The 72,089-nt window shown below is 39.5% G+C and overlaps 1 pseudogene; it reads left to right on the top strand.

Annotated features, from left to right (window-relative positions):
- The first annotated feature begins 42,664 nt into the window (after positions 1-42,664).
- Positions 42,665-59,029, top strand: LOC149141300 (pentatricopeptide repeat-containing protein At1g15510, chloroplastic pseudogene; annotated as a pseudogene).
- The last annotated feature ends 13,060 nt before the right edge of the window (positions 59,030-72,089 follow it).

Below are 72,089 nucleotides of genomic sequence, written 5' to 3'. Positions count from 1 at the left end.
CATCGAGATGGATGAAAAACAATATAATAATCCAATCCAGATCACACCTCCCCATTTTGGGAGGCTTTTGGTCCCCAAAAGCTTCTACTGAATGAAGTGGGGAAATGTTTCCTCCACCTTCTCTCTAGTGTACCATTTACCTTTGCATGGAAGTTGTCCCTTCAATCCAATTTGCCAAAGGTCATGCTACCCCTGTCTTGTAGTTCTGGACCTCTTCTACAAAATTGTATCTTCTATCAACTCTGCCTGAGCATCTGGTGCCAAATCCTCCACAAAAGGTAAGACATGTGCCTCTTTCTGATCTAGCATGGAAGGCTCATAGAGTTCAAATTCTCTACATTCACATCTGAGTAAGTGCACATATATGGTGGTAAATTGAGTCACCCACTTTTTCTAATAGCTCAAAGGGACCATACCTCAAAGCCTTGATTTTCTTACCAGGTCCATGCAGCCTCTCCTTGTTCAACTGTAACCATACTATGTCTCCCACCTTGAAAGATCCAGGTGAATGTTGGTGGCCACCCAGCTATCCCACTTGGACCCCCACAACTATCTCTTTCAGTTTTTCAGTTCCCGTAATTGTAGCAAAATTTACTATTTTTAGCAGTTTTTCGGGTCCTGAACTTCCGGAGCTGTTTTGAGACCCTAAACAATGTTTCTTGGGAAATCTGGGAGCAACATGGGTCCATGGATCGATCTTGCTCTTCCCAAAGTTGTAGTGCTCGGATAGATATTTCTAACGAGCTATTGTACACGTCAAATGAAGATCGGGTTCCAAAGTTACGACCCGGGAAGTTGATGTACCAACTTACCCAAAACAGGGCCCACAATTTGGTGTTTCATCTTCTAGGGTTAGGTTTTGGGATGTTAAGGGTTTTCCATTGTTTCTAAACAATAAATAGGACTTCAAGCCTCATTGTAACATAGTTCAGAGGCATGTATCCGCCACATCTCTTCTCAGAGATAAGCTACCATCGCCCTCGCTGATTTATTTCCATTTCTGTTTGTAAGCATATTTCAGTGTTTTACATTAATGAAATGAAGTATTATTTCCACTGCATCTCTATGTTTATGGTTATCTCTGTAATTTGTTACGTTCCTATTTAAATCTGGATCAGTGGTATCAGAGCAGTCTTCTTTTTTCTCTGTTTTTCTTTGCACGTCCCCAACGAGGTCAGGATATAAGGAGTTAGGGCTTGAACTAGTTGAACCTTTGCAAGACTAGCCTCGCAAATCCCGACGGCCTCCCATGGCAGATGAAAAGAAAGACAAGGGGGCAGGAGATCCCATCAAAATCTTGCTCGAAGAAACTCTCGAGCGACAAAGGAACACGATGATGGACAACTTTGCCCAGATCCTTCAGCGGCTACCCAGAGGCGACACATCGGCTTCCAGCAGCTACTATGGAAATGCCATGCCTTTAAGGTACAAGTTAATTTTGAAATCCCCATATTTGAGGGTCAGATAGACGCAAATGCGATAGATAAATGGTTAAATATGCTATAGGGTTATTTTTATGTTCATGAATTTTCGAGTCGAGAAAAGATTGTTTTTGCTCTTCTTAAAGCAGCCCCCCACGTCGAGGACTAGTGGGAAACCTACTGCGAGCAGAAGGATGAAAGTACAGACTCACTGTTCTCAGCCGCACCCACTTGGAATTCCTTCCGGGATGCCATCAAGGAGAAGTACTACCCTGTCAAAAGCTATGAGGATAAATACATAAAGTGGACCATGCTGCGCCAGGGACAGGACCAAGATGTGCCAGAGTTCACAAACATTTTTCATACCCTTCGCACACAGTTGGGTATCAAATATTTTGAGCTGCATCTAGTACTCAAATATCGTGGCTGCCTACATAGATACATCCAGGAAGAGATGGAGTTCCTAAACATCTCCTCACTTGGCACAACGTACTAATACACTGTCAAAATCGAGCAAAAGTTCAAATAGAAGAAGAGAGACTTTGGATCTGCGAATCTGAAGACCAAAGGACAAAGCCAAGGCGGGGTGACCCAAGACAACCCGTCGAAGCCACAAGAAAATAACAACACCATGAAGTTGAAGAAGGACACAGGAAAGTGGTTTGAGTTCCATAAGAGCCCCACTCACAACACAAGTGAGTGTCGGACCAAGTAGTCATTGGTGGCAGAGTTGAAGGCTTCAGAATCAGATGCATGTTCCGACCCTGAGCCAGAACCCGACAAGGGGAATGGCAAAGGGAAGCAAATCATTGATGCGGAGCCCAGCGCCACTGTTGCCAATGCCAAGATCCATAAGAATGAGCCCGAATATCCAGAGGAAGGGAAGCGTCTTTTCCACTCACAGATGTGGGTGAAGGGTTCGCTGCTACAATTCATTGTTGACAGTGGGAACCAGAAGAACCTCATTTCAGAAAAGGTCGTGAAGCGGTTGGGCCTACTGACTACACCACACCTGTAGCTGTACAATATTGGGTGACTTCACCAAGGACGAGATCTTTGAGTTCGCCAACAGTGTCGCCTTCCCTACAGCATCAAGCCCTTCACAGATGAGGTATTATGTGATGTTACACCTCTGGATGTTTGTGATGTACTGTTAAGCCAGCCATACTTGTGGAGGCGACATGTTGTGTATGAGTCAAGGCCTCGTGCTGTCATTATTTCTTTGTGTAATTCATTATACAAGATACCAGAGATAGCCCCACCTATCGCCACCTCTTTGATCACTGCCAAGAAAGGCAGCAAGCTCATCTCCCAGACTAGGAAATTCATTTTATGTTTGGTTCGCTCCCAAAGTAAGGGGAATATCGTCACCACATCCATGACCTCCGTGAAGGTTTCCTCCACGCAGTAGCAGTAGCAGAGGGATACGGTCATGAAAGAACACAGGAAAAACTTCTCCTCACCCACAAGGGTACCACACAAGCTTCAGGTGGGCAACAAAGTCTGGTTGCATCTGTAGAAAGAACGCCTTACAAGAGCCCATCAGAAGCTCCGACCACGCCGACATGGTCCTTACACCATTACCAAGGCTGTGGGAAATAATTATTTGGCGCACAACATTCCTCCATTCCTTCGCTTGCACCGAGTTTTCAATGTGTACCACCCTCGACCATGCTTCCCACCATTACTGGACATATTTGAGATTGCACAACAGCTCACCAGGAACCAAGTTCAGCAGATGGAGGAACTAAACACAATAGGGACCATTGCTTCCTAAGGGGGTAGGAATGATCTAGGTGGATGTTGGTGGCCACCCACCTATCCCACTTGGACCCCCACAACTGTCTCTTTTAGTTTTCCAATTTCTGTAATTGTAGCACAATTTACTATTTTTAGTAGTTTTTCGGGTCCTGAACTTCCAGAGCTATTTTGAGGCCCTAAACAATGTTTTTTGGGAAATCTGGGAGCAACATGGTTCCATGGAATGATGATTCTCTTCCCAAATTTTTAGTGCTCATATAGATCTTTCTAGCAATCTATTGTATGTGTCAAACGAAGATTAGGCGCCAAAGTTAGGACACCAGGAAGTTGATGTACCAACTTACCCAAAACGGGGCCCACAATTTGGCGCTTCATCTTCTAGGGTTAGGTTTTGGGATGTTAAGGGTTTTCCATTGTTTCTCAACAATAAATAGGCCTTCAAACCTCATTATAACACAGTTCAGAGGCATGTAGCCGCCACATCTCTTCTCAGAGATAAGCTACCATCGCCCTAGCTGGTTTATTTCCATTTCTGTTTGTAAGCATATTTTAGTATTTTACATTAATGAAATGAAGTATTATTTTCGCTGCATCTCTATGTTTATGGTTATCTCTATAATTTGTTGCGTTCCTATTTAAATATGGATCAGTGGTATCAGAGCGGTCTGCTTTTTCTCTATTTTTCTTTGCATGTCCCCAACGAGGTCGGGATATAAGGAGTTAGGGCTTGAACTAGTCGAACCTTTGCAAGACCAACCTCGCAAATCCCGACAGCCTCCCATGGCGGATGAAAAGAAAGATGAGGGGGAAGGAGATCATATCAAAATCTTGCTTGAAGAAGCCCTCGAGTGACAAAGGAACGTGATGATGGACAACTTTGCCCAGATCCTTCAGCGGCTACCCAGAGGCGACGCATCGGCTTCTAGTGGCTACTCTGCAAACACCACGCCCTTTAAGGTAGAAGTTAATTTTGAAATCCCCATATTCAAGGGTCAGATAGACGCAGATGCTGTAGATAAATGGTTAAATCTGCAAGAGGGTTATTTTTCTATTCATGAATTTTCAAGTCGGGAAAAGATTGTTTTCGCTCTTCTCAAAGCAACCCCCCACATCAAGGACTGGTGGGAAACCTACTACAAGCAGAAGGATGAAAGTACATACTCACTGTTCTCAGCCGCACCCACTTGGAATTCCTTCCAGGATGCCATCAAGGAGCAGTACTACCTTATCAAAAGCTATGAGTACAAATACATAAAGTGGACCACGCTGCGCCAGGGACGGGACCAAGATGTGCTGGAGTTCACAAACATTTTTCATACCCTTCGCACTATTGTGGCCACAACCACCACCCTATCAAAACCTACCTTGGTAGCAATTTTGAATGGGTCCATAAAGTTGATCTTTCACCTCTCTAAATGATCTGTTTCATCCTGGAGACTTTAAATCGTTGCTGAGTCAAATCTTCAATTCCTAATGGTTGAGCCCCCCTCTTTGGATATCTGCCGCATGATTAATCTCTAGCGCTTCCTAACCCTCCATTCATTTACTCCATCGGGAGCTTTGCAACTCTCAAAAACCATTTATTACACCTTATTCCCATTATAACCCTTTACAATGGAAACTCTTTACAAATATGCATAAATCACCCCTTTATTGGCCTATTGAAATCAACACTACGCACTACTCTCTTCCGGACCCGACGGCATTATCAACCCAAATTTATATATTTCGGGTCCATAGCCATATCACACATCGCTATCGACAGGTCTGGGGCTTATATAAAAGGCGCGCCACTATACTTTAGACCCGATGGCATTATTAACCATACTTCATATATATCGGGTGCGGAGCCATATCGCATATCGCTATTGGCGGGGTTTGGGGTCTATATATAAGGCACACCACTATCACCCGGACCCTCTGATGATTATAGATCTGAGCATATAATATTTCAATTTCGGCCTTATGGCTGGATATGGGTTTTCCCACATATTCCTGTGTTTTTCATAAATTATTGAGGTTGAGGCTTTTCAAAGGGAAGACATACATTGTGGACTCGCTAGGACTATTAAGGGAAGTATATGTATATTTTGGATCCGCCTTCCCCAATCGCTTATCGCAATCGGCGGAGCCCAAAGGTTATGCAGTTAACGAAGGGGTGATGACCGGACCCAACAATAATAATAGGCTCCGGTATATAATCTTTCAAGTCCGGATTTTGGATTCGGCCGCTGTTTTCCCGTATATTCTTGTGTTTTCCGAAAAACATTGAAGTCGGGGTTTTTCAAAGGGAAAGCTTATGTTGCAGATTCGAAGGGATTATTAAATGCGGCTCATATGCATTTCAGGTCCGCCTCCCCAATCCTCCACCATTGATCTACCCTTCATGGATCCAACGGTGCATGTAGGTTTCGAGTGAACAAGTAGCTCGAGGAATACCCGCCCGAAAAGCGGTATCCTCTTTCCTCCTAGCTACTACATGTCATTTGAAGAATGGAATTGGGGGCCTTCCTCGCAATACTGGTTACCACTTAGACCCCTTCCAAAATACCATATGGTTCAGTGTTATGCAACGATTTTTAGTATAAATCAGATTTTCTTTTGTAGCACTTGATCAATGCATGGGTTAAAAAAACCAGGGGGTGATTCTTTCAAGCTTGTCCCTTTTGATGTTATAAATTGACATGAAGGCTAGATTTATGTTTTTTAAGAATTTTTATCATCTTTGTATAAGTATGACTGATGTTGGTTATCTCTGGGAGGTGAGGACCGAGAGAAGGCAAGCGAGGTCAAAGAATGGATGCATAAGCTTCAAGTATGACTCCAGATAAAAGATGCATGAGTGAATACGAAGAGTTATATATGCGGATACATTTTATTTAAAGATTTGGCTTTAGGCATTGGCGGTCATGTTTCCAGGTGTTGCTTGTGTATTCCAAAGGTGAAATCGCCCCAGGTTTCATCATGAAGAGATGACACATAGTCATCCTCTTCTAATCAACATCTATTCATTTCCCCAGGAAATGAAGCGCTCCAGTGACAGGAAACGCCTTCTACATCTAAAAAGTGACACCGATGGCTCTACATCTATGTATTCAGATTGGTATATTGAAAAGAACAGGGGAAGACGAAGGGTCATGGCCTGAGGCATAAATATTACTTCCAGATAGGAGAGAATGGCTTTTTGTTTTGAGAGAACAGTTTTGATTTATTGTGAATAAAGAAATCTATTTGGTTAAAGAAGGAGCCTGTTGTTTTAGATTTATTTCCCTTTTCTCTCATATGTTTAGAATCAGTGTGTTGTTGCTGGTATAAAGACAAATGTGATTTGCTTTGTGCATATTGATAACTAATAGTTCATGGTTATTCCTGGTTATTTGAATTTAATTCAATAGCATTGATAATTCATGAAAGGTTGTTGATTCTAGACTTTTTTAAACATCAGTTGCAAGTGTTATTTGTATGGAAGGGAATGTAGATTCTTGTATAAGTAATTGGATTGCTATTAGGATTTAATACAACCTTGTTCTTATGTGGACCAGTAATTGATTCATTTGGACTTGGGACTTATATATGATGTTTAACCTCCTTTTGTTTTGCTCCTACAGGATAGATTAGGATAATTAGGACTAGGTTAGAGTAGCTTAAGTAGTTTAGATAGGATTTGATACACATAGGTTAGTTGTTTTGTTTGTTGATTTAATTGAAGTATTCCTCCAAGAAGCAATCTTTCAACACATATAGCATTTTACGGGATCCTCTAAAACCCATTGGAGCTAGCCATCCCAAACGAAAGAAGATCTAATTGGGGTCTGTGATCGGGTTAGTTCCCCTTGTTGATATAGCGAAAATTCACCATGTCAACAAATTGGCGCTAGAAGGAGGGCCTGAACCGCCGTCCACAGCTTTTTATGATTTCATCTATAAATGTCACACATGGACTCGAAAAGATTAATGCATGGATCATGAAGGTTGGAAAGACCCTCCCTCCCATTCTGAAAATCCTCATTTCGAAGAAGAGACATTGTGGGAGTATATTGTCACTCAGGAACAACCAGTCAAAATACTTACTCGGGCTTACGCTCATTTCCTCTCTCAACTCCCCATCTTTCACTCTTTACCTCCGACAACTAAAAGAAAGCCAAGGATCTATTCCATAAAAGAAGAGACATCTGCAGCCCCGTCACTTGAAGATATTGTGCTTGAATCCTTTCAAAGTATCGACACTCCCTAGGAAGAAACTCTTGAAGATCCACTCTCTGAAGGTAATCCCTGGCCTGATTTGGGAAGTCTTAATAAAGAAAGCCTTGAAGAAAACTTCAACCAGAACATCCTTATCCGCAATATGACTAATATTCGTCAACCGGGTGGGAACCAACTCCCACCTCCTCCCATAGCACTTCCTCCCTGGCTCGCTCAGGACACAATAGCAGTACTTCGGTAGCAGCATCCCTTACCCAAGAATGAAGAAAGAGTACTTCCTAAATTTGACCCTGAGCGGGGAGACACCACTGATAACCATATCCACTCTTTCTTCCTGGCCGTGCTCATGCCGGGGGTAGCTGATGAAGATATAGTATGTCGTCTATTCCCTTTTACCTTGATTGGTACAACTTTCACATGGTACTTTAGCTTGAGAACATGATCAATTACCTCGTTGGCTACCTTTCAATAGGCCTTTTTAGACAAATATGGCGATGAAAAAACCCCTGCAGCCTTAGTTCTAGAACTATCCCATTTGAAAATGGAAACCAAAGAAAAGGTCGAGGATTTTAACATCCGGTTCAACACCCTGTTTAACATAATCCCAGATAACGCTAGACCTACTGAGGAGGTGCTCATGGAATTCTACATCACTTCTCTCCCTATCCCTACTGTGATGTGGGTCAAAAGGAGTAACACACAAACCTTACAGGGTGCTATCAATGAAGCAGTAAAAGTCGAGAATGAAATGATCAGTCTCATAGCATGTCATCATACAACCGGAGAAAAGAAAGCCTCTCAGTCATCCAAGAAGAATAATGGGAGTGATAACAAAGTGGCTGAGGGAAAAGAAAGGGACACCACAGATGTGGAAGGTTTGCATCGGATCATTAAGAAGTTGACAAACACAGTCATTGATATGAAAAGAAATTCTAGAGAGAGTACAAGCAGGAGTGGAGGAGAGTATAACAACAGAAAATCTTTCAAACCTTTCTATCATAAGAAGACAGAAGGTGGTCATGGTCCACTTGCACTGCCTACTCCACCCAATGAAGGGAATTTAAATACAGAAGAGTTGGCTCTTATCAGATCGCTCCTTAACCAAGAAGAACCTATAGTGGAGCTAGAGCCAGAACAAGAAAATGAGGAAGAATACCAAGTAGAAGAGCCCTTGGAAGAAGAATCTCAAATCAATGTATTGTGGGATTTCTACACAAATGAGAACGATGACGACGAAGGAGACAGTATGGCAGAAATCCACACTAATGAAATCCATACACGAAGTAAAGGGCCACTTGCGGGTGTGATGAAGCCTGTAGACTAGACCAAGAAAGATGTTTGCCCTGTGAAGGCATTTGCTCCTAAAGTTACTGTCGAGAAGGGTAGACCTAGTAGTGAGTCCAAGAATACTCTTGTTGCAAACTATCCAGAGAAAGAGAATACATCTTTGACTGCAATGAAGGCGAATCAAAATGGTAAAACCCCACCTAATAATGGCAAAAGTGATATGTTTACTCTGCCCTACCCGTTTATAACATTGATTACAACAGTTTGGATGATATCAATAAATCTACGGCTAATATCACATACTTTGATTTTCTAAAATTAACGCAGCAAAGAGATTTGCTTTTGAAAGCTATGAATGAGCAGAACTGCAAAACTCCCACTGTCCCAAGCAGCCAAACCAAGAAGTCAGTGTCTAGACCTGTTAGTACCTCCAGTACATCCCAAAAGCCACCAGCCATGGAGGCCACTCTGTCAAAAATGAACCAAACCCCCCAAGATGTCAGTGCAGCCATGATAGGAAGGAAATCCAAATCCATGGCTCCCCCTTTCCTTATCACATTTGAAATCTTCAACATGAACTTACACAATTGCTTGGTAGAATCAGGTGCCTTGTCCACTGTGATGCCTTACGCTGTTGCTAAAAGACTCCATGCGATCCCTGAGAAAACTGGAACTCGAATCATGCAATTAGACAGGACAAATGTGAAAGTAATTGGGGAAGTGAAATATGTATTGATTCGGATGACTACTAAACCACAGTACACACAATTCATTGATATAATTGTAGTCGACATACCCAAGGCTTATGGAATGTTGCTTAGTAGGGACTAGTCAGCAAAACTCAATGGATATTTCTCAACTGATTGGTCCCATCTCTTGCTGCCTCAGAATGGAAAAGGTGATATGCTGACAGTTGATCGAGAAAGATACATGAAGTATGTGGTAACGGAACTAAATGGTCCCAATGAACCTGTAATGTTTACCAACTCTATCCTTGGGAACTATAGTTTCAATGTTTATGCTACAGAGACCTGTTTCAGAGAATGCCATGCAAAAACAGTTGAAGAAACTTTGACAAACACACATTTGGAAGCTCCCCCTCATAATCCAACTTATGAACTATCCTGTATTATAGTAGATGATAGGACTAATTTCATAGGTAGCATTTCAATTGATGTAACATTAGATTCTATATTTTGGACACTCTACTTTGATGGCTCTAACTACTTTGAAGGTGCAGGTGCTGGGAGCATTCTCATTGACCCGCAAGGGAACCAACATTTGATGACCAGCCGGTTGGAGTTCGCATGCACCAACAACACGGAAGAATATGAAGGCCTGTTGCAGGGCCTGAAGAAAGCCATTGATATGAAGGTGAAAAATCTTAAAGTTTTTGGTGACTCACAAATCATCATGGATCAGGTAAGGGAAAGGATACACTACAATTTTCCACACTTGGTAAGGTACCAGCATGAGGTATGGAGCTTAATTGACAATTTTGATTCTTTTAATATCACATACATACCTCAAGGGCAAAACCAAGATGCCAATCTGATGGCTAGTATGGCTGCTAAACTTTTGCCTAATTTTAGATTGAAGAAGAATGAATGTTATGTTGAATTGATTTTTAGGCCATCCATGCCTGATGACATCTCAAATTGGCAGGTGTTCGAAGATGATGAGAAAATCCTTGGGTTCTTGCACTATGAGAAGACATTCAAGAATGCAGTCATTGATGAAAAAGAAGATGACAGGTTTATGAATGTGAGGGAAGATGAGGAAAAGGATCAGCCCAATGTGATTCCCAAGCTAGTTGTTAAGATGGAGCACTTGTATGATTTGCATGATAAATTCAAGAAGCCGACTAACTGCAAAACACATAGCTCATCCATGAAGTATGAATCGGGCAACCTGGGAACCAAAGAAGACCCAAAAAAATTCAATTTGGGCTTGAGGTGCTCTCCACAAGAAAAGGTTGCATTTGTCAAGCTATTTAAAGAATACAAGGACGTATTTGCATGGACATATGGAGACCTAAAAACCTTTGATACCAGCGTTATGTAGCATCTAATTCCTTTGGAAAAGGAGGCTAGGCCCTACCAACAAAATCTTCGTAAGATGCATCCAAACCTAGAACTATTGGTGAAGAAAGAATTAAACAAAATGTTGGATGCTAAAATCATCTTTCCTATTAGGCACACACGCTGGGTAGCCAGTATCGTGCCAGCAAGAAAGAAAAATGGAGACATTAGGCTGTGTATTGATTTCAGAAACCTAAACAAAGCATCGCAAAAGGATAACTATCCTATCCCTTCTATGGAGCACATTCTTCAATGTGTTTCTGGGTCTGAAATGTTGTCCCTATTAGATGGCTTTTCAGGTTATAATCAAGTGTTGGTATCAATGGGGATCAGCTTAAGACAACCTTCAACACTGAATGGGGCACTTACGCATATCATAAAATGCCTTTTGGACTTATTAATGCGAGTGCCACATTCCAAAGAGCTATGGATATAGATTTCCGAGGGTTGATTAACAGATCAGTAGTGGTTTACATGGATGACATCACTGTGTATTCGTATCACAGAAGGGATCATATTCGTCACCTAAAACAAATTTTCGAAAGATGCCGAAGGTATGGAATATCGTTGAATCCCAAGAAGAGCATCTTCGCAGTCACAGAAGGGAAATTACTGGGTAATATCCTCTCTAAAGAAGGGATTGTTATTGATCCTGAAAGAATAGAGACCATCATGAGAATACAACCCCCTACAAATAAAAAGGCAATGCAATCTTTCTTCGGGAAGATCAATTTCGTTAGAAAATTTGTCTTAGGTTTCGCAGAAATAATACGCCCCATGCAGTTAATGATGAAGAAAGACGTTGTGTATAAGTGGAGCGATGAAGCCAAGGAAGCGTTTCAGTGAATCAAGGAAGCCATCGCGGAAGCTCTTGCATTGGTCAGCCCCAATTTCGATAAGGAATTTTTCTTGTACACTTTTGCTTCTGATGTTTCATATGCCACAGTACTCATTCAAAAAAATGTTGAAGGAAATGAATTCCCTATTTCTTATATGAGCTCTAATCTCCGGGGAGCAGAACTGAACTACCCCGACGTGGAGAAATAAGGCTTCACAATTTTCAAGGCCATAAAACATTTCCGCCCTTATTTACTAAAGGCCAGGACTAAAGTGATCGTTCCCCACCCTGCTGTGAGAGCCCTCTTCGTGCAAAAATAAATGGGTGAATGGAGAGGAAATTGGATAACTGCACTTCAAGAGTTTGACCTCGAGATTAAGACGGCAAAGATAGTCGAGGGCAGGGACTGTGCTGACTAGTAGCAGAAGCCTTGGCAGAGAAAGTAGGGACGCCCGAGGAACCAGAAGCGCAGAATCCATAGAATGCACAAGTGAAATTCAGGGAGGAGCCCCTATGGATTAATTAAGCGTTGAAGCATGAGCGCGAAACGTCGGAGGCCCTTTTGGACCCTGAGTCGTGGTATTATGACATCCTCTTTTATCTTACATGGGGTTCATGTCCTAAACACATGGATGCATCACAACGGAGAGCACTCAGATTGAAATCTAATCAATATCATTTGGCCAATAACACATTATACAGAAAAAATTATGATGGAATCTAGTTGAGGTGTTTGGAGAAGGGTGATGCTGATCATGTCTTGAAAGAAATGCACGACAGCCCAGCAGGTGGTCACTATGGTGGAGAGACCACTGCTCACAAAATATTAAGAGCTAGATATTATTGGCCCATGGTGTTCAGAGACTCACATGCCTATTCTCGCAAATGCAAGATGTGCCAAACCACCGTAGGACGGGAAAGAAAGCCAGATGTTCCCCTCAAGCATGTTATGATTCATCGCCCGTTCCAGCAATGGGTCCTAGACATCATAGGCGAGATCACTCCAAACTCTTCATAGCAGCATAAGTATATACTCACATCGACTGATTACTTCACCAGATGGACCGAAGCCATCCCGCTTCGAAAGGTAAATGAAGATGAGGTAATATCATTTATTGAGAAATTCATCATCAACAGGTATGGAATCCCTGACGCTTTCATAGTTGATAATGATTCTTACTTTTCATTATTGAAATTGACAAAGTTTGCTATTGATAAATCAATTCACATAAGGTATGCATCGAACTATTACCCCCTGGGAAATGGAGTTGCAGAGTCCTCAAACAAGAACCTCATACGCATAATCTGTAAATCTGTCATTGACAACCAGAGGAACTGGCACAACGCTTTAACAAATGCCCTTTGGGCCGATAGGGTCACCCCAAAAGTGGCCTTAGGAAACTCCCCATACTTCCTCATTTATGGACAGGAATCCATCTTGCCTCCAAACATCACCCTTCCTTCTTTACAGCTCTCCCAAGCTTCAAGAGGAACCCCTTTAGCCTTGCTTCAAGAAAGGATCAACCAACTGGTGAGGTTGGAGGAATTGAGAGATAAAGCTAGAAATAAATTCAGAAATCACCAAATGATTGTGAAGAGGTGGTTTGATCGCCATCTACCAGGAGATAAAGATTACCAAGTAGGAGAGTTAGCCCTGAAATGGGGCAAGTTGAATGATCCAAAAGGTAAACACACGAAATTCCAACACCTATGGCTAGGCCCATTCCCAGTTGTGGAAAAAATTGGTCAAGGAACTTACAGGTTGAAAAATTTACAGGGAGAAATTGAAAAACTCCCTATTAATGGCTAGCATCTGAAGAGATACTTCGAGTAGCCACCACATGGTGGTTACCAACTGAATAGGTTAAATTTCATTTCATTTTGCTATTAGCTTAGTTCCATTTTCGTCTTTACCGTTCTTGTTTTTCTGCAAAGTTTATTTTCCTTCTTTTTTGAATTTCAGCCCTTTTCAGCCAACTAATTTCAGTCCTCCCATCTTGTTTTTACCTTTCTCAGATTTTCCCTCATTCACCACCTTCAGCCTTTCCCTTCCTCATTAACCTGTTGATGAGTCTGCTGATTCTAAATCCATCGTTACCTTGCAAATCAAACAAATTTTCAATCAGCCCATGAGAACTTGAAAATCAGTTGTGAAATTCAAACCAATGCCACTCATTGGCATATGTTGGGAACTGGGTAAGATCTGTTGATAACTTAGATATCTGGAGCATGTAGGGGCATCTTTATAAAACAAAAAAAATGTGTAACTACAGCTAGACTGGCATTGAAGAATGCTTCATTTTGAATAAATCCCACTCAGACCTAGCCTATACTTGCCTGTAAGGTTTGTAGTTATTCTCCATTGGTCCCATCCACCACACTAAATTGTCCAATACATGTTATCTACGAGTAAATCTCCTTTCATGGGCTAAATTCACTGTCATATACCATGTGGCAAGTCCAAATGTGCTCTAGTCCTTGTGCCTGAAACTGTAAGGACTTATTTAAAAGAAAATGAAATGTCAAGTCCTTGTGCCAATCTGGAAGGACAAGTTGTTTGGGAAGTCAGTTAGAGTAAGGACTGTTGCTGGCTCAAAGTACCGGTTGACATAGCAAGCCCAACCTTGCTTAAGCGGTTTAAAAATATGGCATGATCTGTGACTGCGCCCTATTCAATCATATGAAAATATAGCACTGAAATTCTCATATAAAGTGCAGATAAACATATATACATCAAGTTTGATGAGAAATAAAGAGCTGAGGTACACACCTAAACATGTATTGACAGGCCAGGGATGGCCCCGAAAGGACTTTTGAAAGTAAGAAACAGGTAAAGGAAAGTCAATAAATCCCATAATACTACCATTGGAGAATGCCTATCAAAGCCCTATCAGTAAGTAGAATCTATTTGTCTCTATCCCACCTAAAGCAATTAATGTTGAAGTGGAACCCATGCCTGTCCATCTATACAGTTTGCATTTGAAGTTTATCTTAACACCCTGATGTTCTATTGATCCAAGGTTTATTTGGAAACAGAGATAACTGGTTCACCCGACGGTTCGCCATTTGTTGTGGCCGCAACCACCACCCTATCAAAACCTGCCTTGGTAGAAATTTTGAATGGGTCCCCTAAAGTTGATCTTTCACTTCTCTAAATGATCTGTTTTATCCCAGAGACTTTAAATTGTTGCCGAGTCAAATCTTCAATTCCTAATGGTTGAGGCCCCCTCTTTGGATATCTGCCACATGATTCATCTCTAGCCCCTCCTAACCCCCCATTCGTTTCCTCCATCAGGACCTTTCCAACCCTCAAAAACTGTCTATCGCACCTTATTCCCATTATAACCCTTTACAATGGAAACGCTTTACAAATATGCATAAATCACCCCTTTTTTGGCCTATCACAATCAACACTATGCACTGCTCTCTTCCGGACCCGACGGCATTATCAGCCCAAATTTATATATCTTGGGTCCATAGCCATATCGCACATTGCTATCGGCGGGTCCGGGGCTTATATAAAAGGAGTGCCACTATACTCCGAACCCGATGGCATTATTAACCATATTTCATATATATCGGGTTTGGAGCCATATCGCATATCGCTATTGGTGGGGTCCGGGATCTATACATAAGGCACACCGCTATCACCCAGACCCGCCGATGATTATAGATCCGAGCATATAATATTTCAAGTCTTGCCTTATGGCCGGATGCGTGTTTTCCCGCATATTCCTGTGTTTTTCGAAAATTATTGAGGTCAAGGCTTTTCAAAGGGAAGACATACATTGCGGACCCACCAGGACTATTAAGGGTAGTATATTTATATTTCGGGTCCACTTCCCCGATCTCTTATCACAATTGGCGGAGCCAGAGGGTTATGCAGTTAGCGAAGGGGTGATGACTGGATCCGACGATAATAATAGGCTCTGTTATATAATCTTTCAGGTCCAGATTTCGGATCCGGCCACTGTTTTCCTGTATATTTTTGTATTTTTCAAAAAACATTGAAGTCGGTGTTTTTCAAAGGGAAAGCATATGTTGCAGATCCGAAGGGATTATTAAACACGGCTCATATGCATTTCGGGTCCGCCTCCCCAATCCTCCACAGTTGATCTACCCTTCATGGATCCAACGGTCCACACAGGTTTCGGGTGAACAAGTAGGTCGAGGAATACCCACCCGAAAAGCGGTATCCTCTTTCCTCCTAGCTATTACGTGTCGTTTGAAGAGTGGAATCAGGGGCCTTCCTCGCAATACTGGTTACCACTTAGACCCCTTCCGAAATACCATCCAGTTCAGTGTTATGCAATGATTTTCAGTATAAATCGGATTTTCGCTTGCAGGACTTGATCAATGCATGGGCTAAAAAAACCAGGGGGCAATTCTTTCACGCATGTCCCTTTTGATGTTATAAATTGACATGAAGGAAAGATTTGTGTTTTTAAGCATTTTTATCATATTTGTATAAGTATGACTGATGTTTGTTATCTCTGCAGGTGACGACCGAGAGAAGGCAAGCAAGGTTGAAGAATGGATGCATAAGCTTCAAGTATGAATCCAGATAAACGATGCATGGGCGAATACGAAGAGTTATCTATGCATATACGTTTTATTTAAAGATTTGGCTTCAGGCGTTGGTGGTCATGTTTCCAGGTGTTGCCTGTGTATTCCGAAGGTGAAATCCCCCTAGGTTTCATCATAAGAGATGACACACAATCATCCTCTTCTAATCAACATCTATTCATTTCCCAAGGAAATGAAGTGATCGAGTGACAAGAAACACCTTCTACGTGTCAGCAGTGACACCGATGGCTCTACATCTGTGTATTCAGATCAATATATTGAAAAGAACAAGGGAAGACGAAGGGTCATGGCTTGAGGCATAAATATTACTTCCAGATAGGAGAGAACGACTTTTTGTTTCGAGAGAACAATTTTGATTTATTGTGAATAAAGAAATTTGTTTGGTTCAAGAAGGATCATGTTGTTTCAGATTTATTTCCCTTTTCTCTCATATGTTTAGAATCAGTGTGTTGTTGTTGGTATAAAGACAAATGTGATTTGCTTTGTGCATATTTATAATTAACAGTTCATGGTTATTCCTGGTTATTTGAATGTAATTCAATAGCATTGATAATTCATGAAAGGTTTTTGATTCCAGACTTTGTTAAACATTAGTTGCAAGTGTTATTTGTATGGAAAGGAATTTAGATTCCTGTATAAGTAATTGGATTACGATTAGGATTTAATACAACCTTGTTCTTATGTGGACTAGTAATTGATTCATTTGGAGTTGGGATTTATATATGATGTTTAACCTCCTTATGTTTTTCACCTGCAGGATAGATTAGGAAAGTTAGGACTAGGTTAGAGTAGCTTAAGTAGTTTAGATAGGATTTGATACACATAGGTTAGCTGTTTTGTTTGTTGATTTAATTGAAGTCTTCCTCCAAGAAGCAATCTTTCAACACATATAATAGTTTACAAGATCCTCTAAAACCCATTGGAGCTAGCCATCCCAAACGAAAGCAGATCTAATTGGGGTCTGTGATCGGGTTAGTTCCCCTTGTTGGTATAGCGAAAATTCGCCATGTCAACTTGCACACAATTGGGTGTCAACGATTCTGAGTTGCATCTGGTACTCAAATACCATGACTGCCTACACACACACATCCAGGAAGAGATGGAGTTCCTGAACATCTCCTCGCTCGGCACAGCGTACCTATACACTTCCAAAATCGAGCAAAAGTTCAAACAGAAGAAGAGAGACTTTGGATCTGCGAATTCGAAGACCAAAGTACAAAGCCAAGGCCGGGTGACCCAAGACAACCTGTCGAAACCACAAGAAAAGAACAACACCATGAAGTCGAAGAAGGACACAGGAAAGTGGTGTGAGTTCCATAAGAGCCCCACTCACAACACAAGTGAGTGTTGAACCAAGCAGTCGCTGGTGGCAGAGTTGAAGGCTTCAGAATCAGATGCATGTTCCAACCCTGAGTCAGAACGCGACAAGGGGAATGGCAAAGGGAAGCCTGCTAGAGGGATAAATCTACTAGAGGGTTATTTTTCTGTTCATGAATTTTCGAGTCGGGAAAAGATTGTTTTCGCTCTTCTCAAAGCAGCCCCCCACGTCAAGGATGATGCTCTTCCCAAAGTTGTAGCGCTCAGATATATCTTTCTAACGAGCTATTGTACGCATCAAACGAAGATCAGGTGCCAAAGTTACAACCCTGGGAAGTTGATGTAGCAACTTATCCAAAACGGGGCCCACAATTTGGCGTTTCATCTTCTAGGGTTAGGCTTTGGGATGTTAAGGGTTTTCCATTTTTTCTCAACAATAAGTAGGCCTTCGAGCCTCATTGTAACACAATTTAGAGGTATGTATCCACCGCGTCTCTTCTCAGAGATAGGCTACCATCACCCTAGCTGGTTTATTTCCTTCACCTGCACTAAGTGTTCAATGTGTACCACCCTCAACCATGCTTCCCACCATTAATGGACACATCCAAGATTGCAGAATAGCTCACCATGGACCAAGTTTAGTAGATGGAGGAACTCAATGCAATGGGGACCATTGCTTCCTAAGGGGGGAGGAATGATCCAGGTGGATGTTGGTGGCCACCCACCTATCCAACTTGGACCCCCACAACTGTCTCTTTCAGTTTTTCAGTTTCCGTAATTGTAGCACAATTTACTATTTTTAGTAATTTTTTGGGTCCTGAACTTCCAGAGCTATTTTGAGGCCCTAAACTACGTTTTTTGGGAAATCTGGAACACCATGGGTCCATGGACTAATGATGCTCTTCCCAAAGTTGTAGTTCTTAGATATATTTTTCTAACGAGCTATTGTATGTGTCAAATGAAGATAAGGTGCCAAAGTTACGACCCCGGGAAGTTGATGTACCAACTTACCCAAAACGGGGCCCACAATTTGGCGTTTCATCTTCTAGGGTTAGGCTTTGGGATGTTAAGGGTTTTCCATTTTTTCTCAAAAATAATTAGGCCTTCGAGCCTCATTGTAACACAGTTTAGAGGTATATAGCCGCCACATCTCTTCTCAGAGATAAGCTACCATCGCCCTAGCTGGTTTATTTCCATTTCTGTTTGTAAGCATATTTTACATTAATGAAATGAAGTATTATTTCCGCTGCATCTCAGTGTTTATGTTATCTCTGTAATTTGTTGCGTTCCTGATTAAATCCGCATCAGTGGTATCAGAGCGGTCTGCTTTTTTCTCTTTTTTTCTTGGCATGTCCCCACCGAGGTCAGGATATAAGGAGTTAGGGCTTGAACTGGTCGAACCTTTGCAAGACCAGCCTCGCAAATCCTAATGGCCTCCCATGGCAGATGAAAATAAATATGAGGGGGCAGGAGATCCTATCAAAATCTTTCTCGAAGAAGCCCTCGAGTGACAAAGGAATGCGATGATGGGCAACTTTTCCCAGAACCTTCAGCGGCTACCCAGAGGTAACGCATCGGCTTCTAGCAGCTACTCTAGAAACGCCATGCCCTTTAAGGTACAAGTTAATTTTGAAATCCCCATATTCGAGGGTCAGATAGACGCAAATGTCGTAGATAAATGGTTAAATCTGCTAGAGGGTTATTTTTTTGTTCATGAATTTTTTAGTCAGGAAAAGATTGTTTTCACTCTTCTGAAAGCAGCACACAATTGGGTATCAAATATTTTGAGTTGCATCTAGTACTCAAATACCATGACTGCCTACATAGATACATCCAGGAAGAGATGGAGTTCCTGAACATCTCCTTGCTCAACACAGTCTACCGATACGCTGTCAAAATCGAGCAAAAGTTTAAACAAAAGAAGAGAGACTTTGGATTTGCGAATCTGAAGACCAAAGGACAAAGCCAAGGCGGGGTGACCCAAGACAACCCGTCAAAGCCACAAGAAAAGAACAACATCATGAAGTCGAAGAAGGACACAGGAAAGTGGTGTGAGTTCCATAAGAGCCCCACTCACAACACAAGTGAGTGTCGAACCAAGCAGTCGCTGGTGGCAGAGTTGAAGGCTTCAGAATTAGATGCATGTTCCGACCTTGAGTTAGAAATCGACAAGGGGAATGGCAAAGGGAAGCAGATCATTGATGCAGAGCCCAGCGCCACTGTTGCCACCACCAAGATCTAGAAGAATGAGCCTGAAGATCTAGAGGAAGGGGAACATCTTATCCACTCACAGATGTGGGTGAAGGGTTTGCCACTACAATTCATTATTGACAGTGGGAGCCAGAAGAACCTAATTTCAGTAGAGGTTGTGAAGTGGTTGGGCCTACTGACTACACCACACCCGCAGCTGTACAGTATTGGGTGGCCTCACTAAGGATGAGATCTTCGAGTTTGCCAGCAGTGTCGCCTTCCCTACAGCATCAAGCCCTTCACAGATGAGGTATTGTGTGATATTACGCCTCTGTATGTTTGTGATGTAATATTAGGCCAGCCATACTTGTGGAGGCGACATGTTGCGTATGATTCAAGGCCTCGTGTTGTCATTATTTCTTTGTGTAATTCATTATACAGTATACTAGAGGTAGCCCCACTTACCGCCAGCTCTTTGATCACTGCCAAGAAAGGCAACAAGCTCATCTCCTAGACTAGGAAATTCATCTTCTGTCTGGTTCACTCCCAAAGTAAGGGGAAGATCCTCACCACATCCATGACCCCCACGAAGGGTTCCTCCACGCAGCAGTAGCAGTAGAGGGATACGGTCATGAAAGAACACAGGAGCAACTTCTCCTCACCCACAGGGGTACCACACAAGCTTCAGGTGGGCAACAAAGTCTAGTTGCATCTGCAAAAAGAACACCTTACAAGAGCCCATCAGAAGCTCCAACCACACTGACATTATCCTTACACCATTACCAAGGATGTGGGAAATAATTATTTGGAGCACAACATTCCTCCATTCCTTCGCCTGCACCAAGTGTTCAATGTGTACCGCCCTCGACCATGCTTCCCACCATTACTGGACACATCCGAGATTGCAGAACAGCTCACCAGGGACCAAGTTCAGCAGATGGAGGAACTCAATGCAATGGGGACCATTGCTTCCTAAGGGGGGAGGAATGATCCAGGTGGATGTTGGTGGCCACCCACCTATCCCACTTGGACCCCCACAACTGTCTCTTTCAGTTTTTCAGTTTCCGTAATTGTAGCACAATTTACTATTTTTAGCAGTTTTTCAGGTCTTGAACTTCCGGAGCCGTTTTGAGGCCCTAAATGACGTTTTTGGGAAATCTAGGAGCAACATGGGTCCATGGACCAATGTTGATCTTCCCAAAGTTGTAGTGCTCGGATAGATCTTTCTAACAAGCTATTGTACACGTCAAACGAAGATCGGGTGCCAAAGTTACGACCCTGGGAAGCTGATGTACCAACTTACCCAAAACGGGGCCCACAATTTGGCGTTTCATCTTCTAGTGTTAGGTTTTGGGATGTTAAGGGTTTTCCATTGTTTCTCAACAATAAATAGGCCTTTGAGCCTCATTGTAACATAGTTCAGAGGCATGTAGCCGCCACATCTCTTCTCAGAGATAAGCAACCATCTTCCTAGCTAGTTTATTTCCATTTCTGTTTGTAAGCATATTTCAGTATTTTACATTAATGAAATGAAGTATTATTTCCGCTGCATCTTTGTGTTTGGTTATCTCTGTAATTTGTTGCATTCCTATTTAAATTCGGATCATTGAATGACTTCTCTGTTTTGTGTTGATCATGCATGGTCTTATACTTCTCCTCTAACTTTTGTAATGTTTCTTGTACCTATAGATAGATCTGCCCAATCTTATCTATAATTTTTTCAGCCCTCAAAGCATCTCATGTAAGATCTTCCTTCACTCCTCCTTGCTGCCCATATGCAATATCTAAAGGTGAAGGTAGAAAATATCCAAAACAAGTCTCAAATGGGGACTTTCTTATAGAATTGTGGACAACTTTGTTGTAAGAATGGTGTATATATACCAAATTTTCATCCCAGGTCTTTAGATGCTTCTGGTTGTATCCCCTGAAAAGTTGCACCAAAGTCTTGTTGATTACTTCTGTTTGCCGATTTGTCTGTGGATGGAATGTTGTATATATCTTCAACTTCGAGTCCATCTTCTACCACAATGTAGTCCAAAATGCACTGAGAAATCTGTATCCCTGTTTCAAATGATGCTCCTTGGTATCCCAAAGTGCACCCAAACTTGTCCAAAGAACAAGTTTGCTACTTCTTTCCCACCGATGGTATTTTTACAGGGCATTAGAACACACATCTTGCTGAACTTGTCAAATACCATGAATATGTAGTCATGTGCCTTCCTAACTATCGGTAAACCTCCCACAAAGTCCATGGAATTTCTTTCCCAAGGACGAGTAGGTATGGGTAAGGGATGATATAGACCCTACTTCTTGTTGCCAGGCTTGCTGGTAAAACAAAGCATGCATCCTCTTATGAACCTAGGTACCTGCTCTTGCATCTTTGGCCAATACACATTCCTCTGCAAGTTAGACACGGTCTTTCGTATGCCAAAGTACCCAACAACCTTAGAGGTGTGCGCCTCTCTGATAAGCTACAATCACTCACCTTTAGGAACACATAACTTATCCAACTTGTAGAGTAACGCATCTCTAAGATGGTAGTCAACTGTGCTATTGCCATCGTGCACATGACTCTCACTCTGCAACTATTGATACACCTCCTTAAAGTCCTCATCTTCTGAATATGCATCATGAGTGAATGGCTCTATGTGCATAAGAGTCCCCAAAGTTGTGATCTTTGATGTGGGTGGCCTTGAAATCATGTCGGCCAACTTGTTTGTGCTTCCCTTCTTATACTTGATCACCAAATGAAACTGCTGTAAAAACCCCATCCACTTGTAATGCATGGTCTGTTGTAGCTTACTTTGGGCCTGCAAGTACTGTAACAGTTGGTGATCTGTGTGGATTACTTTCTATTTTCCCATTAGGTAATGCTTCCACTTCTTCATAGCTTGCACCATGGCATAAAGCTCCTTGTCGTAGGTAGGGTAGTTAAGGACCGCCCCATGATATACTTCAGAATGGTAGCATATAGGCTTTCCTCCCTGCATCAAGATAACTCCCATAACATACCCACTGACATATGTCTCAACTTCAAAGGGTTGCTGCAAGTTTGGTAATGCCAAAACTAGTGCTTGGTTGATCTTCTTCTTTAGCTTTTCGAAAGCCCTTTGCTTCCATTTTCCCCACTGGAAACTCTTTCCACTTGCTGTTATGGCATGGAGTGGTGTTGCTACCACTGAAAATGAGGCTATGAAATTTCTCAGGTACTGTGTTGCCCCAATGGAACTCCTGACCTCATAAACAATAGTAGGCACTGGTCATTTCATGATGGCCTCCATCTTGTAAGGATTTATCTTCAGTTCTCCTCCACTGATCATATACCATAGATGCACCAAAGACTGTTGCGCAAACTCACACCTCTTGAGATTAGCTAGCATCTAGTGCTTCTTCAATGTTTCCAACACCTGCATCAAATGTGACGTATGCTCCTCCCATGTAGCATTATATATCAGTATATCATCCAAATAGACAATAACAAATGAATCTATAAAAGGACGCAATGCATCATTCATTAATCTCATAAATGTAGTTGGTGCATTACATAGGCCAAATGACATAACTAACCACTCATACAAACCTTGCCTAGTTTTGAAGGCGGTCTTCCATGTATCTTCTTCTTTGACTTGAACCTGGTGATATCCAGACTTCAAGTCCAGCTTGGTGAAGTACTTTTCTTGCTGCAACTGATTTAGTAGATCATCTATCCTGGGAAGGGGGTATCTATTCTTGAGCGTGATTTTATTCAACACCCTATAATCTATACACATCTGCCAAGTCCCATCCTTCTTTGGCACAATGATGATGGGTGACCCACATGGTAATGTACTCGGTCGAATGACACCCTGTTCTAGCAGCTGCTGCAACTGTTTCTTCACCTCACTTGTTTCTATAACAAACTTCCTATACAACCCAATATTTTGCAATGGGGAGTCTAGCAATAGTTGGATCTCGTGCTCCACTTCTCTCTTAGGCGGTAACCCTTTAGGTTCTCAGAACACATCCTTGTATGCCTATAACAACTCCTCCAATTATTGCTTTTGTTTCTTAGCACACCCCTCTGGGGATGCCTTGCCTCTTATTGACTCCTCTTCAGACTAACTCTCTCTTAGAAATAATAAAACATACTTCTTGCTGGAACCGATCAAATTCTTGGCTTGGTCGGTACTTACTAGTGAAATTTTTTACTTGCTTGTATGTGCGTTGAGGATGAACTTCTTGCACAAAATATTGTCACCATGACATTCTGCAATCAATGTGAGTCTATCACCACTCATACTTTCCTCCTTTGCAAGTCTTAAACCTCATCTCTTCATGTCAAGCCTTGAAAAATGAGAGAAAGCCCTTAAAAATCTCTAAAACTCTGGTTCTACACTTTCTCTTAGCATTACCTGCGGTCCCGCAGCCACTGGTCATGTCCCCTGCATACCTGACCGCTCTGTTTCTGTGTAATGGGTGCGGACCCCTGTAAAAGTCAAAAAGGCGCAAGTACATTCTCAAAAACTCACTTTGGGTTATTTCTGGAAGCTTCTAGAAGGAATCTTGAGGTGGCAAGTTTGCTCCTTTAAGGTGCATGCATCCCATACCTAAAGGAGGTAACCCATTGATGTGAGGAGCTTATCCCTTTGAAGAAGGACTCTATCCCTTCATAGGTGGACCTGTAACCTCCTTCCTTTGCACTATAAAATGAGGCATTGGGCTGGTTATTAAAGAGGTTGAAAGATGAATATTTTTGAGGATAAATGTTGTTGGAATTTAGTCTTCCTAATTGAGCTTGAGAGGAGAGATTACATACCTTTTGATCTCATTGGGAAGAGTGTGAGGCTTGTCAAAGTAGAGGAGATTCTTGCTTGGACCCTGGGAGGAGCTTGTACAACATCAAGGCACCAAGGTTGTAAAGTTCTTTTTTGTTCAAAGTTAATACAATCAAGTTTATTTTTCTCAATAAGCTATCTTTTGTGGTTTATTTCATGGATTCCTTGATCACCATGATGAATATGATTTATTATATTAGCTATGCAAGTGTAATTTGATGTGTGCTTGTTTGTGTTTGCAGGTTCTTAAAAGGGAACTCATTTGGACGGTTGAAGCATGGCTGCCACAAACTAGCGTTGGACTTAACGTAGGGTCTAAAACACCTCTTGGTTTTTATTTATAAATCGCAATATTTAGAGAAAGGTAGATTTGCTTGTTCTGCTTGTCGCTAGATATCAGTTGATACTAGGGAGATCGGTCTTGTCCGCAAGAACAATTATCCGGCCGACAAAATGGCGACTCCGCTGGGGACTTGAATTTTGGTTTTTTTTGCCTTTACTTTTACTTTGACTTGAGAAACTTTTTCTTGTTTCTAGTTTTTTGCTTGATGTGTGTGGGTTGGGTAGGTTTTAGATTCTGAATTGTTTTTTGTTTTTCACATTTTTGAAAGAGGACCGCACGTTCTGTTTGTAACACAGTGCGGACATCCCTGCACTGTTACTTTACTACACAGAGCGGTACCACATCTAGTTATACCGGAAGCCTGCAGACCCTGTCAAATTTTTGAAAAAACCTAAAATATTTTCATCCAGTTAAGCTTAGGATTTGTTTATGTTTTTTAGCCTCTGCCCAGATCTGCATGTGTCTTGTCAGAAAATTCTTGTAAGTGAATTCCATTGGCATTTTGGTTTTAGGTGATTTTCTAGAAGTTTTGCGTGCCTGGTTTGATTTTCGCTTGGTCTTTGTAGTAACTCAGAGATTAGAAGCCTAAGAAACCTCAGATTACCCTGGTCTTTTTGGTCTTCTTGATGAGTCTGACTGATTTGTGAAATCTACCCTTGGTGAGAAATAGATCTCGTTTTCTCTTTGCAAAGCTTTGAAAGAACTTGTTTGAAAGTTTTGAATTTCATTTTTAAAAAGAAAACATAGCTGGGTGTTTTTTGATTAATTTGTTATTCTGAACGAATTAGTCCTTACTTTGCTGAATAACTAATTAAAACGTCCTCAAAAATAAATTTTTAAGCTTTTGCTTCAATTAGGTTTTAGAAATTTTTAGATCTCAAGCATAGTTTTTCATAGTTTTGAGTGTTTTCTAGAAATTTTAGAATCGCTTTTGAAAGAAATTGTTTTCTGTAGTTTTTGAGTGTTGAAAAAGAAAAGGATTTTTTCATGAGCATAATTAGTAGTCTCGTTTTTGAGTTTATTGAAAAGGACAAAAGGATTTTCTTTTCATTTATATGCTGAAGAAAGATTTGATTTTCAAAGAATTGCATTCTCAACTCTTTCTTTAGCTAGAAATTCGTTGAAGAAAAAGAATTGCTTATCATCTTAGGTGAATTTTTAGTTTGGAGTCGAGTCTTCACACATAAAGTTTCATCTCCATACCTTTTGACTTAAGAAACAACCTATAAAATAACGCTTAAAGTAAAATTGATCTAGCAATCTTTTTATTTCTAGGGCTCTTATCACCAACATAGCTTAGGCTAGTATCTTGGAGTAGGGAGTAATTAACTCTCCAAGATAGTTAAAACAAACAAGTAGCTATATCTTGCGGTAGGAAATAAATTCCAATTGTTACATGTATGCTCTGGGAAGCTCCTCTTAAAGGAGTCAAGCACGAGATCATATCTGAACCAGTAAGGTAATCAATCCTTCCTCATTGGGAACGATAGCAGATATACACATATTAAAAACGGTAAACCTCGGATTAACCATTGTCGAGGAGCCTGGGGTCACTTTTTGGTAAACCTTGGATTATGTCAAGGAGCCTTCAAGGGGATTGAGCTTTGTTACTCTGCCCTTGCGTGTGTATCAGGTTGTAGACTGTTCCCCCAGGTATATTTGTTTCTGTTGGTAACCATAGTGACCATAATCTATAGGATTCTTTCCTAAGGTGACGGTGGAGGGAAGATCCCACTGTACCTGGAGCAGACGTCGACTAGACTTATTTGGACTCTCTGGGGGGTTCTCTTCACTCGAGACGGTTTTGTGAAGAAACTTGTGCTAGTCTATTTCATTAAGCAGGTTGTCGGGCTAACTGTTCCAACCGCCCTTTCTGTATTGAATTCTGCGATATTGGATTTCATCACCAACTAGTGTTTTTGGTACGGAAAGTCATTGTTTGTGTGTGGTTTGAACTCTTAGATTTTTAGGTGGTTTTTATTGAGATTTTTCTTTGTTTGCGTGTGAAGTAATTAAAATATTTAATCGTGGCTGAAATACCGAGACAATCTTGTAGACTTCGGGGGCAACCTCCCGAGTATTCACCAAGCCAGCTTGAAGGGCTACGAGCTCTTGTAACTCCTAGTGACAGTAGAGTTGGGTCACCGGAAGAAAGAGAATCTTCTTTAGTTGTTCATCCTGATTATCAAGTTCAAGCAACAGAGTATATTTCTAAACCAATTTCATTTTCCAAAGTTACTGGTAGTATATCTTCTACTAGTGAATTAGCCGAAGAACCTGAAATTTCTGAGCCTGAAACTGAACCTGCTGCTACTCCATCGTCAGGATTTGCTTCTCCAACTTCCAGTGGTCCTGGTTCACCTAGGGTAGGAAGGATCATTACCCAAAATCTTCCTGTGAGACTCATTTCTATTGAAGAACTTGTTAGTCCAGAAGAAGATACAAGTCTCCCTGAAAATCAACCAACTTTAGAACTTATGGAGCGTGAATCAATTTTCTACAGTCCACCTAGGAGGGCCGCTTGGTACATCTCATTGACCAACTTCTTAGAAAACCCGGGTCTTAGTTTTTCACCACCTCGAATTCCTTTTCACCCAACACCTAGAGGTTACTATCCTCCTTTGAATATGTCGAGACAGTCATCCATGTTTTCTCAATCACCGGAAACATTTTTATATGGCGGTCCTTTTGTTCCTTCTGGGTATCATTCACTTACTGGTACTTTTTCAAGAGCATCTCCTCAACCCATTGAACATGGGATATCAACTGGTAATAACAGAACTAAACGGTTGAGCGTAGAAGAACTTCTTATGATGTCTGGTACTATTCCAAATCCGCAACCTCAAGTTAGTCAGTTACTGCCTGGGGGGAAACCTCAAGGCACTCAATTATTGCCTGGGGGGCAACCTCAAGGATAGTACATTCCTTCAGGACAGTATATACCTCAAGGTCAACCCCAGTATCAATATAGGCCTCAAGGTCAACCCCAGTTTCAGTACGTGCCTCAAGGTTATCAACCTCAAGGTCAGTACCCAACCCAAGGTTTCCAACCACCTTCAGGTCAATCATTTGTTCAAGGAGCTAGAAATGTACCTTTGAATTATTAGCCCTATGCTGAACCTAGTTATGGTCCTCAATATGTTCAACCTTCTATGGGTCCATACCCCAGAATGAACATGGTGTGGGATCCATCTCAATCTCAACAGATTTTGCAACCTAATGTGCAGTTGTCATCTCAATCTGGACAACCTTTGGTTTCTGGTTCAACCCAGCAACCTGTCCAGCCTACTATTCAAACTTCTGCACCTGGTGTAGCTCATCATTTTGGGCCTAGTTCGCCTTGAACTCCGCCTCAAACGATTGCTGCAACTACTGCAGCTTCTGTGCAATCTACACCACCTACTTCTGGAGTATCGACAGCTCCGGTTTCTACTATTCCTGGATCAACTCCTCAAGCATCTTTACCTTAGTCCGGACCCACAATTCAGACTTCGATTCAGATGCCTGCAGGACAACTTGGTCCAAGTACGGTTGTCACAAGTCAGCTGCAGTTCACTTATCAACCGTACCTGGGACAGTACCAATTTGGTGTTGTTGTTCAAAGCCCAGTTTACCAGTATCAACTGTACCCTGGATATACTTATCATCAACCTCAACAACCCCAGTACGGTTCGTTTAATCCTGGTTTTCCGGGAGGATATAATATTCCAAATGCGATTCCAATTCCAAGTTATCTTGGATATCCTCCTCCTGGGGCTAGTCTTATGACCTAGGGTTTTTGAGACCCTAACCGTTAGTTACCGTTCATTGCAACTTTGGACTTGACTGATTTGTCGCGCCTTAGGAACGATCCAATTAATTATCTTCCGTTTTGGCCGCCAATGCCGAATAAGTTGCCCAGTGATATCCCAAATTTTGAAGGTAAATCAGGAGAGGATCCATCAAACCATGTGATGACTTATCACCTCTGGTGTGCATCTAACTCCATTATAGATGATTCAATTTGCTTACGTCTTTTTCAACACACTCTGATTGGTCTTGCGGCCAAGTGGTAGATTGAGTTACCGCGAGCCTCTTTTTATAATTTTAGTCAGTTAGGCACTTCGTTCTTAACTCATTTCAGTTGCCTGTCAGATATGAAAATGGCACGAAATTATTAAATTCATTAAAATAGTCAACGTCCACATATATTTCAGATCATATTTATGAATGGCGACGTTGACGACGTTTAGTGAACGTTTTTATTCTGGATCAAATTTTAGCAGAATGGTTTGTTAAATCATTATTACCTAAGATCACTGAGGATATAGCTAAGGCAGGAGTTGTTACTGAAGAGAAAGTAATTGCTCAAGCTCAGTACCTTGACCTCGTTTATACGCAGTCAGGAACTTTACACGAGAAAATCCCCGACCTTCCGAAACAAATTCAAATAACTGCAGCTCCTTCGGGGTCTCATACCACTGATGGTATGATTGGTTTAGTTAATACCAAAAGTAAGAAGAAATCTTCAAATAATTCTTCTCCTATTATAACTTTACCAGATTCCTCGACAGGAGACTCTTCCGCTGAAATTCCTACCGATATTCATGTCGTAGAATCATCTACGACCAAATCAAAATCCGGTGGTAAAAAGAAAGGGAAGAAGAAAAATAAACAAAATTCGAAAGAGAAATCAAATAAAACTGAATCTACTGACGAGAAACGTAAACCTCGCTATCCTTGTCTCATTTGTGACGAAGAGCATTTTACAAGAGACTGCCCTCATCGCGTTGAGGTTGCGAAAATCGTCAAAGGTTCTCAAATGTCTACTGTCTTGAAGGATCCTTTTCCTAGTCAAGATAGTAAGATGATTGGTTCTTCCTCAAATTCCTTGGAAGAACCCATAATGATGATGTCTCATGTTAGGATTGCGACGCGATCGCAAGATTATGGCAGTAAAAGTACTGTTGGTGGTAAGGAAGCAGAATCTTCTAATTCAAACCCATCAACTTCAACTCCTTCTAGTTTTGATCCGCTACAGATCGAGAAACCTAACCCGGACTTAGTAATCAAACCACCTGATAAAGGTATACTTCGAAAGTCAGCTTTCAATCCGCATGTGAGAGCTGCTTAGAATTATAACATTGTTGAAGACTTAGCTATTTCCCCTTCAACAATGTCGGCTTTGGAGGGGTTGAAGGGGAAATAGCTAAGGGGTTGACGCCCCTCTAGATTACAACCTTCTTTTGGGTCGCAGCTAGTCTTACGTTATGACTGTTGTTGTTTCATCGGTCTTTCGGCTTATAAAGTTTCCTCATAATGGAAAGATCATTAAAATAAACCAGTTGACTTATTTTTCATCCGACCCAGCCTCTTCTGAAAGTATCCAGCATGTCAGTAAAACAACTATCCCTTACAAGGATGTTGGGGTAGGATTGGTTAAAGATTCTAGTTTACTAGGAACTTTTTCCTTTCCTCCTCCTAACGTATCGCCTTCTACTGCAACCATTCATATGATTTCATCAAACACTATTGTTTTCGATGATCCTTGGATCGCACCTTCCGAATCTGAGGTGGATTAATTTGGTGATGCGATGCCTTTGAGTCCCTATGAAATTGCATATCAGGCTGTATAGTCGTTTTCTGATCCTTCTTCAACCGAAATTGATCTAATGAATGTGGTCCATGGAGAATCATTTTCAATATCAACCTCAGATTCAACAACTTTTTCCGAGCTTGTTCATACGGATGAGAAGATTCGTGAAATTTTGTCTGTTGATGATTTACCATGGGAATATCTTCATCATCGATCTTCATTCTTACCTGAGCTTGATCATTTTGAAAATGATTTTTCGTCTATTTTTACTATTGATTATGTCAAAGAACCACAGAATCCATTGCAACATCCTGATTCTGAATTGAATTTGGGAAATATTTCTCAAACAGTTCCTATTGACATTTCAGTTAAACCTAGAATTGTTGAAAACATTCATATAGGTGCTTCTTGTACGGACAATGAACTCCAAACTTATAAAGCCCTATTTCAAGAATTTCGTGACATGTTTGCCTGGTCATATGAAGAGATGCTAGGAATCGATCCAGCAATTGTTGTTCATGAAATCAAAACTTACCCGGATGCTAAACCTGTTCGGCAACGTTTGCGTCAGATACATCCGCGAAAAGCTGCTGCTATTAAAGCAGAAGTTGAGAAATTACTTAAAGCAGGTTTCATTTATCCAATTCCCTTAATGGATTGGGTATCAAATATTGTTCCTGTTAACAAAAAGCAAGGAACGATAAGAATATGTATCGATTATAGGGATATTAATCGAGCTTGTCCTAAAGATAATTACCCAACCCCCTATATCAATCAAATCATTAATGATTGTGCCGGCAGTGAAATTTTCTCCTTTATGGATGGTTTTTCCGATTACAATCAAATCAACATACTCCCTGCTAATCAACCAAAAACGGCTTTCATTTGCCCATGGGGGACATTTGCTTATTGCAAATTACCTTTTGGATTAAAGAATGCCGGAGAAACTTTTCAAAGAGCTATGTCTTACGCATTTCATGACATCAAGAACATGGTGCAGCCCTATCTCGATGATTTACCTGCTCATTCATTACGTAGAGCCGATCATCTCACTCATTTACGAGCAATCTTTATGAGATGTAGGCATTATCGAATTAGGTTGAATCCACACAAATGTGTTTTCTATATAGAAACGGGCCATTTACTGGGATTCGTTGTTTCAAAAGCCAGCATTCGTGTCGATCCCTCGAAGGTTGAATCTATTGTCAAATTGTCTCCTCATTCGACTCTTCGCCAACTCCAAAGTTTGCAAGGGAAAGCAAACTTTTTACGTCGTTTCATTCTTAACTACGTCGAGATAACAAAGGGTTTTACTAGGTTGTTGAAACAGAATACTCCATTCTTTTGGGATGAGATAGCTGACAAATCTTTTGATGCACTTAAACACGCGTTGACCCATGCACCATTATTGCATCCTCCCAACAACAACCAGTATTACTTCTTGTACCTCGCCGCTTCTCATTCCACCATTGGGATGGTTTTAGTTAAGGAAGATGAATTCAATAGTGAACATGTGATTTACTATCTTAGTCGAACTTTGAATCCGATTGATCTTAAATATTCGTATGTGGAGAAATTGGCCTTGGCAGCTGTTCAAGCTGTCCAAAGATTTCGTCATTACATCTTACTACGCAAAACTACCGTAATTTCTAACTGTAACCCTATCATCAATATTTTGACCAAACAATTGCTACGGGGCAAGTATTCCAAATGGATTGTTATCCTGCAGGAATTTGACTTAGAATTTGAAAAATCCAAGTCAAGGAAATCTTTGGTATTTGCGGAACTGATGTGTGACTTCCCGCGTGCTGATACTGAAACTGTGGCGAAAGAGCCCATTGCGGATGAATCCTTGTTTCTTATCAGTACTCTTGATCCATGGTATGGATATATCATTGTTTATCTCCAAACCCAATCTTTTCGGCCTAAAATTTCACGATCTCAGCGACGGAAAATACGATTCCAATCTCAACAATACAAAATCATTGGAGATACACTCTATCGTCGTGGGGCGGATTCTATTTTCTGACGTTGTTTAACTCATGAGGACGCTGAAAAGGTTCTAAATGACTGTCACTCTGGAGCATGTGGCGGTCATATGTCTGGGTATGCCACAGCCCAAAAGATATTGCGCGCTAGTTATTTCTAGCCATCTTTATTTAAAAATTGTATTTACGCGGTCCGAAAATGCCACAATTGTCAAATTTTTGATCGAAAGATGTGTGCTCCACCTGCTCCTCTCCACCCTATAATTGTCGTCGGCCCTTTTGCAAAGTGGGGTATCGACTTTATTACATGTAACCCTCACTCAGCCGGGGGACATGCGTATATCATCCTTGCGGTAGATTATTTTACTAAGTGGTCTGAGGCGATGCCTACATTTTTGGCAGATGGCAAAACTGCTGCAATTTTCGTTTTCAATCATATAATTACTAGATTCGGTGTTCCTCAAGCGATTATTACTAATCATGGGAGTCATTTTCGAAACATCATGATGACTGAACTAACAGATCAACTTGGCCTGCGTCACGATAGTTCTACTCCATATTACCCACAGGCTAATGGTCTGGTTGAAGCCATCAACAAAGTTCTAGTCATTATGATCCAACGAATCATTAGTATTCATAGGTCGAATTGGCATAACATGTTATTTTCAGCGCTTTGGGCGTATCGAACCTCAGTAAAAACATCAACTGGTTTCACTCCTTTTCAACTGGTTTATGGTTTAGAAGTTGTGTTACCCATTGAATGCGAAATTCCGTCATTGCAAATAGCCATAGAGTTACTCCCAGCCACTTCCGAAGAGGAGAAACGTTTGTTGTACTTAGCTCAGCTAGATGAGAATTGGCGTGATGTTGCATTAGCAATCGAACTCATGCCAAACGAATTAAAGCTCAGTACGATCGAAATGTTACACCTTGTAATTTTTCGGAAGGAGACCTAGTCTTACTATATGATCAAGCAAACGATAAGCTAGGGGTTGGAAAATTTGTACCTATGTGGCATGGTTCTTATGTTGTTAAGCGAAAGCTGGTGAAAGGGGCCTATGAATTGGTAGATTTTGACGGTGTCTCTTTGGGTAAGCCCAGAAATGGTCTTTATCTGAAGAGATATTATGCTTAAATCTAGGTGTGGAGATTTTAGTTAGATTAGTTTCTTTCTAGCTGGTGTGTTTTAGATTAGAAAAGTGTGCTTAGTTTAGAGAGTGATTTTATCATTATTCCTACTTATCTTGATTTTACTCTTGATATTGCAGATGTCGACGTCTCTTCAAACATACATTGGTTTCGATGATGGTGCTTGTCGTAATACACGGAACATTTCTTCCGCAACTTGGGTTATCTATTCACCCTCTGATGAGTTGGTATCTATGCATGGGGTAAGCCTCGGTCAAACAACGAACAACATTACAAAGTATAGTGCAATAATTGAGTTATTATCTGAATCAATTTCATTTGGGATTCGGAGTTTGATTGTTAGGTTAGATTCTGAACTCGTTGTATTGCAGCTTAATAGAGTTTATGCCATTAGAAATCGAGTGTTATTAAGATTATTTTTGAGAGTTCGTCTCTTGGAACGTGAATTTGACTATATTGAGTATCAACATATTACAAGATATTTAAATACATTAGCAAATGCAATTGCTTCTCGAATGTTAAATAGACATTTGCAATAATCAAACAGTAAATTTAAAAACATTCCATAACATGTTTTACAAGATAGCCAGTAATAGTGATATAGCATAGCATAGAAGTGTGTCAAATATACATCGTCTTCGATCCTAGGTTGAAAAACACCTTATGATCGGAAAAATGATAGTACAAAAAGCAAAAATGTCATATCAAGTCTACAAAAGCGATCTTCCTATCACTGGTGATGATCACGATAAGAAACCGCTGCTCGGGCCACCCTACAAAGGAACCTCCTGAAAGGTCCTGGGACCCCAATCACATAGCGTTGTAACCTAAGTGGAATATCATATATGCTAGTCTTTGGAATATCTACTGTCAAACGCTCTAGATGATTTTCCAATTCGGTCAGGGTCTCTGTAGATTCGTCCCGTGGGGTCGGTACTGCTGCAGCTAGGTGTCTCCTCTCATAGGGCCGGAGAGTGGCTCGTCACCGTGGACCCACATCTGCATTTGAAACTTTTTACTATTAGTTTTGGACGATTTAAAAACAAAAAAAAAAATAAAACTTAGAAAATGTTGAGAATGATTTTACCTGAATCATCCCACTGCTCTCCTGATGGAAGAGTCATGTCTGGATCACCACGATAATCCATCCAAGCATAAGGAAAATCCTGAATCACGAAAAGTTGGTTCTCCAACCAATGAAAATACTCAGGAGGAAATCGAACAACCTTTGAACCCTCCTTAGGATGACGGGCCATAACTGCAACCCAACGCATTAGCTTGGGCTCTCGGGGAAGTCCAACTCCAACGGAAGGATGCTGTGGGACCAACATTGGGACCCTCTCTAGATCAAAGCTCACAACTAAGAAACCATATCGAAAGTTTTTTAGTTGTTCGTTCTTTGCTCTAGTCAGTTGGCCTTTTATATTCACCAACACAGCTTCGCACCAGTTGAAGATGGTGCCTCGATAACAGTCTACTGCCATTCGCATTTGGGATCCGGTAGCTACATGCAGTGCTGTGCTTCCGCAGAGTCTGGTGACAGTAAATGCAATCACTTTGAGTTCAGGATGGGAGATGGTTTTGATATCAATCCCTTTGTCCTTTGTTTGGTCATTACAAAACTCTAGTCGGAGACTATCGACAGACTAGCCACCTGGCCTAGTCCCGAATAGAGATAATCGTTCACCTCTCTTGGGCAAACCAGTCAAGAAGTAAATGTCCTCTAGCTCCATTTCGAGCCGGTGGCCACCAATAATGAAACACTGGTCCTGTATATTCCATCTGTCCACCAACCACTGCAAAAAGTCTACTTGGGCCCTCATGCCAGGTATGGCCCAGAATTTAAATAGCCCACATGCTCTTAATGCATCTATTGAGGGCTGATGATTAATTTCGGCAAGGTCCACATCTTCGTGCTCCCGTTCCCACCAAATGAGCATTGTGTATATCCTACATTGCAAAAACAACGGATTAGAACATCTTAGTTCAAAAAAAATTTGGACGAAAATTGAAAAAATTGAAGTTTCAAAACCTATTTCGCGGGGTCCGCACCTGCTAGTTAGGGACATTGCGTAGGTCCGCACTCTTCCCAAGCAGCAGGTGCGGGCCCCTAGTTCTTTCCTTTGTAGGAAAAAGTCAAGGTCCACAGGTTTCGCATGCTGCGCCTACGGACCCCTGCGAGCGGTCTTTTAAACTAATTTTTCTCTAAAAAAGCAAAATGGAAGCCTAAAACGAAATTCAAATGGTTGAAATGCAAGATTAAAGTGATGTGGATTACTTGGAGGTGACGGTTTCCGATTCCAACGGACGGATTTTCCGCAATCTTCACAGGAAGTTTTTTACCCAAAAGCTCTCTTTTCTCACTCTGAAGTCAAACGGTAAAAATGAATTTACAAAAGGCCTTTTTATAAGCTTTTTTGAATAAATGAATTTTTAATTTGTTTATTTTTCACTTTAAAAATGTAACTTTTTGATGCATTTTTATTTATTTTAAATAGGTATGGGTAATGTTTGAGTTTTTGTGTAGAATATCAGATTTTTCAGGGAAAATTGATCATTTTCAACAAAAAACATTAGAGTCCTCTTTAAGCTCTTTTCTGATTCGTAAAATATGAAAAGATTGCCGAGTTTTTCTTTTTAAGCTCGTTAAAACAGAATTAAAATGACGGTCCACTTACAGCGCTTTTCTGACCGTATAAACATGAAAAGATTTCCAGGCTTTTGTCGTTTCAAGTTTGATATTGGTTATAAAATGACGTGTCATTGATCGCTTTTTTACTTTTTCAGATCAGAGACACTAATTATGAAAAGTACTCCGTGATCGTAATGGTCGAGTGGTTCTCTCAAGTATTATTTTATACTTTTTCGGGCTTGGGAGACACAAATTTACGAAAAAGAACAACCATGGAGTTTTCTTAAGTTTTTCTTCTGACTCCTTAAAATTGAAAAACACCGAGTTTCTACTATACTGGACTCGTTAAAATTTAATAGTAAAGGACCTGTTCAATTTTAAACAGGAACGAACCACTCCTTCTTAGGGTTCGAATTTTAAACTAAGTTGGACTCATTCGAAGGGTGAGCTTATAATCAAGCAAATTTTATCCTCCTCAAGCTTGTCAAAAATAAATAGGTACTTGCCAGAAATGGTGGGGGAAAAGAGAGAAAAATGAACCTGTTTGTTATACTTTGTGTCTCAGAAAAGCATTCAATCACTCTTGAACACAACACTTTTTGTTCACCTGGGTTGGGAAATCCTTTGCCTAACAATTAATCAAACCACATTGAAAGTCTTCAGCCAGTTTCTAGGTATTAGCTTTGGGTAAATTGTCACCAAACCATCTGCAGTGTCGTTATGTGTTCAAGAGGTCGGTGCAAATAAACCATTCATCTGCAAAATATCTGTCATCCATCTTGACCATCCCTGAGTTGGTCCTTGCAAATATATTTCTTCAAAACTTGATCTATGATTTTGTGTTGTGGGCTTGCCTACGACGGATCGCTTTCTATCGACTTCAACTCATTATCTAGAAAGATGATCTAGAAATCGTCAATACCTTGGAATTTGCATGCCTCAATGGCAGGTTTCTCGCCTTTGACGACAGGTTGCATCATTGACCTTCAATCAAAGGATTCTATGACATGTTCGACATCAGCTCATCTATTCACATTTCATGGATTGTACTGAGTACTTTGAGAGCCATTGACATTATTGGTGGTTTCTCTCACACTTGTTAACAGTTCACATCATTGACTGGTAATCAAGTGGTTTCTACCATGTTCAACTTCGACAAATTCATTCACATGGATAGAATCGTACTATTTCGGGAAGTATAAATCAATACCCTAGATCTAGTTTCCACCATCCAGGTTGTGAGGAATTTTGTTATTCATTATATAGTGGACTATTCATAAACAAATGGCTGTGCCCATATTGTGTCTACATATGTCTATACTTGTGATGTATTACAAGATCATTCCTATATCAGAGCAATTTAGTTAGTTCTCTAGTCAGTTTTGATCTGAGTATGGGAATGCCTACCTCAGCGATGATATGATCACATATATATATTTTGTATTGAATATTTTTACAGATTCCAACCAGGCTGTTCACAAGATGATCCTTGAAATGATAAAGTACTTCACTCTTCTTAGATGACAAATACTACACTCATCTATTATAGACTTCGCACTTTAGTGGGCAATCTGTCGCACAAAATATTGTCACCATGACATTCTGCAGTCAGCGTGAGTCTATCACCACTCATACTTTCCTCCTTTGCAAGTCTTAAACCTCAGCTCTTCATGTCAAGCCTTGAAAAATGATAGAAAGCCCTTAAAAATCTCTAAAACTCTAGTTCCGCACTTTCTCTTAGCATTACCTGCGGTCCCGCTCCCACTGGTCATATCCCCTGTGTACCTGACCGCTCTGTTTCTATGTAATGGGCGCGGACCCCTGTAAAAGTCAAAAAGGCGCAAGTACATTCTTAAAAACTCACTTTGGGTTATTTCTGGAAGCTTCTAGAAGGAATCTTGAGGTGGCAAGTTCACTCCTTTAAGGTGCATGCATCCCATACCTAAAGGAGCTAACCCCTTGATGTGAGGAGCTTATCCCTTTGAAGGAGGACTCTATCCCTTCATAGGTGGACCTGTAACCTCCTTCCTTTGCACTATAAAATGAGGCATTGGACTGGTTACTAAAGAGGTTGAAAGCTGAATATTTTTGAGGATAAATGCTATTGGAATTTAGTCTTCCTAATTGAGTTTGAGAGGAGAGATTACATACCTTTTGATCTCATTGGGAAGAGTGTAAGGCTTGTCAAAGTAGAGGAGATTCTTGCTTGGACCTTGGGAGGAGCTTGTACAACATCAAGGCACCAAGGTTGTAAAGTTCTTTTTTGTTCAAAGTTAATACAATCAAGTTTATTTTTCTCAATAAGCTGTCTTTTGTGGTTTATTTCATGGATTCCTTGATCACCATGATGAATATGATTTATTATATTAGCTATGCAGGTGTTATTTGATGTGTGCTTGTTTGTGTTTGCAGGTTCTTAAAAGGGAACTCATTTGGACGGTCGAAGCGTGGCTGCCACAAACTAGCGTTGGATTTAAGGTAGGGTCTAAAACACCTCTTGGTTTTTATTTATAAATCACAATATTTAGAGAAAGGTAGATTTGCTTGTTCTGCTTGTCGCTAGATATCAGTTGATACTAGGGAGATTGGTCTTGTCTGCAAGAACGATTTATCCGACCGATAGAACTATTTTCCATCCTTGATGAGCCAGTATTGGTTGGATTTCCTCATGAATATTGCATCGCACATGTACATGTATGGAATCCCAAACACGACTCCACATACATCAATGAGAACCACATCTAGATCTACTTCATCAATAAAATCAACATTGATAGCAAATATAATTTCACCATGTTTTGTTACCTTCAACTCTGCATCTTTATTTACCATCCCAATGGATATGGGTTGGGATGATCATGAAATTCCAACCCCAACTTTTTAACCAGCTCTACTGCAATGAGATTTTCCTGTGATCATGAGTCAAATAGAGTATCAATCTTTGTCTTCTTGACCTATATCTTTATATGGAAGAGTTTGGTCATTTCTTTCTCTTCATGTTGCTGAAAGCTACTCAGATTCACCTCCTTTTACACTGATGTACAAATGATATTCTTGTTCACGTCCGAGCTTCTTTCAACTTGATTGCTCGAATCAGTGGCCATGAGATTCTTCTTCTTATTATCTTTCTTCTTGTTCTTCGGGTTTGGCTCTGGATGTAACTTCCAACATTTTTCCTCTGTACGGCCATCAATGTTGTAGTGGTTGCTAGGATCTTTGCACTAGTGTAGTCTGGCTGCTGTCTTTTTACCTTTTCTCACGTTTTTGCTTATTCTTCCCATCCTTAGAAGCATTATGTTGCTCCTTCTTCTTCGATCCACTTGATTGCGCTCTCTTTAGGTCTATGTTCTCCAGGTACTGTGCCTGTACACAAGCCTCGTCCACCGATTTGGGCTTGAACAACATCACTTGTTCATGCAGATGGAAGTGCAGACCCCCTAAATACTTGAGGAGCACATCTAGGTTCTTTGGAGAGATACCCAACATTATAACCACCTTTCTGAATTCCGTGGTGTACTCCTACATGCTTTAGCCTGACTTTTGCCTGAAGTAATGACATCGGATCCACTGGTCCTCCACGTACCCAATGGGATAAAACTGTGACTTAATGAGTGTTTTGAAGTCCTCTCACTTAGTCACTGGAGGTTCTCCCTCCAAGCTCAGGGTTTCAACATGGCTCTCCCACTAAGTTAGTGCATGGACCTCTAATTTCAGCCGCGTGAATGAGATCTTTTTCCCTTCCTTGATTTGATGGATACTGAAATATTCCAGTTGTTGCAACCAGTGGTTCAGCTTCAAAAAACCGATCTCATTGTGGTATGACTTGATATTAAATTTTGCTTCCATTTTAAACAAGGATTGATTCATGACACTTGAATTCGGCTGATCTTTCCCAGTTTCTTTCTCTGGTTGGTTCTCCGTGTCTTCCCAATCTCCCAATCCCTCTTTTGATTTGTCCTTTGCATTTGAACCCCCATCTTCTCCAAATATCCCTAGCTTATTGCTTAGGGTGGCCATGAGGAGGTTTACATTGTGGTTTATATCCGTGACTTGTTGTTCAAGCTGTGAAAACCTCACCTCTGCAGGATCACGAGGTTCGTTTACAGATTCATCTGCCATAATTAGGGTTTTACGATTTTTGGCCTTGCCGATCTAGAGCCCTGCAATCTCCATAAAATACCCAAAGAAACCTACTATGGTATCAAATGATCTGTAAATTGTCGTGGATATTCCATTGGATAGTTCGTCACAACATATATGATAATATTATATTAAAAATCCGAGATTCTACACTATTACAATTTTATTAAACTTTAATATTTGTAAACTTAACTATGATTAGTGCATGCATGCAAATATAAATTATGCAGAAAAGTAGAGAACGATAAAATAAGCTCACGCACACACATAAGACACAATATATGCTCTTTGGGAAACCATTTTGGGAGAAAATCCAGCTGGAAGGTGAGGCCGCTTCGCTTTCTTTCTCTGTCTAGAAATATGATTGTAGGTACAAAGAAGTAATGCCTGTGGCCCGTGGTTTGCTATAGTGCATAAATATTCTCTGTCTGCTTTACCTCCTATCTCTCCGGGCTATCTTTGCTCAGCTATGGAACAAAATTATCTCAAAAGAATGGAACACCTCTTCCACCTAGTGGCCCGATTATAACACAAGCCAATAGCCTACTAGTGGTTAATTTTCACTACAACAACTCTTAACTAGAGTTACAATATAGACTCTTCTAGATTTTTTTACATCATAATCACGTGGCTAGCCCCTTTTCCATGAAATGGGGGCTGACATGACATCCTCCCAAAGTATAGGTATGAAAACAAGAAGGTCAACTTTTGAGTGGCATAACTTTTGCATACAAACTCCGATTGATGCACTTATTGCATCATTGGAAATGGTGTGCACTAAAGCAACAAAGTCTTACCCCCAAAAAACGTCGTTCGATGCCTCAAAACACTCCTAGAAGGTTTTAGACCTCATTTTTCCAAACTGGGTCCCACCATAAAAACGGTCCCATGCGCTGATTCCTCCACTTTTCCACTCCAAATGCATCGAGATGGATGAAAAGCAATATAATGATCCAATCTGGATCACTCCTAGTAATACGCTACCCCTCGTCGTACATGAGCCCTCTAACAGGGCATTCTGATTACATGCAGAGATAGATTGTTTCAAAAGGTGTGTGGATAATTGTTAGAGATGAGACAAGGGTGGGAGGAAAGTGAGGTAAAAACTAATGGGCTATCTTAGAATGAGACCTAGTACGAAGGGGAAAGCTTAGGTGAGAGCTTGACAATATGTGAATTCTCAAGAATTGGAGGAGACTAGAAGGAAACAACCCCCAACAACTTGCGTAGCTTGAAAATTGGGAGACTTGACAATGCTAGATAATAAAGAAAACAAATGTGAAAGAGACAGAGCCCAATAACTCAACAGAATGGAAAATCAAAACTAAACCAAGGAAAAGGTCAATGAAATAACTTAAGCAAGGAAAAAGTGTGGTCAACCTGAGAAGAGGAGTAGCCAGACCAAATATGAGAGAGTTGTCCACTTCGCTAGAATCCAAATGCCAACCCAAAAACGCAAGATGTTGCCTGGTCCAGAAGTGAGACTTGACCACTGATTTTGACTTCAACTCTATGTAGTGAATAGAAAAAGATGGAGCGATGGAGCTAGGCTCATCAATGAGTAGGGTTTCCCCACTGAGAATTCTTCCAAGAGAGCTGAGATAAACAAAAGTTGGTAGTGGCAAAGGAATAAAAAAATTGTCGTGGTCTGTTCTTTAGCAATATTGAGGCTATTGCTTATGTCCCAACTCTACAACAAGGAATGTTGCTTAGTTCCCGAAGTCTGCCGTTTAACAAAGCGCTGCACATTGCTTGGTTGGATGCCTTGCTGCGCAAAGTTGCCGCTAAATGTGATATGAGTGGTGGCCATAAACCTGGCAATTAAGGCTCTCATCAATGGCTTCTGCAACAAACTAGTTGCATGAGGCATCCAAAGTGGATGAGCAAGTGAGAGGATTTGCTGCCAAGTTGAGAAGATTTGCTGAGGAGTGAAAATATAGGGGAAGCATGCCATGTACTAGGAACCAAACTGTGGTATAGGGGCATCCCTCATGTTGTGTTCAAAATAGGGCATCACTCATGTTGTGTTCAAAATTTTTACAAACCCATTAAGGGGGTGTGGTGTCACGTCCCTGGTCATGTGGCCAAATAGGACGACCTCACCTTTTCGCCCATACACCCCATTCATACTTTTCATTATTCTCTTTACATAACTAAAATATATATATATATTTATATTTTAAATGAGTTGATAATATATTTATTTATTTCTTAAAATAAAAATAATATTATATACTTTTTAATAAATTAACATTATATAAATTTAATATTATATCTATCATTTTAACATTATAACATCTCTCCAATCTGTCCCATATTAAGCCGTAAAACCATTCAAAAGGTGAGCACAAGAAAAAACATAAAAGGTCTTTTCATAATAAAACACAGCTTGCAGCTATTCAAAAACAAAATCCACATGGAGTAAGATTTGAAGACACTCTGATCAGTTGCTTCCGAACCAGTGACAGGCTGAAGTATGAACAAAGAAGCCAACCATTGGTGGAAGTACATGCCATGTCAACGATTGCTCACAATTCTCTCGCCATCTAACTCAATGAGATGCCTATTGCATAGTTGAAACGATTATAAGAGGGGTGAGACACAGAGGAGGCATGGGTTGCCGCTGTATATTTCTAAGTTCGATCAAAATTTGACTAAAATGGTTTTTCAAAGCATACTATGTAAAATCTCTCTCTCTATTGCCCATTAACTCATCCAGGAAAATGCAGGGTAATGGCGGCAATGGCTATAGCAATAACACGGCCATTGAAAGACCAGAAAAGGAAGAAGGTAATGAAGATTATGTTTACCGTACGAGGGCTTCTCATTCAGAACCCTCTGAAGAGTGAGGTGGAAGCTAATGGAAATTCCAATATTAACTTTACTGATAGTGTGAGAACATTTTGCCAAAAGGGTTTATTGAAAGAGGCGCTACACATTTTGTATACGACAAATCAACCTTTAACTTCTTGTGCATATGTTTGTATTTTGCGAGAGTGTCTTAAGAGGAGGGCTTTGTCCGAAGGCAAATCAGTCCACACCCACATCACTAAAACGGGATTTAAACCCAACACATTCTTACATAACACACTTGTCAACATGTATGCCAAGTGCGGGAGTCTATCAGAGGCTCGCAGAGTTTTTGATTTAATGCCTGAACGAGATGTGTTCTCATGGACTGTCATGATCACAGCTTATGCCAGGCATGGGAGTGCAATGCAGGCATTGGTACTATTTCATGAAATGCAGAGAGCAGGCATTAAACCAGATCAATTCACATTTTCCAGCGTTCTATCCGGTTGTGCCAAATTGAAAGCTCTGGAAGAAGGCGTGGGGATTCACTTTGAGATAATTAGAAGTGGGTTTCAGTCAGATGTTTCTGTGGGCAATGCTCTAGTAGACATGTACTCAAAATGTGGAAGTATAGAGAAAGCACGCGACTTGTTTGACGAAATGTGTCAACGAAATGTGGTTTCATGGAACGCTATGATTGCAGGATATGCACAAAATGGACGTGCTGCTGAAGCCCTGCAGCTCTTTCAAAAAATGCAACAGAAAGGGGTTCAGCCAGACTCCAAAAGCTTTGCTTGTGTTCTTCCTGCCTGTGCTGCTTTGGCATCTCTGAAACAGGGCTTGGAGATTCATGAACAAATAAGGAGGAGTGGTTTTGAGATCGATGTCTTTGTGGGGAGTGCCCTGGTAGACATGTATGTCAAATGTGGAAGCATAGAGAATGCACGTGATGTGTTTGATAAAATGTCTCAGCAGAATGCCATATCCTGGACAGCAATTATTGCTGGATATGCACAGAATGGGCAGGGTATAGAGGCACTGAAACTTTTCAAACGAATGCGAGTGGCAGGAGTAAACCCAGATGAAAAAACCTTTTCCAGTGTTCTGCCTGCTTGTTCTGGCTTGGCAGCTTTGGAACAAGGTATGGAGATTCATGAAGAAATAATCAGAAGTGGATTTCAATCAAATGTCTTTGTGATGAGCGCTCTTATAGACATGTATGCAAAATGTGGAAACATAGATAAGTCTCAGTATTTGTTTGATCAAATGCAGCAGCCAGACATCATTGCCTGGACAGCCATCATTGCAGCATATGCCATGCACGGGCGTGGCAAGGAAGCCCTCAAACTCTTTGAACAAATGCGACAATCAGGTATAAACCCGAACCGTGTTACCTTAGTTTGTGTTTTGTCTGCCTGTGGCCATGCCGGCCTAGTGGACGAAGGAATACAATACTTTGATTCCATGAAAGAGTGTTATCACTTGACATATGAAATGGAGCATTATTGTTGCATGGTTGACCTTCTTGGCCGTGCTGGACACCTTGGTGAGGCAGAAGATTTTATCAACAGAATGCCAATAAAACCGAATGCTACTGTGTGGAGTTCTTTACTTGCTGCGTGTAGAATACATAACAATGTAGAATTAGGAGAACGTGTGGCAGAACACATTTTTGAGTTGAACCCTAGAAGTGCTGCACCCTATGTTCTGCTCTCAAATATTTATGCTGCAACTGGCAGGTGGGATGGCATTGAAAATGTGAGAAAAATGATGAAAGAGAGGAACGTAATAAAAACTCCTGGATGTAGTTGGATTGAGGTCAAAGAAAACGTACACTTTCCTTGTGGGTGACAGCTCTCATCCACACACACAAAATTTCGTTGTGGCGCTCATCCACAGACACAAACTTTCCTTGTGAGTGACAGTTCTTGCCCATAGACACATCAGATCTGTGAGAGGCTGGAGAAATTGTCTTTGCAGATGAAAGCATCAGGGTACATGCCTGACATAGGATTCTTTCCGAACAATGTGGAGAAAGAGCAGAAGCAGCAAATTCTTTGCCACCATAGTGAGAAGCTGGCAATTGCATTTGGGCTGATTAACACATTCCCTGGAACAACCATGAAGGTTATCAAGAAACTTTGTGTCCGAGGTGATTGCCATTCTGACATCAAATTCATCTCGATGATTGTTGCACGAGAAATTGTTGTGCGGGATGTCAACGGTTACCATCATTTTAAGAATGCATTGTGTTCTTGTGGGGATTATTGGTGATGCTAAATGAAATAAAACTATCAACATAGGCTTTTGCATGATAACAGGCTTTTGGGTATTATCAGCTTTCAATCGCTAGTAATGAACGGGTATCAGTTTTTGTTTCTGAAGAAGCCTGTAGAGGAGAGGTGGCATGGTCTTATCATTTTAGATATAATGGTGCTAAATCCATGACAGCATGATAGTCACTGCAACGGAAATCTTCATAATTCCCGAGGTGGCATGATGACATCAAACTGACACATGGTAGTACCTGACATCCAACAATGTCTTTTAAATGGTCAGAACTGGGCTTCATCTTGTCAAATATAGTCATTGGCAGCTGAAGAGTCTGGCTCTCTCTTTACATAAGCTATATAGCTTAAAGATTCTATACCCGTGGTCAATATCTCACTTTAGCTTTGAGATAGAAACAACAATCAATTTGTTTAGATTCATATAAATAAATGCTAAGGGTCAATTATACTTCTAATGCGTTCTTCATAAACATCAGAAACATCAGATAGGAAGCATCAGAAACATGCTGCCATTGTTGATTTTAGAATATGGAACCACATAATGGCAGCTACTATCCCCGTTGCTTTATAAGTTGCTAGAGTATATATAATGGCAGCTACTATCCCCGTTGCTTTATAGCTTTCTTGATTTTAAGCTGGAGAGTATTTTAAATTGAAATAAGTAGGTGCATAAATTGGCAGACAATCTTGCGACTATGAAGTGTTGTGTGTGTTTTTTCCTCCATTGAGTGATCAATATCTCTTAATTTTTATCTTCCCATCAATGAATGGTTAATGTCCTTTGCAAAGGGTCAAAACCCAGTTGGTGCGTTGGAGAAGTTAAAAATCTATGCACATTTATGTTACGATTAACCTTGACTTGGGATTGATAGTCTACAGCTAGTGGTTTCAGGCACATGGTTGTTGAAGAAAGTGTAACTAGGTTCGGTATTTACAAATGTAACTTTGATCTTTGTACTTGTTAAGAAAAAGAAATATTATTTTTGTAAATTATAAGAATGAGTTTCTTGCTCATTCCATAGGTCTAGGAAAGTCAAAGAGTCAAAGACATGTAAAGAGCTCTTCTTGAGCATATGTGTAAATATATATACTAGTCTAAAAGGCCCTCCAAGACAAGCACAATCCTCCAAAGACAAGCACGAAGAAGTCTGCCAGCAAAACGATGAGGAAAGGTAGTCATGTTGGCCTCAAGATAAATATAAATGACAAGTTGGCTCACAAAGGAGACACAACACTTTCGGTGGACATGTCGGCTCAAATACAAGGACAAACTACTATATAAAGGAGCCTGCACCCTCGCATTTGGACAATGACATCCTCGCACTCCTCTCTGAAATCTCGGTCAAGTTAAGGGTTACAAAAATCTCGAAAAAAGAAGGTGTAGTAGGATAGTGTTTCGGTTAGGAGAAGGATCCCTCTAGTTTTTCAGATAGGGATGATTGTTGTACACACTCACATACTCTCATAGTTTCGGATAAGAAACTCAGTGATACCACACTGACATATATTATCGGCATAGCCATGACAAGTAAGATTTCGGTAAAGATTACAGTGCAATCATGATGAACATAGTTACATTCTCAGTTAAGGTGCAGTCATGATCCTAACATGGTCATGATTTCGATAAAGGCTACAATAAACAATCATGATCTCGGTGGATCAAAAGGTAGCTCTCCAATACATATCTCAACATCGAAGATCTAGTTGATGAAGACTTCGGTGAAGGGACAACAGAGACGTTGCAGCAGTAATGAAGTGATGCAGTAATGATGGCCTAAATGGTGCAACAATGAAGATGATCTCAACAGTGACAAAGAAGAGGATTGGTGTCTTGGTCTTGGAGTGGCCTAATAGGTCAAGGGTCATGGTCTTGGTATTTGTCAATTAGAATCTCTATAAGAAGAAGTTTGAGCGGGTTTTCCTCTCCAAGGGGGAGAGGTTTTGGCCCTGGCAGAATGCCAACTTCTTGTGTTCTTGTCTCTTTTCTTTTGGTAGCTATTTGTTGAAATATGAAACACACACTCTAACACTGTAAAGAAGAAGATTGTGCTAACAAGAAAATGAAAATGCCTCACAAATAGTTATCAAGACAAGAAGAATCACAAAATGAAAATGCCTCACAAATAGTTATCAAGACAAGAAGAATCACATTTATCCCACTTGACCTAGATTCTTCAACATGGAATCAGAGCCAAGGCGCTGAAGTCAAATGAAGGGCAGCAAAAGAGACATACAAGGATCTGTCTTTAGGACATCAAAGCAAGTTGAAAGGATTAAAGGAGCAAGTATACAACAAGCAGGTCTACAATAGTCATGAAGTATCAACTTCAGTAATTATAGTCATGCACTCAACTCATGCTCAGTTTGATGGAGTATATCAGTGATCCTCACTTCTTGATCACTGAACTTTCTCCATGCCATAAAAGATAGTCTCAGGTGTATATATATATATATATATATATATATATATATATTTTGCATAAGTAATCCAAGGAATACCTCTCACAATCCATGATTACATCACTATCTCAGTATAGTTATTACATAAAGGCAATTTCGGTGATGAGACAGTCTATCTATACAGTGCCACCCACAGTTTAGTTATGTTATTCATTGACAAGTCTGGGCTCTCAATACATTGCCTCTCTACACAATGCACATAGACATCACTGTGCAGTGCCATATCAATATACTTGTCACAGTCTGGAATTTTGTCTATAATTATGATCTCAACAGCATGATGCTCGGATCAGAACATAGTATCACTAGCATGTCAACAATATGTTGAAGTAAAAAATACCTTAAAGATGAATTGGGAAGGTCATAGTATCACTGATGTCATGGTGCTAGAAGGCCTCCAAGGAAGTTGTGATGAAAAGATACTAATGATGGGCAGCTCAAGCAAGAGAAGCATTAAGGTGAAGATCTCTTCACACTCCAAGTAAGTATCTTTCAATTTTATAATCAGATTTGGTTAAATTATTTCATGATTGCAAGGGGATTTATAAATCGGTTAGATAATTAAAAGTCCTTATATAGAATAAGGAGGATTGTCATAATCCTCATAGAAAAGAGAAATCATTGATATCTATGAAAAGGTCTATGACGATCAAGCATTGTTTGCATCCATCAAGAGATTCATAGGATTCATATGATATCACTCAAAAGTCCTGTCATACTTAAATAGCAGAAGAGGAAACATAAAGAGAGATATATGAAATGCTAGATATACTCTCGAAAATTAAAGTAAAGAAGGTCACTTAGACCTAATAGTAAAGGTATCAAAGAATGAAGGAATAACTTCATGAAAATCTAGGAAAGATAATAAGAAGGTAGTCATCATTGATGAGCAAGGTAACAAATATCAATGAACAAAGAAAGTTACCTCACCTGACAATTTGTGGTCTCTATGCTAGATAGAGAGACAAATTACAGTCTATAGTATTAAAGGATGAAAGAATTCAACCGTGTGCAGAAAAGATAGACAAGGTTGGACAAAAATAAGTATAGTTAAGATTCAATACTACAAAAAGATTTTGGAAGTTCATATCACTGAAAGATGGAGGAAACTAAAGAAAAGGCCAAGGAAAGAGGGAGTATCAAATCTCTCCTATGAGTAAGATAATATCCCTCACAAAAAGATCCTATCATAAGCTCCTATATCTTGTGTTATAAGATATGACAATGATAATAAGATGCATCATGGCATTATGAAAGAATTAGAAGCAAGAGCTTGTGACATCACCATGGGAATCGTGAAGGAGAAAAAGGTAAAATGAGGTATGTATGCTTGTATTTAATATTATAATGTCATGTCATATGGTTGCAGGTAACAATGGATCATTACTTCTATCTTGAGAAGCACGATCAAGAGAAAAAGAATCTTCTCCTCTGAAAGAATGCAGGAAGGCATAAATCACACTAGATGAAATCAACATAATATGCCCTCATATGAAGTATGAGGTAGTTGACTAAGAAACTATGATCCGGGAAATGGAATGTGTGAGGAAGGAAGAGATTGTGAGATATGCAACCATGAGGAACGCAATCAACATCCAAAAGACCAAGAATATTTGACTAGGAAATATCCCAGAAAGATATAAAGACTCTGATGAAAGTCTGAAAAAGATGAAGACCCTTGACAATGGATATCTTTGGGAGATATGTCAATAAGTGTGTAGGATGCTGATACCTACAAGAAGATGTCATGATGAAGAGCCATCTCGTAAGGTATGATTTAATTTAATATGATGTTTTGATTTCTTGAATAATATCTGGATGAGTTCATGTAGGGCTACTAGAACAAGACTTGTAAGTACAAGTACAACCAACATTCATGCGATGGATGGAAACTCTTGAAAGAAGCATGGAGAGAAAAGAAGTAGCCATATGAAGAAAGTTCCAGATGTATGCCAAGAAGGCCATTTTCCATGAAGAAAGGAATGACATGATAGAATAAGAAGGAAAGTGATCGATGGCTATTGCCCTACAAGGAAGAAGCTCAACTAAATTTCATGACATCAAGGTGAGAAGTTGATTAAGCAGCTGAAGAACCCATAAAGAAGAAACTATTGATGTATAAAAGAGTCCCTAGCTAAGAGGGAGCTCTGACAAGTCCCTGATCAAGAGGGAGTTTGAATTAAATCACCCCTGATTACAAAGGAGTGGCAAGTGTGTTTTTCCATTTCATGTGTCATGCACTAGACCAAGACTAACATCTGTAAGTCTAGATGAAGGCCATGAATGGAAATGTAGACACATGATAGACACAACATTCTTGTCTTCACTTGGGAAGAAAGAATGGGAGGATTAGGTAATCATATGGCATCTGATACTCTTTGAGGATGTGTAGGCATCCAAGATAAGAGTAGGCAAGAGGACCGATAGTCTTTGAGGGCTGGGAACCCGAAATACGAATAGTTGTAGAAGGTCATACTCAGTGAACACTCGGGTGGGTATGTACCTTGAGAGACAATGATGAAGGTGTCTATAAATCATTGGTCTCGCCAGCATTGTAGCTCATGGTCTCATGGAGAGATGGAGCTATTAGTCAAGGCCTTGCACTATGACAATGCTGATTGATATGATGCTATACAGATGGGATTACCAATCCGATTCTTCTTATGAGAAATTCTTCAGATTGAGAATAACCAAGTACCATTATAAATACCTCCCTAGTTAAGAGGGAGTGTTGAAGAAAGTGTAACTAGGTTTGGTATTTACAAATGTAACTTTGATCTTTGTACTTGTCAAGAAAAAGAAATATTATTTTTGTAAATTATAAGAATGAGTTTCTTGCTCATTCCATAGGTCTAGGAAAGTCAAAGAGTCAAAGACATGTAAAGAGCTCTTCTTGAGCATATGTGTAAATATATATACTAGTTTAAAAGGCCCTCAAAGGCAAGTGCAATCCTCCAAAGACAAGCACGAAGAAGTATGCCAGCAAAACGATGAGGAAAGGCAGTCATGTCAGTGTTAAGATAAATATAAATGACAAGTCGGCTCACACAGGAGACAAAACACTTTCGGTGGACATGTCGGCTCAAATACAAGGACAAACTACTATATAAAAGAGCCTGCACCCTCACATTTGGACAGTGACATCCTCACACTCCTCTCTGAAATCTCGGTCAAGTTAAGGGTTACAGTAATCTCGAAAAAGAAGGTGCAGGACAACGCTTCGGTTAGGAGAAGGATCCCTCTGGTTTTTCGGATAAGGATGACTGCTATACACACTCACATACTCTCATAGTTTTGGATAAGAAACTCAGTAATACCACAATGATATATATTCTCGGCATAGCCATGACAAGTAAGATCTCGGTAAAGATTGCAGTGCAATCATGATGAACATAGTTACATTCTCAGTCAAGGTGCAGTCATGATCCTAACATGGTCATGATCTTGGTAAAGGCTACGATAAAACAATCATGATCTCGGTGGATCAAAAGGCAACTCTCCAATACATATCTCAACATGGAAGATCTAGTTGATGAAGACTTCGGTGAAGGGACAACAAAGATGTTGCAACAGTAATGAAGTGATGCAGTAATGATGGCCTCGATGGTGCAACAATGAAGATGATCTCAACAGTGACAAAGAAGAGGATTTGTGTCTTGGTCTTGGAGTGGCCTAATAGGTCAAGGGTCATGGTCTTGGTATTTGTCAATTGGAATCTCTATAAGAAGAATTTTGAGCGGGTTTTCCTCTCCAAGAGGGAGAGGTTTTGGCCCTGGCAGAATGCCAACTTCTTGTGTTCTTGTCTCTTTTCTTTTGGTAGCTATTTGATGAAATATGAAACACACACTCTAATAATGTAAAGAAGAAGATTGTGCTAACAAGAAAATGAAAATGCCTCACAAATAGTTATCAAGACAAGAAGAATCACATTAATCCCGCTTGCCCTAGATTCTTCAACAATGGTTTTGTGGTCCATTGTATTATGCCAGTGGTATTTGGTTGGAAAGAAGCTTGTAAATAAGCATATTAGTCTTCACTGTAATAAGCCACGTGTTGAGCAAGTGTGGACTCCTCAGCTAGTGTAAGGGGCCAAGGGATGAGCAGGGATCCCAACAAGCTTGGCCAGGGTTTTAGCCAAAGACTAATGATATTTTGTTAGGTTGGGTTTTTCCTGGAGTTGGGATTTTCCTAAGGTATTTCTTAGTGTTCTTTATGTGTGTGATAAATTCTATTTATGTTCATGATTATATGTTTGATTTACCTTGCCTTTTATACATAAACATTCAATCTTTAGCATTACGAAAATATGAAATATTTGTAACTCAACTACAACAATTCCAACATTTGGTGTTTTTATGTTATGTGCCATGGCAGTGTAGTGCAGGCTTCCAACATAGCAATATGTGTAGGATGTGCTCTTTGTCTGGTTGTGCTAAATTGGTATCATAGTCCAAATTGAGAAAGGTTGGATTTTAAGTATTGGCTATATGAGTCATATAAAGTTTGTTTGATTCAAATATGGATACTGGATAATCTAGAGTTATGTATTGGCACCGAGATTCTCTTGAAGAATGAGACCACTAAGTAAACACTTTGTCTTGTATAATAGAGTAAATGTTTGTCCTACTTGGACTCATACCTTAAAATAGAACTACCAGCATAATGGAAGTTACCTTAAAATAGAAAGACCAACGCAATGGAAGTTTTAATGTTTCTCATCAATGTTTGCTTTTATTATTTATCATGTCCGCCTTTTTTAAATAAAATAGTGTATTTCAAAATAACAAATTATTTTCCATATAATTTGAATATTAAAAGCTAAAATTTTAATGGAAGTTGGAACGAAAGATATTTTCAAATCTATGAATAAGTTTTTTTTATTATATTATATATATAATTTAATTGAGAAAAATGATTTTGAAAATATGTGTTAATTTTTTATATTAAATTTTTTAAACATTTAGGTCTCTAGTATGTATCATGATGGTTGAGTTATTATTAATTAAAAGTTTTATTAATTGGGTTGAATCAATGTTAGATATTCATATGTAATTTCAATGGTATTATCCATTCCAAATTAAATGAAGTAGGATTGTTAAAACACCAATTAAAATTGAAATTTATATATATATATATAAATCTATTTTAATTTTATAGTTATTATATTTTAAGAGGAATTGAGTTTTTCTATATAAAAAGATTTTTTTTAAGGTAAATATTTACATTTCTATATATTTGATGCTTGTCAAAGCATTATATATATCAATTTATATTAGTGTAGTGATATATAATTAATAAATCAATTTATGTTAGTGTAGTGATATATAATTAATAATTCATATATTATGTAGAGCAAATTTATAGTAAATTTTTTTCTTATTAAAATTTAATAAATCAAAATTCTAATGAATTGTAATTATTTTAATATCTAAATCAATTAAAAATGATAAAAACTTTAAAAACAAAATTTTAGGATTTAAGGAATTTGAATCATACTATTATAGATTTATTTTAATTTTAGCTGTGTTATGGGCCAAGGGTTGAGAGGGATCAAATCTCTTAAAATGAGAACTTTATTTTGAGTGCAAAATTTGAGAAAAGATTTGCACCTCAAAAGATTTGATTCCTCTCAATGCTTAGTAGAGCCAACGTTGAAATGGATCTATGCTAGTTCTTAATAATATTATTTGTATTTATACAAATTTCACATCTCTATATATAAATATTTTAATTCTTAATTATATATATATAATTTTTTTTTAACACGTTCTATATATATAGAAAACATTACAATTATATACACTGTTTATAGATGCAGTCCAATATGCACTTCCATCGTAGATATTTAGAGAAAAGGAAAATATCCCATGTCCAAGGTTTAATCAACTGCATGCTGCTTGCTTCTCGTAAATGTATTGTAATCTCATTCCAACAGACAGAGGAGGGCAATGCAGAACAGTGTAACCTGTGGCTATGACAATGAAAATACATTGCCCATTATTACTCCACAAATGGAAAAGGATGCTAGCTTTGTCTGGCTCGTTCCTTTCCCTACACACTGCTACAAGGAAAAGTACCATCAATCCCACTACTGCAACTGCATTACCAAGGGATGTCAATGGCAATGACGTGAGAACGCTTTGTAAACAGGGCCGATTGAAAGAAGCACTGCGCATTTTGCATGGCATGGGCCATCGTGCGGAGGGTTCTACATACGTTTGCTTGTTGCAGGGGTGCTTTAGGGAAAAGGCCCTCTCAGAGGGAAGATTGGTCCATATCTACATGAAACAAAATGGCTTTACCCCGGACAAAATGCTGCAGAATACGCTTGTGAACATGTATGCGAAGTGTGGAAGCCTTGTGGACGCTCGCAGAGTTTTCGATGAAATGCCTGAACGAGATGTGTTCTCTTGGAGTGTCATGATTTCAGCATATGCCAAAGATGGGCATGCTAGCGAGGCACTGAGATTGTTTCACAGAATGCAACGAGCAGGTATCAATCCCAATGAATTTACATTCTCCAGTATTCTGCAAGCATGTGCAAAATTGAAGGATCTGGAAAGGGGTGTGGAGATTCATGAAGAAGTAATTAGATGTAGGTTTGAGTCTGATGTCTTTGTGGCGAATGCCCTCACAGACATGTATGCAAAATGTGGGGATACAGAGAAGGCGCGCGAATTGTTTGACAAAATGTGCCACCGAAATGTGGTTTCATGGAATACAATGATTGCAGGATATGCACAAAATGGGCTTGCTCTTGAGGCATTGGAGATATTTGAGAAAATGCAGATGGAGGGCATTAAGCCGAGCCCGCAAACTTTTGCTAGTGTTCTCCCAGCTTGTGCCAGTTTGCGAGCTATGGAACAGGGTCGGGTGATTCATCAAGAGATAGTGAGAAGTGGATTTCAGTTTGATGTCTTTGTGGGGAGTGCCCTTGTAGATATGTATGTAAAATGTGGGAGTGTAGAGAAAGCACGGAATGTCTTTGACAAAATGACTCAACGAAATACTGTTTCCTGGACTGCAATGATTCTGGGTTATGCACAGGATGGGCAAGATATGGAGGCTTTAAGACTGTTTAGGCAAATGCGTTTGGCAGGTGTGAAACCTGATTCAAAAACCTTTGCCAGTGTCCTGCCGGCTTGTGCTAGCTTAGCTGCCTTGGAAGAAGGTATGGAGATCCATGATGAAGTAGTTAGGAGTAGGCAGTCCGATGCTTTTGTGGAGAGTGCACTTATAGACATGTATGCGAAATGTCAGAGCATAGAGAAGGCACGGGATCTGTTTGATAAAATGCCTCAAGGGAATCTTACATCATGGACAGCAATGATTGCAGGATACACGCATAATGGGCAAGCTCTGGAAGCCCTTAAACTTTTTGAAGAGATGAAACTGGCAGGTGTGAAGCCAGATGCGAAGACCTTTGCCAGTGTCCTCCCAGCATGTGCCGCTTTGGTGGCTCTGGATCAGGGAATTGAGATCCATGAAGAAATAGTTACAAGTGGATTTCAGTCTGATGTCTTTCTGGAAGGTGCCCTTGTAGACATGTATGCAAAGTGTGGGAGCATAAAGAAAGCCCGTGAAATATTTGACAACATGCAGAAACGTGATGTCATCTGCTGGACTGCAATGATTGGGGGATATGCAATGCATGGCTATGGCCAGGAGGCACTCAAACTTTTTGAGCAAATGCAACACTCTGGAATAAAACCAAACCATATCACATTCATTTGTGTTTTGACTGCGTGCTGCCATGTAGGCCTAGTAAAAAAGGGTAAGAAACTCTTCGATAGCATGAGTCAAGATTACAATCTTACTCCTGTAATGGAACACTATGGCTGCATGGTTGACCTTCTTGGGCGTGCTGGGTACCTTGATGAAGCAGAAGACTTTATCAGCAAAATGCCTATAAAGCCTGATGCTGCTGTGTGGTGTTGTTTGCTTGGTGCCTGCAGAAGACATAACGATGTTGAACTAGGAGAACATGCAGCAGAAAGAATTTTTGAGTTAGAACCTACAAATGCTGCACCTTATGTTTTGCTTTCAAACATCTATGCTTCAGCTGGCAGGTGGGATGACATTGAAAGGGTGCGTGAAATGATGAAAGAGAAAGGGGTGATAAAGAGGCCCGGATGCAGCTGGATTGAAGTTAATAAACAGTTACATGCTTTCACTGCGGGTGACAGTTCACACCCGCAAATGAAGAAAATCTATGCAATGCTGGAGACTCTGTCTTTGCAGATAAAGGCAGCAGGTTATGTTCCAAATACAAGGTTTGTATTGAATGATGTGGAAGAAGAGCAAAAAGAACAATTTCTTTACAATCATAGCGAAAAGTTGGCAATAGCATTTGGGCTTATTCACACCAAACCTGGGGATGTTATCAGGGTTATCAAGAACCTTCGTGTTTGTGGTGATTGCCATTCTGCCATCAAGTTCATATCTGAGGTTGTTGCAAGAGAAATTATTGTTAGGGACACCAGCCGATACCATCATTTCAAGGATGGGTTGTGTTCTTGTGGGGATTATTGGTGATGCCAAGTTAAACAAACGATAAGAATAGACTTTTAGAATAGCAAACTCTGTGTATCGTCAACCTTGTTTTAATTAAAAGGGGGTTATATACTTTTATTTCTTTAGACTGAATTTGGAAATCTAGTGGTTTTTTTCAACCAAAGTAGATGGCAGAATTAACATAGAAAACCACTATGGGACATTGATTAAGCATAGACGTGTTGATAGGATCTCAGATTTTAATAAGATATGAATATATAGGGGGTGATATATCCAAAGGAAGAACCACAAAATGTTGAACTGTAGACCTTTACCTGTTGGCATTGCCCCTGACATCTGATATATATTTTAATGCCATTCAATTGCTCCATTGGGTTCCAGGGTCTAAGTAGGTCGTATTAGCTGCGATTAAGGACCATATTCTAGTATCCTCAAAACCTCTATTATATTTGAAAGAGAAACAAGTGTTATGAGGAGTCAGTGATGTATCCTTAATGTTCACATAATGAACACATACGTGAATAGCTATGCTGTCAGAGTACTTTGGAATTAGTAAGTTGACAAGATCTAATAAAATATGGCAATGACAAGGCCAATGGAAGTCAAATTTGTTTCGTATGAAAACAAAAATTAATGCTTTCTTTTCTTAAATTACAGTTACAGTCAAATTTCAAATTCAAGAAAAAGAAGAGGAAATTTAATACATGATATTACCATAGAATGAACCTGGTCTACTGCGAGAAGTCTGCCTAAGGGATATTACGTAGGTATCCTCATCCTGCAATCCAAGCCAGATGAACAAAACACCAATTTCAACACTTCGGAGATCATACTAGCTTCCAAATTCTACACTGTTTATACAAAGCCAGTCTGGAAATGAGATATTATTGAGAACTTTCAACTTGGCTATCAGACCATGTACACTCACTTTCTTTAAGATCTGAATCACCAGCTGCTCATATTGATTGTGTCTAGCTCTGATATGGAACTTTCACACTTCTCATCTGATGCCGACTCAGCTATATTTAGATGTTGTTAGCTGCATCAAATAGAGCTTTTGCTCCGTCATTCAACCAATTCTCATTACCACCTTGGATAAGAATTTGTTGACTGCATAATAAAATATATTCAGTTTACTGTACCTCTTTCTGGCAATCATCAACAACTTGTTTGACTATCTGCCTAGTAGGTTGCACTGAAACTGGGGGAACTTCGAATATCACTAATTTGGTGACATGTAGGTCCTCTCTATGACTCCCCCATTATTGCTTCTATTGTTTGCTCATATTTCTTCCATAACTCATAACATTATTAAAATTGTCACTGAGAGTCATTTTGCCTCAAAGCTTCTACATGGGGAGCAGTATCAACGAGCTACATTTCTCCAAAACATGGATATCTTCATTTTGATGTTTGATTAGCTTACTCAGATTACCTATCACCTCCACCCTTAGTCCTCCTTTTCTATCCCACCAACTAGATTTGATTGTCATTACTGCAATTTTAGCGCAATAGGAAACTCGACTTGCATGACTAAGCATTTAGCTGATTTGCATGAGGTCTTTATCATCAATGTAGTTTTGTATTCAGTACTTTAGAAATGTGATTATCTAATAAGTTGGTGATCGCACTGGGGCCATGCAAGCCACAGTCACTGGTTAGTCAATCAATGCACATTAGGAAATGATTGCATCACATGACAGTTTATGCACGATCCATAGATGAATGCCAACTTCATTGATTCAACCATTTTTATGGTACAGTGAAAGTTCTCCATAATTGTTCAAAGGAGGCTTTGAGATTTGCTCTAGATGCAGATTGGTTCAGATTGTTCAATGGTGTCCAAATGATAAAGAGTACATGCAATGCTTTATATCTTTATTTTAGCCTTTGATCTTTACTTATTATCCTTTAAATCATCTTTTCCTCATATGTGGCCTTTTAATTTCAACCAGTGATTTTCAGTTGAGTAACTTAGTAACACCATAGGAACACTTTTCAGCCACAAAAAAACTTTAATTTTGAAGACTTCCCCTTAATGTTGCAGGCATTGTTAGCTAGCTAGCTCGAATCACATACTCATTGAGGGTTAAAACATTTGTCCTTTCTAGACCAAGTCAAGTGGTGAAAACACTTGTCCCTTCTAGACCAAGTCACATACTTCTGGGCAAAAATACTTGTCCTTTGAAGACCAATTCACATGCACTTTGTGGGCAAAAGTAATTGTCCTTTGTATGGTTTAAACAAAAAGGTTCTTGTCCTGTGTAGACGAAGGTACATGCCTATTGAGGTCCAAAACACCTATGTTGAAGATTGCAATAGTCTCTCTTTTTGGGCCATAGCACTTGCCCAATAAAGGCATAATCATTCCTATTAAAGGATATATTTGAGAGAGTGTGTAATCTCCTTAAATGTTCATTTAGAAAAAAACTGAGAGAGAAAATTTAGTAAGGGGTATGTTTAAAGAGGGATAAAGAAGGTGTTGATATCTATTGAGAGCCAAAACAACTATGTTGAAGATTGTAATATGTCTCTCTTCTTGGGCCATAACACTTGTCCATTAAAGGCATGATGTGATTATAGATCGATACAACATTCCCATTAAAGGATACATTTGAGAGAGTATGTGTAATCTCCTTAAATGTTCATTTAGAGAAAAAAGAAGAGAGAAAACTAAGGGATATGTTAAGAGAGGATACACTCTCACTTGATGACAACTCTTTGATTTGTATCATTATCAATAAATAAAACTTGTGTTTCTTAAGTGCTTTGGTGAAGATATGAGCTACTTTATCACATGTTTTTTGACCTTTCAAAACTTTTGTTTATTTTTGTGTTTTTTCATAAACAAAATGATTTTGAGCTTCAATACATTAATTAATTTTTGATATGAAATTGTTTTCAGTTTAACATTATGGGATTTTAAAGGATAGGGGTGAAATTGTTGTATTAAAATATATGTAGTGATTGATTATTTATTGTTGTTATGTGAAATGGCACCCATAGTAAAACAAAACACAAGGTTGTATGTAGATTTCTTATCATCATAATCAACAATGCTACTACATTTTAGTATCATAATTAGAGGTGGGATATGTCTTAAAAGGGAACTTTACAATGATTAGTAGAGTGAACACCATTGTTTTTTCCATAATTAAAATTTATAAATGACAATGATAAAGCCACCATCGAAAAATGCCTTTTAGGATGGTGGCCTCTAGAAGATCCTCATCATTAAGGACAATAGTCTTCTAGAGATAGTTGTAGATTTCAATTTAAGTTTATATACACGAAAACACCCAATAATAATGTTATCATTAATCGAGTGTGACATGTCTAAAAGATGCAATGACCATGTAGAATGATCTAAAATGCTCCAAAGCTATATTTTCCAAACTCCTTTCATGACATTCTTGATAAAGGTGTATTTAGAGAAAATCTCATAACAAACCACCTAGCATAAGATTTAAAATACTTTATTGACATATATCCTTTAATTTGCAAATTAAAATTTTGCATCTACTCTTGGGCTTATTTCCAATTTGGATGCAATTTGGGTTGGCTTTCATTCGCTACATTTTTTCAAGTTTGATAGTTCATGAAATAGCATTTAAGTTTGCAAGAATGTTTATTGTGTATATTTTGTTCTCGTTTAATTTACAATCTCAATATGGACATTGCAAATAGTTTTATTTTTTGCACCACCTTTAACGTTAAAAACATCATTAGACTCACAATTCCTACTCGAATCAATCCCAACCTTTGCACACCACTCAATTTTCCTTCAAGAGAATAGAGATGTCTTTATATACCAAATACTCTTTTTCTTTAGTGCATTAGATTGGAAAAATTTATCATGAAGTGCTTTGTTGTAAAGTGAGACCAATTTTAACACTTTCCTGGAGGAAAAAATAAAGTGACCCAATCCAATGCATTATTGACGAAGTAACTTTGACAAAGGGGGAAGGACACGAGGACATAATGACTTAAGCATTTCATAAGTATTTGACATGAGATATGTAGTTTCGGAAAGTCATACATGGTCGACACACTTTTGTGTTTATAATGATTTTTAAAATTTTTAAATTATTAAAATATAATTAGATAGGCATGATTTTTTTTAATAGTTGTAATGCAAAATTACATGAATTATCAAATTAACAAGTGCGAAGAGTACACCAAAGAATCTGAATCATATTATCAATGTGTAGAAATTAAAAAAATCATTTCAATGAGGTGATGGGTTTGTTATATAGGACTTTCAACCTTAGTCTTAAGGATGAACTGAAATATTCATAAACACATTTACAAATATCTCAAATTGTCCACCACTAGTCTAGGCAAGTTTAAAGAAATAAACACCTCAAAACACTGCTACACTATATAAATGCAAGAGCCCGTATGGTGTGCTCTAATCAAGTATGCAAATCTGAAAATTACATTTATTGACATTGAAAAAATAACAACATATATTGGATATGAAGGATGCAAATCTGAAAATTGCATTTATTAACAACGAAAATATAACAACATATTTTGGATATGAAGGTTCATTTAAGGCATGAAAAATGCTCAACATTTCATCTTTTTTCCTATTAAATTAGTGTATTGACAAAACCATGAAACTTGCTCAAAATACATAAAAACACATTTAAAAAACAAAATTGCAATAAGAGATAGGATAATGATTGTATAATTCCTTATTATCACATTTTGAAGATAGTATACAATACCTTATCTTTACCAAAGCTAGTACATTGAATCCTTCTACTTTATCCTAGGCAAGGACTTTCTCTAAGCTTTCCAAACCTTATTTAGGGAATCCACATTTACTGCAAATGCTAAACATCAAGGACAATGCCTAGAAAGACATCACACCTAGCTCCAGTAGCCCCTCCACAAGTTCAACAAAAAAATACAACCCTTAAATCCTATTAGTGTTGGTGAAGTACTTTTCCCAACAATAAGGGTGTCTCCCCAATGTAATGTCTCATTTAGACTTTACAACATGTGGAATAGGGAATCTATCGGGATTTTTTCTTGACAAATTTTCCTATTGATTTTATGTTAATATAAAAAATCAAATTCCTTTCTACAACACATAACGAGCTTATAAATCCTTCAATGTATAACCACTTATTGTCTTGTTAGCTTGCTCTATCCAATAATAAGTTTTCAACTTTATTCTTTTTTCTTTCTTAAAAATTATATTGAATTCCATTTTCTCTTACAATATGGTCATAATTGACCATGTGTCTGATTGTAAATGGAAGTGGACTACACCTCATGTTGTGATGAAATGCTTAGGATGCATTTAAAAAATAGTTACTCAAAGGCAACTTCATACTCATTCGCTAGGTATGGGCGACATTTCTCTTTTCAATGTATTTAGGAAATAATTAATCAAATTTGTTTCTTTGGAGGGAGCAATGTTGTCCTCTTTTAGGATTTCTTTGGTGATCTTTGCAGTCATTCCAATTATTCTTCCTTTATTATTTATGTTGTTCTTTAATTTGCTCAAGATGCATGCCATGGGTCTTGGTGCATCCATGTCTCCTACTGGTGGCAAGTGGCATCTTTAAATGATCTTTTCTAGTAGTAAGATTCAAGTCCTTGCAATTATCTATAGAGATAATAATGCCATTTTCTAATGTTGTACTTGCTATTTGACAATTAGATAGAGTTATACAATTTAGTTGGTTCTCCTTCTCCATCATCCTTGGCAAGTGTTCTAAAGCATCGTTTGCTTATGTTTGCCATGCTTTAAACTCATCCACGCTTTGCTGCACTCTATATAGTACCACCTTCTTGTCTTTGACATTTTTGAGGTAGGGAACTAAGTGGCATAATCTTGTAAATAAGAGATTTGTGTACATTTGATTTTGGAAACCATTGAGTTCCTATTGTAGTTTGAAGGTGTTAAACACATACATGGCAACAACAAAATATTAAGATAAGCATGAGAGTTTATCTATTATTAACAAATGATATACATTTATAGTACATTCATATGACCTTTGGTTTCATATTCCAAGGTCTCTTGGACTTCCTTAGACTATTCAGCTTCCACACCAACCCTTAGAGGATTAGGTGTCCAACATTCCCCCCCTTAATCCGAAGGGTTATGTATAAGTCCAAGAAGAGAGCTGTAATACAAAACGTGCAAAAATGCATGGCAGCACTAGGCTAAATGTGCTCTCTGAAATTTTGGTATAAAGGCCGGTGGTTTAAGGATGACCACCAACACTGGAACGCTTAGTGCAGTTCCTAGAACTCTTCCAAGTCTGGCATGCAGCTGAGGTCTTTTGCTAGAGGAAGTGCTCTTTATGTTTTGAAGAGGGAAACCTTCAACCATGAAAGGGAGGTCTCACCCCGCATAAAAGGGAGAACCTCAACCTGAAAAGGGAGGTCTCAACTTGTGATGGTTTAAGGATGACCAACAACTTTGGAATGTTTAATGCAATTCGTGGAACTCTTCCAAAACTGGCAATAAGCTGAAGTTTTCTGCTAGAGGAACAATTCTTTGAAGATGCATCATCAACTGAAGGCATGCTCAAGGGCATATTTGTCTCTGGCTACAACTCTGAATCTAATATGGCAGGTTATGGCTCAGGCTCGCTTGATGTGGCTTTGAAGCTTGTAGATGACCATAATTTCCCCCCCTGTCAAATACAAGGTGAGATGATGGAGAAAATTCAATTGCAAGACTTTTCAATACTCTAGAACAAGTTCTAACATATGACTGGAATATCTTCTTGGTTGTTGATTCCCATTACCAAGAAGCGATCCATCCAAGATGAATATTTGTTCTTGCAGGTGGTTTGTTTCTGAAGCATATGTTTGAAGAATCACTGGTTTTATGACAGTTCTTACATGGATGAAGATCAAAACAATGATCTTTCATATGGCCAACTCGGTCACAGTGTTGGCATTTAACAACTTCTTGTTCCTGCTGTGGAAGAGGGGAAAAACCTGGAACAATTGAAGGTGAACTGTCATGAAGGAATCCAACACTCCGAAACTGAATAGGTTTTGAATAATCTAGAATATGAAAGGACATATCTTTGTCATATCCAAGACTAGTTCTGTGCTTGTTGTGGACAAGCTCTTCCCAAGGTATGATGATAGGCCTGGGAAGTGCATATTGAACTTCTGCATCTACATGTGACTTTGCTGCTTCATTGGGCACTAGATCTAAGTTTGTAACATTATTGACTTGCTGTTTATGAGAGTTTGTTTCATTGTTCTAAACAGAAACAGGTTCAAAATGATGACTCCATTGTTGTAATTCTGTTTGCTGTAGCTGAGATTCAAGCTGCAAAAATTCAATCTTGTCTTGTGCATTTTGCAAACAAGTTCTAATGTCAACAAGAGAAACTTTGTTGATTCTTACTTTATCATGATCAGAGGAATGTATCAAAGTTTTTAAGAACTCTAATACTTCACCAATTTGAGTCATTTTTCCAATGTCAAACTTACACTTTAAAATTTGTTCACAAATTTACACTGGCCAAGAATGCATCGAACGACTGTGCTGAGGAGTAAGTAGTGATCCTTGGATACCAGTTGATGGCGTTAAAATTTTCTTTTCAAAGTGTTTTAGCAATAGAGAAGGCCGACGAGTGTTTTATCTTCCGGTGTGGAGGCACCGAGCCTGAAACAACATGATGGCGGTGATACCAAGCATTTAACCAACTGTCAGGACTATGTGAACCAACATACAATGTTCAACTGTTAAACTATTCATCACCACTACCACTGCAATTTTTCCAATAACTGACATACGATGGACCGGGATGTAGAGCTGCGCATTATGTAGATTATGTACTTGTATCTTTTTTTGAGGGTCCCACTTACCTGACCAATCGCCGTCAGTCCTTTCTTTGACTTTCCCTTTTGTCAGGCGCTTCAATCTGCATCGTTGATTTCTTCCTTCAGATCAACGGATATTGCGTTGTCTGCTCGCCAACTAGTCCAGACGATCTCTACCGTCGATGTGACCCGTCCAATCGAACGGCTATCGCCCAATCTCGCGCAGATTCTTGCTTGACCGATATCAGGTCGAGCGCGTGCGAGATTTCTGGTTTTCTCGTGCTACATGGCACCACTACAGTTCATCACACACTTCATACAAATACCATTTACCATTTTAATTTGAGCCTTAAACTCTTTTTAATAACCACATCGCGTCCATTTAAAATGTTAACCTGCTTGCATGTTCTGATACAATATGCGTTGATCTCCTCTGATCGGACGATCACCGCTTCCCCGCAATTTCCATCAATTTTAGTAGTCTGCCAAATTTATTTCTCATCCGCCACTTTTACCTTGACTCCAGTCTGCACTCTGTGGCCACAATACTCCTCCAGGCAGGTGATATTGACGGGGCAGAGGCTCTCTTTGATGCTGCGGTAGAGTGGTGGAGCAGAACGCTATTGGGACTCAAATGCGTGGGCATGAAGATATGTGTATTCAAACTCAATAGTTGTAAAACATTTTGTCATTACTATTCGCCATGATTATAATACCCATATCCAAAATGAGACTCGGATTCTTTCCACAACAGAGAATGCTTTCAGCTGGAGCCAAATCACCATACAATGCAACTTTTGACAACGATGTAGCCTAAGCCACACATACCTGCAGTATGCATATAAAATGTATGTCATATACATGTCCCAGGAATTTTAAAATTCCATACTTAGTAAAACCTTCACAAGTTAAGGTTTAATGCTCCTTCAATAAACTCTATGTGGAAATGTTTGATTTAACTATCCAAAGTCTGGGCCTTTATAAACCTTTGAGCGGAACCTTATAAATTCTTCATAATCTTTGGTTAATTCTTATTACCTGCGCATATTAACCATACCATGGATTTTAGACTTCGGTTAAAGCTCAACTCAAACATTAATCTTGCTTGTTTTACATATAATAGAGATATTTCATAAACCACACTTAAACCTTAGCTTTCTTCCATTCCAAAAATATTTGCACATATAACGATGCTCTCCTTAGCGCATTAAATCTTCGTTGTCGATCTCATTCCTTAATCCGACGGTTATTGAGCAATAAATCGTGCCAACTAACCTGAGCCAATCTCCACCATTTATTTCTCCTGCCTCAATCCAACGGTGATCGCGTAATCTCGCGTGAAATCTTGCACGATGCATAACAAGTCGAGAGTGCGCGAGAAAAGTCGTTTTCTCTTTCCATCATGTGCTATGTGTCAACCCCTCAGGTTAATCGCGTGAATTTGCAAAATACCATTTACAGCTTTTAAGACGCGCGAGATACTACTTACCGCCTACAAAGACTGCTCCATTATTCTGCTAACACGTGGCTTAATCTGATCTCTTCATTTCTTAACTTTATTTTGCACGACTTAATCCTAGCCGTCTATCTCCTTCATTCTCGTTCGTTGATCTGACTGATCCAACGACTGTGCTTCGCTGCTACGTTCTTTTGCATCTCACCATGTAATAGTCTTCTTGCCTCCCTGTCTGTGTAATTATTCTCGTCTTATGGTCTTCAATTTTTCTGATCCCGATCTTCAGCTCTGTTATTTCACTCCTTCGCACCTTTATGTTTCCTTCGTAAATCCATAGTTTAATAGAATTCTACGCATTACTATCGAAGAACTACGCAGAGAGGAACTGTCAGGCGATATAACAGAAATTTCAGAACCGCGGGGAGCCACAACATACAACATAAACAGAGCATAGTGTTATGGGCTACGGAAACCACGCTCGGATATGGAGACAACGTTCTGACTGGATGGAAAGTCGTAGCATTTGGTGGTAATAATTGTGCATATAGCGTTGAAAGAGCCGTCAATGGAGGTAGAGAATCCAAAGATGGAACTAAGGAATGCCAAGAGTTGTTTGTAGTGGGAGGAGGTATGGTAATGTGGAGAAATGGTATGGCATTAAACGAATATATTGCATCTGAAATCACTATGTGTATCCATGGTAATAACTGTGCATACACAACATTTATACACAACACTTCATCACAACATAATATAAATCAACTTATGAGTAATAACATACCAACTGCAATAACATACCAAATGGCGTGCCAGTTTTGTTTTAAATGCACAACGTTCAACCTCCAATACAAATCTAGCTGAGAGAGGTCAGTCGGACAGTGTGCAGTATGAAATAAGCATGCACACAATAATAATAGTTCTATCCGCAGGAATGCAGAATTGACATGCACAAAGAGGCCACAACACAAGTGGCTCAAATTGGAGCAGGGCAGGAGTACGCCCGCTCTGATACCATGTTAAACAAATACATGGCAACAACAGAATATTAAGATAAGCATGAGAGTCTATCTATTATTAACAAATGATATACATTTATAGTACATTCATATGACCTTTGGTTTTGTATTCCAAGGTCTCTTGGACTTCCTTAGACTATCCAACTTCCACACCAACCCTTAGGTGTCCAATAGAAGGTAGAAGCCTTGAACTTTGTCTAAGTTGGGCATGTCTTCTTTATAGTGTGTTACTTTGTACTCCAACTTTTGAATCTTTAGATTAGATTCTTCAATCTCCTTTGTCATATTCTTGATATTGAACTCTAAAGCTCGAGAGAAGGTGACACCTATAGATTCTACTATGTTTAGATTAGTCCTTGTGTCCACTATCAATGGTGTCTTTGCAGTAATTGTGAATTTTAGGGATCACTAGTTGCTTCATCGTCTTATGATACTGCTTGACCACACCACCCTTAGTTTTTTCAAAAGCAAAAGAAAAAGGAATTGCTACTCTATTTCACTTGGAAGGGTGTGCTGAGAAGTGTAACAGAAAAGTCTCAATTTGACTTTACCTTGGTCAAATTGAGAAAATTCAAATTTCCACATTAGTAGACAACTTGGACGTAGTTAACTGAGGTGACATGGCTCTTATAACTCAATTAGCTTAGTAAATTCGAGTTAGAGGGCTTGGAGTTTAGTTAAGCATGTGTGATTGCTAAATTTTAGTAATCCAGGTTAGTTATTTCTAGTTTTGTTCAGTTAAACTAATTCTAATAGTTAATGGAACTAGTGGAAGGTCAATTGTGCAGTGGGACAATAGTCTAACTCAATGATCATCCAGTTAACTGATCAATTAACTCAAAATAGCTAGTGCATGCAAGGAATTCGAGTTCCTCAGCAGTGGTGGAGATTCCAAGGCAGTGAAATAAGCATTTGTAAACTAGTTTGAGTGTACAGGGGTTGCATGCAGTCAGATGATCAATCCTTGGGAATTGCACAATCAATTGGAGGAAAATTCCTAAAAAATAGGGGTTAATTATTCAGGAATTGTGTAAGGAAATAGGGGCTCAAGAAGAGGTAAAAAATTACTAAGTCCGGGTTAGAACTTCTCATTGAGCATAAAGATAGGTTATTCACTTGTAGGTTGTGCTTAGAGTAGGCAAGAAATTGTAATACATTATCTATTCATCTGATTAATGCAAAGAGGCTTGAGGGGTTTTTTCCAATTGGGTTCCCCTAGAAAAAAATTGTGCACGTGTGGTTTTTTATTATTGCATGTTTGCGAATGTTGTTTTAAATTGTGAATTAAATTCACCAGATTAATAGAGTTCAATTATATCTCTTGATTTTAGATTAAAATTATTGAACAATTGCAATTCTATCACCATATTTCTACATGGTAACAACGCAAAATTCACATTAGAACAAGAATTTTGAAGTTGTTCCTTAGGAGGTTTGAATTTGCAGCTTCAATGTAGTAGGATCTCTTTAGAGTTGGGAGAATGACCTTCAACAGTCTGAGATTAGAGTATGTCTTGGAAGGCAACTCAAATTTCATTGCATGGAAGGATCACATGGAGGTAGTGCGAGACCACATTGTCTCAAATCTCCATGGAAAAGAAAATCCTTTCACAATGTGGAAGGAACTGAAAGAGCTATTCGAGAATAGTAGCGACCATAGAAAACTAACCCTCAAAGACAAACTTTGAAATATTAAGATGTACAAGAATGATACTATTCTGTAGTATCTCACTATATTTACACAATTTCAGGATGAGCTTGGAGAGGTTGGTGTGAATGTTGTATAAGATGACCTAGTGAACCTAGATCTTGTAGGCCTTCCCAAACGCTGGCATAACTACCAGGACTTGGTGAACGAGAGGGAGAAATTGCTGAATTGGGAATGCTTGTGGTGTAATTTGGTACAAGAAGAGATCAAGTGAAATACCAGAGATGGAACCTCATCCAAGCAAGAGGATGAAGAAAATTTTTCATTGGTTGGAAAGGGAAAGAAGGGAAAAGGGAAGAAGTCTCAAACCAAACCATAATCCAACTAAGGGGGCAAGAAGAAAGATTTGTCCAAAATAAAATGCTTCAATTGTCATGAATTCAGGAACTATGCTACAAAGTGTCCACACAAAACTTCTATCAAGAACTAAGGAGTAGCAGCAAGTGAAGAATTGGCTTCAAAATTTGAGCTAGACTTCACCCTTATCGCATGCATGGCTAGCTCTGTGATTGGGAGTGTGTCGTAGTTGGATTTCAGTGCCTCGTTCCAAATGAAAGGGTGTAGAGAGTTTTTCAATGACATGGAGGAGAAATATATCCAAATACATATTGGGCATGGGGACAATGGAAGGTACATTGCTATCGAGATTGGTACAATAACCTTTAAGAGGGAGTTGGAATCCCCTCTTCGCCTCAAAGATGTCATGTTTGTTCCAGGCGTAAAGAAGAACCTCATCTCTGTAGCAGTTTTGGAAGATCATGGCTATGATGTAATCTTCAGTAAAGGTAAATCCTTTCAGAGGCACATAGCTACTGGGCAAGTGACGCATATTGAGGTTCGTGTGAAGAACCTGTACAAGTTGGATGTGGAAGATTGTGCTGCATTAAGCAGTAAGGCAAAGAAAGTGCACAATCGTGATGTTAGTGAACTTTGCCACAAGATATTAGGCCATTTTCATCATGGCACCTTGAAAATTATGCAACAAATAATCATTGGCCTCCTGAAAGGAGAATTGAGCAGCAAGATGTATGCAAAGGTTGTACCTTGGGGAAGTATGTGAAATCCACATTCCATGATCGAGACAACAAAGCACATGTAGTCTTGGAAAGAGTCCACTCTGATGTTTGTGGACCTTTCTCAACAACCTCCACTACCAGACATAAATATTTTGTTATTTTTATTGATGATTTCTCAAGGAAGTGTTGGATCTTCTTCATGTGGAAGAAGGATGAGAAATTCTCAAAGTTTGTAGAATTCAAGGCACTATTTGAGAAAGAGACTGAAAAGAAGGTGAAGGTTCTCAAGAGAAACAATGGAGGTGAGTATGTTTTGAATGATTTCAACGAATTTTGTGCCAAAGAAGGAATTCAAAGAGAGCTGACAAAGCTGCGAGAGCTATGCTACATGATTGAGGCCTGCCATTGCATTTTTGGGCAGAGGCATGTAACACAACAGTCTACTTACAGAACTAGAGTCCTCATCAGAGTCTTGGTATGATTACACCAAAGGAGGCCATCTCAGGGAGAAAGCTATATGTGTCTCACTTCATAATTTTTGGAGCCTCTATTTACTGCCATGTCTCCAAATATTCGAGGAATAAACTTGAGCCGACAACAAAGTTGGGATTTTTTGTGGGTTACAACGACATTCCACACAATTACTGAGTGTAATTACCTTCCCTTAGAATGACAGGTGTGTGAAGGGATGTAAAGTTTGATGAGGAGAAAGCGATGCAGTGCTCTGTTGAGAGGGAGCTTTAGATCCCACCAGAAGAGGAGATTTTAGCTCCAAAGGAGTAGTCTCAAGAAGTTGTGGAGAAACCACAAATGGAGGAACATAGAGGAGGTAGAGTGGAGACATCCACTCAAGCGGAAACATCTAGAGAAGGAAAAAAAAGAGCCAGGGAAGTTGATGGATTGATGTAGGATGCGAGGGACCTGAGAGGTACACTGGCTACATGGCTCTAATCACTGAGTTTGTAGAGATTGAGCCATCCTCTTTTGAGGAAACAATTGAGCAACCTATTTGGGTTGATGCGATGGTGGAAGAATACAAATCCATCATGAAGATTAATGTTTGGGAAGTGGTCCCAAGACCGATAGATAAATCAATTGTGGGTTCGAGATGGAGCTTCAAGGCTAAGCATGAAATAGATGGAAGCATGGAGAAGTATAATCCCAGATTTGTGGCCAAAGGATTCTCTCAAGTTGAAGGAATTGACTATGAGGAAACCTTTGCTCCTGTAGCATGGTATTCATCCATCATATCAATTCTTGCACTAGCTGCACAGTTGGGGTGGAAGATACACCATATGAATGTAAAAACAACATTTCTCATTGGTGTTATTGAGGAGGAAGTATACATTGAGAAACTAGAACGTTTTTATACTTTTGATCAGGAGTCTCATGTGTGCATACTCAAGCAAGCATTGTATGGTCTCAAACAAGCACCTCGAGCTTCGTACACCCAGATCAACAATTATCTCACTGGTTTGGGCTTCACCAAAAGTGAAGTGGATGCGATCCTATTTCATATTTTGGTGGAAGGTAAATTACTTATCATTGTTTTATATGTTGATGATTTAATATCGACAGGTGATGAGAAGCTAATCAGCTCTTGCAAGGAGGACCTTTCAAGGGAATTTGAGATGAAAGACATGGGTCTCATGCAATACTTCCTCAGGCCGGAAGTATGGCAAGGTGATGGAGAATTGTTTGTGTCTCAAGGAAAGTATGCCACCGAGACATTGCACATATTTTGCAAGGAGAGTTGTAAGCCCACAAAGACACCTCTACCGACCAACTGGAGGAAAGAGAATACCACTTCAGGTGAATAGGTTGATGCTACCATTTACCAAAAGCTAGTGGGTTCACTAATGTATCTTGTGAACACATGACCAGATATGTGCTATGCAGTCAACCAACTGAGCCAAGATATGGTTAGGTCGACCAAATTGTATTGGAAGACAACTAAGCATGTTTTACGGTACCTCAGAGGCACTACCTAGTATGGATTATGGTACAAAATGACAGAGGGAGTGAAGTTGTGTGGCTTCAAAAATGCAGATTGGGCCGGGAGTCCATCTGATCAAAAGAGTACATCAGGTAGAATTTTCAGTGTTGGGTACGCAACAGTTTCCTTGTAAAATAGGAAGCAAAGGTCTGTGGCCCTTAGCTTGGCAGAAGAAAAATACATGGTTGCAAGTCAAACAACATGTGAGGCAATCTGGATGAGAAAGATACTTGTGGGATCATTTGGTTAGATGATGGATCAAAATGTGATCTATTGTGATAATCATAGTTGCATTAAGCTCTCTAAGAATCCAGTATTCCACGTTTGATCAAAGCATATAGATATCTGATATCATCATGTACGGGATTGTGTGTAGAGGCAAATAATGTTGCTACAATACATTCAGACAGAGGAACAAGATGTTGACATATTGACAAAGACCTTGTCAAGAGGGAAGTTAAAATTCCATAGGTGTTGTTAGTGTCAGTCTTTGCAGCCTTCCACCAACAATCTCAAACATGCTCTTACAAAGTGGTCTTAGGGTGTCAAAGTCAAATTTTGTCATTTCAGTGAGTCTTCAAGTAAAATTTGGTCACTAGGTATTAGGTCTAGGATTGTTTTCACTCCTTCCAATGTTTTCCAAATATTGGTCCATGTCACCATTCAGTTGAGTGTACCATCATTCAAAGAGTTTTCATCAT

The sequence above is a fragment of the Pinus tabuliformis genome, chromosome X, assembly GCF_031772625.1.
Source record: "Pinus tabuliformis cultivar Carrire ecotype Pingquan chromosome X, CPIR1, whole genome shotgun sequence".
In the NCBI taxonomy this organism is placed as follows: Eukaryota; Viridiplantae; Streptophyta; class Pinopsida; order Pinales; family Pinaceae; genus Pinus; species Pinus tabuliformis.
Note: the sequence above shows the minus strand (reverse complement) of the source record. Positions and strands in the feature narration are given on the sequence as shown.